This window comes from Apteryx rowi, unplaced genomic scaffold, assembly GCF_003343035.1.
Source record: "Apteryx rowi isolate R43461 unplaced genomic scaffold, aptRow1 scaffold_350, whole genome shotgun sequence".
Classification (NCBI taxonomy): domain Eukaryota; kingdom Metazoa; phylum Chordata; class Aves; order Apterygiformes; family Apterygidae; genus Apteryx; species Apteryx rowi.
In genome coordinates this window covers 1-54,530 of record NW_020449975.1, presented here as the reverse complement: position 1 = coordinate 54,530, position 54,530 = coordinate 1, and the positions used below count along the sequence as shown (strand labels likewise).

The 54,530-nt window shown below is 41.1% G+C and overlaps 2 protein-coding genes across 2 annotated transcripts; one reads left to right on the top strand and one right to left on the bottom strand.

The window, feature by feature from the left end:
* Window positions 1-36: 36 nt before the first annotated feature.
* DYNLT3 (dynein light chain Tctex-type 3) lies at window positions 37-7,966 on the top strand. Its single transcript, XM_026072795.1, has 5 exons — window positions 37-149; window positions 1,365-1,406; window positions 3,322-3,445; window positions 4,418-4,495; window positions 5,746-7,966. The coding sequence occupies exons 2-5, from the start codon at window positions 1,365-1,367 to the stop codon at window positions 5,820-5,822; spliced, it is 321 nt and encodes a 106-aa protein (XP_025928580.1). The 5' UTR covers window positions 37-149; the 3' UTR covers window positions 5,823-7,966.
* A 14,026-nt stretch (window positions 7,967-21,992) lies between these two features.
* Window positions 21,993-44,692, bottom strand: LOC112969450 (cytochrome b-245 heavy chain). The gene is made up of 13 exons (XM_026072791.1): window positions 44,606-44,692; window positions 41,783-41,878; window positions 40,096-40,206; window positions 35,904-35,988; window positions 34,497-34,642; window positions 33,486-33,676; window positions 30,074-30,203; window positions 29,167-29,259; window positions 27,411-27,664; window positions 26,600-26,762; window positions 25,577-25,723; window positions 23,231-23,355; window positions 21,993-22,505 (listed from the first exon to the last, which is right to left on the bottom strand). Exons 1-13 carry the CDS (start codon window positions 44,648-44,650, stop codon window positions 22,379-22,381), a joined length of 1,713 nt encoding a protein of 570 aa, XP_025928576.1. The 5' UTR covers window positions 44,651-44,692; the 3' UTR covers window positions 21,993-22,378.
* Between the last annotated feature and the right edge of the window lie 9,838 nt (window positions 44,693-54,530).

Below are 54,530 nucleotides of genomic sequence, written 5' to 3'. Positions count from 1 at the left end.
GACTGGGCTGGACGGCGGCGGCGGGGCCGCAGCCGCCTCTTCCCGGCGGCGGGGAAAGCTGCGAGGAAGCGCTCACAGCCGCCTTTTCCACCTCCCGGCAAAGGGCAGCCTTCGCCGGTGACAAGTTGCCAAAGCTTTGCCAGCCGCAGGTGGGAAACCCGCGCTGCAGGCGCGCAGCCCGCCTCAGGCGCTCAGCCTTACGTTGGGCTTTGGCTGCAGAATGGGGTTGTGCCCGAGCTGCCCCGTTCCTCGGCAGTTTTGATCCGCCCCTCGGCCCTGCGGCTGGCGCACCGAGCAGGCGGGCGGCCGGCGCAGCACCTTTGCTGCGGTGCGCAGACGGGGTTTCTTTGTGCGGGTCAGGTTTTAGGCGCTGGCCTCTGTAGGCTTGCGGTTTTGCCTGTTAAGCTGCCTGTTGCAATTCCGGCAGGCAGAAGACGCATTTGTTAAAGTTACACAGAGGAAAGTCAAAGATACTTTAATTGCACTGTGTGGAGGGGGATGCTGTTGCTTACTGCAATACTGTCAGCTTTCGGCCATTTTTCTTATATCACCCCTGGGGAAAAAAAAAAGCAAGTCCTGGGCTCAGTCTGGCGCTGACCGTTGCCAGCCAGAACGAATAAGCCAGCCTTTCCCTCCCCGCGGGGCCCGAGTTCGGGTCTCCAGCCACCGATTTTCATGACAAAGCTCACAGGAAAATAATTGCCCTTGAGATTTCCGCCCTTGCCCGTGTGTTTGAAATTGGTGGGTAAGAAGGAGCAGACGGCACAATTGCACCTGCCATGCTTCCTTTGGAAGCCAAGCTGAAAACTGCTTAGTAGGAATGCGTGGAAAACGGGATGCATTAAAACTGCTAGCTTTGTCTGTACTCGGGAGCTACCTGGGTAGGCTAATGAATATTAAACACAGTCTTTTTGATATTAGGACTGCAAAACCTTAACTTATTATTTGGCAGTAAGATTTAACCCAAAGGTTAATAAGCCTGTGGCTCCAATCAAAAGCAGGATTAAAAACCAGAGGAAAGATTTGCCATTCAGCGTTTTGTCTCTGGGAGAATATTCTGATGAAAGGCATACACAGAGGCAGAATTTAATCTTTATGGAAAATGCAAATTGAGCCTGTTTCCAAGCATGCTGAGGCCTAAGCTTTTTGGACCCACTCAAAGGTAACTAGCAAAGGGGCACTAAACAACATATCTCTGGTGCTGAAAAAAAGTAAGATTTTAAAAGTAGGCTTGCAGTCTATACAAGACAAGTAGTCAGACACAGGGCCTGATCATTGCATGTTATTTGGAGTAAAACTGCATTGTGTGTTTACTTTTCTATCAGAAATAAAAATAGTTAAATTTAATTTAAATTTTATTACAGATGATCTTCAATGCTGATGAAGCCCACAACATAGTTAAGGAGGTAGGTTTTACCTAGCGGTAGTATTTCAAAGAAGATCTTTACCTTGCCTTGAACTATAGTGAAAACAGTTATTTCCATTAACCATCCCAGAGCAAATTCAGTCGAATTTATATGAAATATAAGTTACTATTTATATGAAGCAGAAACAAAGTTTCGTCTGGAACTGCTTTGAAGCGTCATCTAATTGCTGTCTTCCTTGACCTAAAGAGGAGGAGGGGTTCCAGAGGGGAGAGAGCCAAAATCTGCATTACAGTGGAATGACCAGGGGCAACAGTCACAGGCTGCAAGGGAAATTCATTGTGAATTTTTTTCCTTATCTAGCTGGAGAGTAGTTAACCGCTGGAACAGATAGCTGAGAGAGCTTGTAGAGTCTCCATCCTTAGAAATTTAAAAAAATTCAGTGGACAAGGTCTTCAGCAACCTGATCAAACTTTGAAGTTACCTGTGCCTTGAGCGAGAGATTGGACTACCTGAGCTCCAGTGAATCTTTCAATGTTTTTAAAGATTAATTTTTACACAGAAAGAGCAGGCTTAAAACGAATAGCCTGATAGTCTAAGTTAAATGCCTAGTAACCAGAAAGTGATTAAAGAGCCTGTGACACAGAGCTTGTGAGATTTTGCAGGGAAATATCAGTTTTGTAAAGGAATTTCTGTAGGGACTCTGCATGTCCTTTCCTGCATGCCCTGTCAAGAAAGGAAAGAACTGTGCTTTTAGAGCTGTTCCAGTACACAGCAGTGAGGTCTTAGATGTCAGTTCATTCAGCTTTTTATAACTATCCCTGCCTTGAAAGGCCGAATACTGTATGACAGTTCTCTTTATTTTTACATCTGACCCTGGGAGTAAAGCCAAGTATTTCTCCCTCTGCTTTAAAGCTTAACTGAAGGTGAAGAGTTCTAGTGTTAGATACATTTCTGGAAGGCACAAAGAATCTCCTAAGAACTGTTGTCCTTCAGTTATCTTCTAGTCTGTTTTAAGAATGTTTGTTCCTATTGTCTCCTCTGTCCAGCATTATACATTGTGATCAGAATTAATTGGGCTTTTTAAGATCTAGGGCACAAATCTCTTATGCAGCCTGTCGGTGGGTCATTAGTGCAGAGGTTTTATATTATTGAATTAGAGAAGAATATAGTTTCATTTTATTTACCTTTTCCAGGTATGCATTTCTTTGTTGTTTAACATTGAGAAATACAGTTCCCACCAGCACATGATTCTGAGTTTCTTTAGGGGTAGAGGATGCAGCTTAGGAGTTATAGCTATAAGGCTTTCAGTTGTTTGACTATTCTAAGCTTATGCAAGGGTTGGCCTATATATATACAGCTGTGGGAGAATATGCAATTTTCAAGCAGTTCAGGTGTTTCTCATGCTGCCAGATATGACCCTTGCATATCTCTTGCTCTCATATCTTTCTCATCCCTTGGCTGAGGTACATGTTTCACTATTGTGGCTCTGTCTATTTGAAGATTTTGGTATATTGCTCACAGACCCAGGAAGGTCAGCCAGCCCAAGTCTGCATTATTGAATAAAGTACAATTTCCATCACAGTGGCTTCTGAAAGCCCAGCTGACACAGGCAGTCATTAAGAATAAGAGGACAATGGGACATCTGCATTGGTAAATGGACCCGTTTATTTAACTTGGTACTTAAAACATGTGGCTAAGGTCTTTCCTACAAGAAATTTTAAGTCATAGCCTTACTTACCTCTGTCTAGTAATGTGGTAAATATGTAGTGAAAATAAGCTTCCAAGAAGGCTTGTTTTACTTCCCGTTCAGCAACTGATACGTGATGAACCGAAGTGATTTAAAGTGATCCAATTGCCAGATAAATTTTCCCAGATAATGTGACACATTTTAAATCTCTGCATTTTTAAGTATTTCATATTTATTATGTTTTTTTTTTTTTTTACTCTGTTTTAGTGCATAGAAGGTGTTTTGGGCAAAGCAGATTATAACCACAACAAAGTCAACCAATGGACTGCAGCTATCGTAGAACAGTCGCTGACACATTTGGTGAAACTAGGAAAAACATACAAGTACATTGGTAAGTACAAGTATCCATACTTCTGCTCTATACAATCACAGTAAATAATTGCTGAAAGGTTCGTTTTAATGCAGTGATCTATTGAATAGAGAATTTTAAATCTCTAAATTATAAACAAAGTGGAGCGGATAATGAATTAAGACCTGAACTCTTCTGTAATATAGATTTTAAGTAATACCTACAGTAAAACCATGGGAGTTTTACTTTGTGTCAATAGCACACTTAGCCCGAAGATGACGTCATTCAGTCTCTCTTGACTGTAAGCAACCCCCAAACATCTATGCCATTTTTTTGGTATAAGTTCAGGAAATAGATTGTTTATCTAAAAATAATTTTAGTAGGATTGCGTTTCATATAAATACAGGCATTTAAAACATTGTCAGTCCTGTAATATAGGTCATGCCCCATTATTCATACATACATACAGGCATGTCTGTGGAAGGAAAATAGAAATAAGTACAAATTTAACCCACTTTGGTCCCTGCATTTGCACACCGTTCTGTTTTGAAAGTCTTGAATTCAGATTGTCACTGGTTTTACAGCAGTTGTAGGACAGTCTATAAATGCTGTACCTCACTAGAGTGTGGTTTCAGAGAGCGTTACGCCAATACTCTTGTGAAATGGCTCTCGAGCATGATTTCTGTTGCAACCGTGAGAACAGTACCTGTAATCCAGTTCCAAGATGCACAAGTCACAAGCCATATCTAAGTAGCTTAGAAGATAAAAAACATAATCCTATTAGCAAGCATTATGTTAAAGCTGTTGTCTTTATGTGAATAAAGATATTTGAGATGAACGCCAAGTTCCTGAGGAAAATGGGATAGGGGGTTAGTCAAAAATGGTTTTGACTTAGCTGAATGCCTCTTCTCAGCCATTTGAAATCATAATGCAAGCTTTAGTTCTGAAATTCTGAATGATTCACCTCTTTTGTTTTAATAATGAAAGCTCTGATTTTATGACTGTATCCTTCAGTAACCTGTGCAGTGATGCAGAGGAGTGGAGCTGGTCTCCACACAGCAAGCTCTTGCTTCTGGGATACCACAACTGATGGTAAGTTTCCTCACTCAAATTAATGAGTTGTAGTAAAAGAAATGCTACCTGTTGCTCAGTTGTAATAGTTCTGTTGAATATTTTGGAAGAGTAATTATAGAAGCAGTAGCTTCCAGAATTAGATGCTTTATAATCCCAGCAAAACTGTCCAGAACTGAACGATTTTGTTGATAACAAGTCTTAAGCAGGCATAAGAGAGACTGCTTTTTAAATTATAAGAAGCAATAGCAGAAATGCTTTAATCGTGAAACAATAATCAAAAAATGTAATCTTCTTCAGTAACCACAGATCAACTGCGGAGGCAGTAAAATATTGTCTGCAGTATATGCAAATGCGTAGTCCTGAACACATCCACTTGTCTGTTAAAAGGAGACAGTGCTACTTTGAAGATGAACAGAGCTTAGTAGAAAATAGTAATAGTTTGACTAACAGCATGTGTTTAACTGAATTAACATTCAATTTGTAGGCTTCGGATACACTTCACTTGCATCTAAGTAATTTCTAAATGCATTTTTCCCAGTGTCACAGTATTGTGAGGAAATAAGATTAAAATATTCTTAAACTTGTCCAGGTGTGGGGTGTTGGGGGAGGGGGGGGGGGTTCCTACATTTTTTTTTTCTCCAGAAGAGGGCACCAAGTTATAAGTTAAAAATAGGGATTGTATTAGAAAGTCAACCAAGTTTGAAAAAATAATAATAAAATGAATTTCATGTGAACAAGTAGTTTACTTATCTTTGTGTGTTCTTGGCTTATGAAGCATCAAGATAATTTGTTTCCAGATATATTCATAAAAATAAACAATGACCTTATTGATTTCCAAAAATTATATGAGTCTGTTTAGACATTGATACAATTGAGGAGGGAAATTAAAGAAAGTAAATGCACTGGAATATACTTGATCTAGACTTTTCTGTGGATTTTTTTTTTTTTTTTTTTGGTCTGATTATCTTGCCAATTTCAGTAGGAAATCCTCAGGTGTTTCTGCAAATCCAGCTTTTCAAGAGATACTGAACTAGTCTTCTCTTCCTGGATTAGGCATACAAGAACCATATTTGTTAGTAAATAATGTACAAGTTTATGAAAACATGATGAGAAATTGACCTGTTTCTAGCCCAGATGACACAATAGTAATTACCTCAAATCACAGCTGAAATTTTCATACTAATTTCACATAATTTACATTGAAATAAAATGAATTTAGTAAAGATACTGGGATTCTATTTTTATTTTGTAATAAAAATCTCTTTTAGGAACCTGCACAGTGAGATGGGAAAACCGAACAATGAACTGCATTGTCAATGTTTTTGCAGTTGCTATTATCCTGTAACTGACTGGAAGATGAATATAAGTAACACCGAAGCCTTTAAAAACAAAACAGCGAAACCCATCATTTACCAAACACATGACTAAATATTTAAACCACTTTTTTTTTTTTAATGAGGAGGTATATCATATAGAAGTTCTCTACAGAGAGCATACAGTCTCAGCCAGTTCTTATAGGTTAATTATCTGAATGCTAGCAAAAACTCCCCATATATTTATACATATAGTTTTTGTAATTTAAATAATTTAAATATTCAGATGTGATGTTAATGAGAAGATGCCACAAAGATCAATACAATTTATATCAAAGCAACAAACTTCTAATCAAAGGAAAGGTGAAAGGGCAAGCAAGATCTCAGGATTATGGTGAGCTGGGAACAAATGATGAATACAATTCAGAGTGGATACATTGTAAACAATATCAGTACTTTGTGTTTGACTAAACAAAGTTAAATTGCATATTGAATGTTGATGCTTGTGATACTACATAAGCATCACATTTCAGTTGAGCATGAACTTTTACATTGAAATGAAATACTTTTAAGCTTTTCCACCTGAGGCACAAAATAACTTCACTACGGCAAATATGAAATATACTTAGCCCTAACAAGAATTCTGATTTTTCTTCAGAATGAAAAACATTGTATTTGTTAGTAATTCAGGGAAACATGTTGGGGGTCGGATAATAGCATTTAATCCATAATTTATACTTTTAAAGACATTATAAAGGTACTTAAATTTGATTTTATTCCATGACTATGGAATTTGTGATGAGCACTTTATTGATTCCTCATGAAACAAAAGAGAGTACCCAGGAGTTAGAGGAATAAGACTGGACCCATACTTCTCCAAGAAGAAATAAGTTCAGAGAGAAGGCACGCACATTTCTAGATGCTCTTGTTACCTTGAAAGCATTTATCTTAAAACAACATGTCTACTCTTTATAGGAGTATTTCCTATATTCTCAAAGTCTAGAGTTGAATTTTAGTCCTATGAAAAGTTGTAAGCACTAAGAGTTCCCATCCTACAAACATTTATGCAAGTTCTTACCTTCACTCATCTGATTAGTCTCAACTTAAAATATTCCACATGGAAAAAATGTATTTGCACATGCATAAGTATTTGCTGGATTGGGGCCTACCTTTTTGTCAATTAATGCACAAATTATATGATAAAGTTATATCAATACCAAAAATGCCTAAATGATTGCTGCCACTAAGTGGCAGCTACATTAAGTTGTTTTATCAAATGCTGCTTGATGGTAGAATTTTTTCTTGATTAGTGCATGTCTTTGGAAGAGACTGGTAACTACCTAACAGCTACTGTAAGGCTGTTTTGCATTTTAACAAATAGTATTAAAGCACTATTACACAGTTTTGATTCTTTTTTGGATAACTGACTATTAGGACATGTAGCAAGTGTCCTGTGCAAAGAACAAGCTAAAAACCATTTCATTGCTCAAATTGTGTATATAGCTAGTACTAAGACTACAGAAAGAACATGTGTACATGTAATTCACAATACTGTTCAAAATCTGTTGCTTTGCAGACAAATAGAATTCAGCTTTTACCTAAGTGCAAGTAAAGTTAAGCCACTGTAACACTGCATTTGCCTAACAAGCAGGTGTAGTGTGAAGATGTATTTGCATGTTGTACTGACTTTCAGATATATAGTAAAGCAATTTAGTATTATTTGGGTTAGGATAGCAGTTTCCAAACTAGCTGCCAACATTTAAGATCCAAGTTGTGAACCTAACAAAAATGCAGTAGTTGCACTTGTGTTTGGAATTGCACAAGGTAACAAACTTCGGTGGAATGACAACCAGAAAAAGGTTTGGGAACTGCTGATACTGTGTAAGATGTGCGTGAGTAAAAATATAGTGATGACTGTTATCCTCATTTAATAGGCCTTCAGGTGGCATGGACAGAAGGATTATTATTCCAAATAGCTGTTTACAATCTCATTTAGTATTTTTGCTTTACTTGAAAATAAAATGCACTGAGTAAGATTATTGCTCTCATTAGGCTTGGCGAAGGTTCCAGTGCAAAAGACCTTTCACTAGAAACCAAGAATATACTGCTTAATTATAATGTTGCTTCATTTTTCTTTCTACCAAAAAAAAATAAATAAAGATTTGCCTTAGTTGTGTTTTTGCCTCTTGCCTGCTCGATCAATATAAACAGCAACTGAAAACAACATTTCTCTTACTTTACTTGTATGCAATAGTGAGAGTGTGGGAAATTTATTAAAATTGTGTGTATGTTTTAGAGGTGAGACTTGTCAAAGGTCAATTCCCAGGCTTGGATTAGCTTCTCGCACCTGTTTTCTACTCAGACCTACTGCTCTTATTGCTTGTCTTGATCATGCATGTTAAAGTTTTTGTTGCTCTAGAAAGGTTATTAGGAAACTCTGGGAAAAGTATTTGTATACCACATCATAGCCAAGTTAACTTCTTTCTTTCCCATCTTTTCATTCCCCATCCTCTCTGGGTACAAAGAGCCACTTATAATTAACTCTCAAAATGAGTTTTGAACACTATTACTTCTGTCACTTTCTTTCCAAAGAAGTAGTTTGTTTTCAAGGAGAAAACTATGGATCGCAAAATAGAATGAACAATCCCATTTTAATCACATTTCTTGTACTATGTTTTTTTAGTTGTTCCAGTTATTGGGATGAATTTTTGTGTCTTATTAATGGGACAGAAGCATTTGCATTAGGGAATAACCCATATGTATGGAGGTGTATGTTCCTGCATATGATTTCATGACAAGACACCTGTTATTCCTCCCGAGAGGAATAACCTCCAGAGAGGTGCATACGAATTTTGTCATCTAAACAGAAGAGTGTGAAAGGGAAAAAAGGGAAGCAGATTTATTACTTTCCTTTTCATTGCCTGCCAGATATCCATCTGTGTGCTCTGGGCTGTAATACATTGCAGCTGTCACCTTTCTGATGACTGTCTTCCCATTATACCAACCTTGATCAAGGAAGCAAGCATGAACATTCACACAATCTAAAGGGCTCCACAGAAGCCATTCAAATCCCAGGTTGTAGTTAGTCTTTCGAGTTAAGACATGAATGTCAAAACACTCTTACTTCTGATATACCATAGAAGAGAGACAATTAGCTATTGCTAGCCTATAATAACATGCATTAGTACAGCAATGTAGAAGAACAGGGCTTAGCTCTAGTATCAGGCATCAGATCCTTCAGAGAGGAGTGCAGCGAATCCTGTAATGAACAATTCTTACCTGATGAATGGGATGCACCTTGCTGGTTCCTATGCAATGCAGGCAGGTGTTTTTGTTCATGTTTAATTCTGAGGGTTTTTTAGCTCAGTCATGGTGTCACAGAAGTACAGAGCCAGGCTAAATCCCAAATCACAATATCCTGATAAGTATATTCTGCCTGTTTCACTGCAGGGAATTTCCCAAATCAAAACCAGCACCAGTTCATCTCTAGGTGGCTATCTGAGCTCGGATGCGGTGTTCCATGAAAACAGCAATAAACGTAGTTGCAGACTGGCTCCCAAGCTAGGCAGTCAGGTTACATGCTCTTGCACTTGAATTGCTCTACCCCGTTGGGTCTATGCCAGGCTAAGAGCCTGTGTACATTGGCCTGTAGATAGAACAGTTTCTCTCCTTCCCCCATGATGGAAGGAAGGCTGCAGTTCAGCACCACATCCTCTTTGAGGGAGATTTTTGTGCCTTAGTGAGTCTAAGTCACTATCAAGCAATTGGAGGTTTTAGCTCATATATTCCACCAAGCATTTGTTTTTAAATCCAGGAATACATTTAGCTGGAACATACTGTGACTACAGGTTTATTTGTTACATAAATGCTTTTTAAAAGGAACAAAATAGGGTTAGAGAAACATCTGCAAACATCACTGTAACTCCTATTCCACAGTCCGACCTAGAATTACTAGCAAAGGAGAATCAGGGTTACGGTAACAGGCCTCCTTGGTTGTTATGATTAGAAATATGGGTACTTCACAGTCTTCATTTTTGTTGCCCTCTAATTACATGAAATGCTTTCTTGTATTCCTTGATGGTAAAGAGAGACACATATTACTAAAACAGTGTACGCTATAACCCTTGTCCTCTTGTTCTCTTGACCAAAACTCATGCAATCATCATTGTCAATACATAGGTTGCACATAAGCTGTGCAAGATTTGACAGGAAACCATTCACCCCAAATTTTACCCCTTTGTTCAGTACTTGCATTTAACACTACTGAGTCTGAACTGAAATAGCTGGAGACAGAGATACAATGTCCATGGTCTAAACAATGAGTAATGCAAAGTTTGTATCGCAGCTATGCCCCTAGCCCAAGCTGAAGGGGTGGCTGTCGAGGTGGTAGAGGAGTAATCTCTCACAAAATGAGATCTCCTCAAAACAGACTGCAGAACCAGGGAGCTGGTAGGAAGACCATAGGGACTGCCAGGGGAACAGCTTTACAGGTCTGCTTGACCAGACCTACTGGCCACAGAGCACAGGAGATAGAGGCGGCTTTTCCAGGCATGGCACTTTCCTGGGGGCTTTGAGGTCCTCCCCTGCAGCTCCAGCACCTTGATGAGCCCAGAGCGCCTGCACTGCGTTGCATTTATGCACAGTCCAGCCAACAGCTGCTTCTCAGTTGCTCTAAAACGGAGAGCCAAAGTTCCGTTTGCTTGAAATGCTTTGTGAATATCATAAATGGCAAACTCCACATTGATTTCTGTATGTGATAAAATTTGTGATAAATGCCAAAAGAACCTTAGAGTAAACTCTGCATCATGCAAAGAGACAGTACCAGGACCACGCAGCGCACGGGCAAAAAGAGAAAGACAAGTTTGGTGCTGACACTGCAACTTTAAACAGATCTGCTTTTACTTTATCTGTAAACTAGTTACAGAGCTCGTGCCCTAGACTTAGCAAGCTTCTCAGTGCAGGCCCCGCACAGAGAAGAGCTGAGAGTGAAACCCATGAAAATCCCCGGGCCGGTGAGGGGCGCCGGCTACCTCGGCCGCAAGAAACCAAACGTCCCGTCAGCAGGTGGCAGCGCGGGCGGCGGTTAAACGGCCGAGACCCCCCGCGCTGCCTCGCCCCGCTGCGCCTCGCGGCAGGCGGGGGGAGGGGGGCGGTCGCGCGCTCCTCGGCGGCGGTAATGGTAACGGTGGCGGTTGGGTTCGCCGATAACGACAAACCTCAGCCCGGCGGGGTGCGGGTACGTGAGCTGCGACTCAAACAAGCGAGCAGGGCCCGGGGCCGACGGCGCGGAGCTCCCCCCGCCCCCGCCCGGCTGCTCGCCGACCAGGGGCCCCACTTCTGGGAGCCTGGGGAGAGGGGGCTGGTGCGCCGCTGTGGCGCCGAGGCCGCTCTGGTCTGGCCGCCTCCGGGCAGCTGGGGCACCTCGGCGGCCGCGGAAAGCAGCCTGGTTAGGTTGGGCTACGTGTGCAAAAGGGGTTGTTGTGATGGGAAAACGTTGTTCCCGGTATAAATACTACCCCTGCATGTATGTTTTTGATAGCATCAAGCCCTTTATAAAAGCTTCGGGTTTTTTTTTTCTTTTTTCGGTGTCAGTCTCATTGCATTTACAGTTTTTTGAAGTTTGACAAGCAGGAGGAGGGAGCTCCCCCCCAGGTAATCACAGGGACTTGGCTGAGGGTTCTTGTTTGCTGCTTCTGTGAATGTGATTGACATGCCTAATAAACCCTGGCTGAGGACCACTTAATACCACCTGCAGGAAGCATCGCTGATCGCAGGAATGCTTTCCTGGACCAATGAGCAGTCTTGGAAAAATATATTGCTAGAAAAAAATCAAACACAAACACTAACTGGCTTCTTGGCTGTCCGCGTGCGTGGAAGAGAGCCAAGATGAAAGTATCCAAGACAGAGTTTTAAAAGTAATAGTAATAATACATAACACTAGCCTTATTACAAAATAATATCAGGAAGTTATGGTTATGTCATTCCTCTCGACACGTATGTTTTCAGAGAAGTTGTCATACTGTACAGGAAACATGAGACAAACTGTAGAAAGACTGCAAACTGTCTCTCATTGCTAGCCTACAGATACCCTACAGATACTCTTTTTACTTCCCTACTGGAAAGTCAGGAGTTGCTGCACAAGTTACTATGAGCTGTTTCTGTTACAACCACCCATGCTGTGTAGCGTCTTCTGACTACAGCTATTTTTGTATTATCTGTGTAATGTTCCTGTAAAAGAGAAAGATTAAAAAATGCTATCTTGGGCTTCATAAAAATGTGGTTTTTTTATAAGCACACATAGCTATGTATGACATACTTTTAATTTCAGTGTTGCTACTACTAAAAATATTTTCTCTTGAGAATAGAAACAGGACTGCCATTCATGTATTGTAGCCCAACAGTAGTGATACATATTGATACTGAACGCGTGTTGGGGAAGTAGAACAGAGCAGGCCTGAGATAAATAAATTGCCAAACTCCTTCATTCACCCACTGGAATTGGTCAAGGGGCTTTACAAAGTTGTAAAAATTTACATTGTGTTTTCTCACTTATAAGCCGAACTTGAAACAGAGAAAGACAAAGAAGAGGGCAGTGTGAGGGAGCAGGGACAACACCAGCAGCTGAAACAGAAACTTAAGAAAGAATACAGATTCTTTTTTCACATAGGCGGGTGATTTAAATGAGAGGCAAGCTCCAAAACATATAGCCAACCCTGAAAAGAGCAACAGAATTTACAGAACCTGGTTTCTATCTCTCCCTTTTTCAATATCTATTCCTTCCTCCGGCTCCTATCTCATTTCTTTAGGAAAACAGGGGAAAAATAAATCATTTTGAAAACCTAGCTTGAGAACTGCCCAAGCAATAGCAGTTGGAAAGTGCAATCCTGGTTCTCCAAGATAATAACTATTATTATTGTTATTGTCACTGCATCACCTAGAAGCACTGATTTTGGAACAATGATGTCCCACTACGCTGGATGTTACTCAAACATAAAACAAAAGCACAGTCACTGTCTGAAAACCCTGCAATTTGACTACAAAGACAAGAGGCGATGGAGGCAGACCAGCCTAGGAATGCAAAGGAGCAATATAAGCAAAAAAATCAGTAGTCCTAGATAGGAATTTGGGCAAAAAGTTGTCTCAAGATCAGGACAAAAAGTATGTGGATGGAGCCAGAAATGGAAATGGAAAGAGAGAACTTGGAGTAGGGAAGAGAGGAGATGACAGAGCCTCCTGGCAGACTTAGCAGGGACAAGCAGGCTCTTGGGAGAGTGTTGTAGCATCCACATTGATTGAAGCACAGCTCAGCTGGCTCAGAAATTGGTTGGTGATTTTGGCTGGTTTTCCTAAATGCAACTTGACTGACTCTGGAAAACTGGTGAAAACAGCTGGCAGCCTAGCCACGGGCAGAGCAGTAGAGTTTTAAGGAAGTATCTGAAGCAGGTAATGAGGTAGCATGGTATGGGTTTTTGGGAAACTTCTCTTAAGAGCGATCAGATCACCAAAGGCTGCTTATTGATAATTTTAAAAATGGGAATGGGAGGATGGCACCATGAACTGGTGGAGCAGAGGGTTTCCAGCTCCTGCTTTTGAAGGCAGATGGGAGGTGGGCTATAAACAGTTACAAAGCTAATGTGAGTTGAATGTATTTGCTACAATAGAGAAAGAGGAGCTAAGGGAAGATGCACAGGTATCAGGAATAGACTAGAGGTAAGATCTCTGTAGCAGCACTTGGGAGGGATATAAATGAGGACAGATTCTCGAGCCTGGAGGAGAAGAACAGTAGCAATCAAGCAGCAAGCTGATGAGAGCCTATATATGAATCTTGGCTTGAGAGGCTGGATAGGAAGGCCAGCATCCCCAAACTGTTATGCTGAAAAATATCTGCATATCCATCTTAGGGGATGAAATGTTAGAAAGTCTGACTCAAAGGTATCACCAAGTTACTGACTTTGTTCACAGTCAGCAAAAGGAAGGGTGAGAGGACAAGGTTCTGGATCAAGAGCTCTTCTTTTAGCAGCTTTGAGGTTGAAGTGGTGGTGAGAAATGCAGAGAAATTGTGTCTCTGCATGAATTCACCCATACCACAGTTCAAGCCATCTGCAGTCACAGTGCCCCTGATGAGATGGATTGAATTCAGGCCATGTCATCATCCCCGTGTCCAAGCTTTCTGGCCCAATAAATGAGCTGACTTGCACTTCAGCCAGTGTCTGAGACGGTGTGCAGGTGGCATGGATGATCAGGAAGTTTGGACTGGAGAGCAAGCACAGCCCATGAGCTACCCTGGTAATGTGGATGTCATTAGTACCAAAGTCAAAGGAGACTGAGATCCCTGAAGAAGATCATAGCTAAGTGTGTTGATGACAGCTGGTATGTCATGGGAAATGAGGACAGAGCACTAGGGTTCTGCCCAGTTAGAAACTTTAGCCACAGCATTTTGAGAGTGGCACTGTGTTAAAAGTCAGACCAGAGGAGATTTAAGATGAAAACTTGAGACCCACCCAGCAGCGACTGTATAAAATACTTTTTTCAGTAAGAGATGGAAAAGAGAAGGAGAAGGGCTGGTAGTTATATTAGCAAGAAATTATTTTGGTTACTTTTTTCAAAGGTGAGAGTTCTCTGGGACTGGGTGGAGAAGGAGGCAAACAAGGTGAGAGGTTTCCTCTGCAGCTTGTGTGGCATTTACAAGGTATGCAAGGACCAGTCTTGGGTGACATTTTCTGTTGACACTTGCCTTGACAGGACTAAATACCTGGTCAGCACATAAGACAGCAGCCTGCTAGCTCACTCCAGTAGTATTTTCTCTACTGATACAGCTTCCTTGTATGGTCACAGAATCCAAAAGTTATCCCTGTTAACTGGCAATGAATGAACAGTGTTTTCTTCCATTGGTAGAGGGAAAAGGGAATGCCCAGAGTATTGAAACAAATAAAATAACTGTGGACATTAGCTAAATAAGGAGGCAAGGAAACATCTGTTGCTTCTAAAGGGGAAGTGGTCATCGTAGTGGGTTACAGCTTAGTCTTTGCAAATGTTGAAAGTAACAGGAGAATTTTCATCATTTTCTTAGTTTTGGGACTAGTTTCTGTTGCTTTATTGATTGATAAATGTAAACGTACCTGTCAGATTTTCATAACAGTAACCTGACTGTGTCTCTAACCCCCTGACTAAGTCTGAGAAGTGCAGGTTTTTTTTTTTTTTTTTTTTTTCAGCGTAACAGTTTGGGGATGCTAGTCTTCCTATCCAGTCTCACAAGCCAAAATTCATACACAGGCTCTCATTTACTCCCTTTCTGATTACTGCTGTTCCCTTTCCTCCAGCCTGAAGAATCTTTCACACTTATATCCTTCCCAAATGCTGCTAGAGACCTCTTATCTCTAGTCCATCACTGATAACCATATACCTGTTAACCTAAAGTTAATGTCCCCCAGGGAAGAATTTAAAGCATACAAGCTCCTACAGAGGGAACCACGCATGAAGGGTTTAAATGGGACATTGTCTTCTCGCAGGCCATCAACAAAGAACATTGGCAAACCCTATAAATATACTGATATATTGGCCTTGTAAGGAAAAGCTCAGACCAACATTTGTATCACTACGGTTATCCTGGAGGAGAGCTGTTATTCAAAGTGGTTGCTTAGGGTAATGTTCTTCTTACATTGTAAAGCTGCTAGTAGGCCCCAGGCAGTGATATGACAGCACATAGCATACAAACTTACAGTCCCCGAATGGTCACTTAATTCATTAATATGGCTTTTATTGTAGTACCAGCTCAACATCTGACAGATTAGTTCAAATAAAGGCATTGGGGTATTAATTTAATCAACAACAACAACAATGATTTTGACTTTAGGCAAAATTGCTTGGCTATGGTTACAGCACTGACTTTGTTGCCTGCCTCAGAGGGTGTGAAATAGCAGTGAAGGGACTCAGCAGTAACTGTGGCAGAGACTATCATCTTCAGAGGTTTCTTGCAAAATGAATGCAAAGTTGTATGCATTCTGTAATATGCAAACTCTGTAAGCAGTATTTCATTGCAGCCCATCTTGCTGTCCTTTACAGGCTGCTTCTATGGATATGTTTTGTCTTGTAGCACCAATTCTTTGCTGTTGAGTGTGTTAATTTATGCATGTCAGACACACACAACACTGGTGGAAAATGATCCACATGTTTATGTAACCATTTGCAGTACTAGTACAGAGAGGATATTTTATGAATTGCTAACAGACAACAGGACCATTCATAATTTTGGAGCAGAAGATAGCTGCTGATGGTCTACAGGGCTCTGTCTGTATCCTCAAAGGAACTGGTTCTAGAAAGTGTTTCTCACAGCTGGTTCTCACAACTGTATTTCTCACAGTCGTTTCTGATTACTTCCTTGCTGCTCCCTGAGCAGGTGTCAAGTCTCAGAGGGCTTGTGTGAATTTACTGCCTGAAGACTGGCTTGACCTAGCATTGGTTATCACATATGGAAGGGAAGTGGGAGTAAAAGGCAGAGAGACAGGGTGACAATACTACATCAGCAGCTGTCCTCATTAGCTGTTCATGGGAACTTGGCCAGTCGTGGGCTGTCCTGCAGGGTGTTTGCTGTGGCTCCTGGGTATTGAGCATGTGAGGTGGAAATCTCTGAGGTCAGTTTAGAGGGTGGTGAGTCTATAACATGAAACTGGGCTCTTGCTGTGTCCAAATGTCCTGGAATAACACTACATTTTGGCCTGTTAACTGCAAAGAGATGATGGCAATTGCTCTGTCCTAGTTCTTCCCTGTCCCATTTCTGCACCAACTGATGCTGAGGAAAATTTAGCCTGAATTTTCTCAGTAATCTCCAGCATTCTAAAAGAAAACTTATATTGCCACAGTGTAGACCCTGGACTTTTTTAATGTCAAGTGTAACTCACATGGATGTAGAAAGACAAAATCAGCATAAGAAGCATCTACGCTTTACTTCAAAGGTTACTTGACTGAAGATGTCTCTGCAAATTTCCGGTTGTCCTGAAGGTAATAAAACTCATGGTCAATGGTGTTTTCATAGTTTCTCATCTTAACACCAATTGATCTACATTTGTTTTTTTAAAAAGTCAAAAAAAAAAAAAAAAAAAACCCAAAGAGCTATTTGCAGGGCAGTTTGCTCTGTAAGTTGTTTTTGGAGTTACAAAGCATCTGTTCCAAGGGAGAGAGATGGGCTGACTCTGCCTTGCCCAGCCTTTCCCTCCCTCTCTATACTGTAACGCTCAGCAGGGTGGGTAGGTGTTTTTGTCTGTGTGTTTGGGATAGGAATGAGTTCCTTGGCCATTCCCCTCATTTCTGCACAACGCAAATGAAATGTAGGGCCAAACTCAGTCATGTTTTACAATAGGACAGAATTTGACCCACACAGGCTGAAATATTAGAACAGAGCAGCTGATAAATTTTCTACATTGCAGACTTTAAAATAAAAATCAGTTGTTAAGGGAGGGAGGGAATATTACAGCAGGGGGACAAATATAGTCTGCTGGGGCAATGCAGAGGTGGGTACAGCTCTGATCTATTTGTAGTGACGGGAAGGCTGCAGCCGAATCACATTATGAGAGATGCACACGGCGCTGGTCGGAGCTCTGAGCAAAGCCCCCTTTGCTTTTCCCTGTGCTTGCCCTGCAGTGGGCACAAGCACTCGGGAAATCAGCAAAGAGACTGAGGAAGCTGGAGAGTCCCAGGAAACCTGCGGAGCTGGGAAGCAGGAAGGAGTGGGTGAGCCGCGGGAGAACAGCAGCGTTCAGTAGAGTTTTGGTAGGAATGGAGAGAAATAGGTGGTAGCTGAGTGAGCGGAGACACGTGAATTAGCCAGGTAGAAGAGCAGCAGCAGAAAGGGAGGAATGGGGTTAAGGGAGGTGCGGAATAGGACTGGGAATTCTTTGTAAGCTTTCAACAGTTCTTTCAACTTTTCCACCCTGCTCTAATTTATTGCTGCTAGTCTGGACTGGGTTTGTGCGTGGCATGTTAGTGAGACCACTGGGTTGCTAAGGTTGCTTTGAAATGCAAAAATGGATGTGTGGTTCATGACAACTAACTACTCTGGCTTATATCTGTGGAACTGATACTGGTATACACAGTCAGACATGAGGGTCCTGATCTGGAAAATGCTTATAAACATGAACATCTTACTGTATGCTAGTAGCTTCATTTGAACATGTATGCATACATGTTTGAGGTGTCAGGCTTACACCTGTCTATGAGTCCTACAAAAAACTCACTGAAAGGTGAATAAAAAAGTGTGAACTAATTTGTTAAGAACATCCCAGATTAGAGTATGATCCTAAGAGAAAGTGCCATAATGAGACCATAACATTATTTCTTGTTTGTTCAAAAATACCTTGTGTTTGACAGGCAGCTTTTTGGTTGTTTTTCTAATTTTGTTTAACCCACTGCTTGAAGATTGAAATGCAAAAAGTCCCCACCCAGCAGAGAAAATCTTACAAGACTGAAAAGAGGAAGACCTATTTTGCAACCAGGGTGGTTTCCCCTCTGATATGCATAATGGTGAACAGGCAGTGTAGCATTTTTACGGTAGGCAAACACTTTTCTGGCTGTTGAGTCGAATATGAAAACTTGAGTATTCTTTATACAGACAAGGGTGTACCAGGGAAGAAATGGAGGATTAGATGAGCCCCAGTGTATATCCTCGTCTCACTCAATTATATTATCTCTATTTGACCAGGGGCCATACAGAGTGGGGGGCTCCAGAACACTCCCAGTTTCCAACATCCAGATGGGGCCGATGGAAGCCGGAGTTGCCCAGCACCCCTCAGGATCAAGGTCTTTAATTGTAAGAGTAACTACAGTGGACTGGAAATCAAGGATATCCATGAATAAGAACTGCTTAATTCAGATGACTAGATATGGGAAGACAGAGAATAATACATAAGAAGGGAAGGAGAAACATGCTGAGCTGAAGCCACTCAAAAGGCCAACTTCTTTTTTCAGTCACTTTGCATTGCGCTCCAAATTGCATCCATTAGTTGAAACATTTATTTTACTAATCCAGCACCAACTGGCTTTTCTTACAGTCAGCAGAGTATTTTCATGTGAACAGAGAATTTGTGGAACTGGATGGAAGGATGGACCTGAAGACTTCAGTCCACTTCATAAACTCAGGTACAGCATGAGTTCAGTAGTGCGTGTCACACACAGACTGTCCTCATATTTGTACTGGTATTGTCAACAGTACTAAGAGGCTCCTACATCTTTTAGAGTCATCTCTATATTGATGAGGCAGAGCTAGGACAGAAAGTTATTGTAAAAGGATTACCTTAATGAGAGAGCCACCTGCAGTCTTCAGGTCCCACTGAAAGTGGGGATGATTGTGGAGAGTACACAAAGACCCCAGCGCACATGTGCAGTGTCAGAGGTTTGTGAGAGGAAGAGTTTGGGGGCAGCATTGATCCCTGTCAGTGAAACATGGGGCTCCCTCAAGTCCTGCCTTGAGCCATTCTCTTCCATCCCCCTTTCCCTTGTACTGCTTCCCCCAGCCATCTGCAGGAGCAACCTTGAGACGTCCCTGCCTTTCCAAAAATCTTGCCAGTGCTACTGCATCAAACTCATGGTGCTGGACAGCTTTGCCTGAATTGTTAAATTTGTCTAAACTGCTAAATACTATGCGCAGTTTCTCAAATGAAGACGAGAAGCCACTCTCTGTTTCCAGGGCAGGCCCTGCAGAAGAATTTTGGAGTCAGCAATTTGAAAGCAAAAGAATCTTTGTTTATTGAGAAAGCTATTGCCTACCCCTGCCCCCCCCCCAGCCCCATGACAAAACAAAACACAACAAAACAAAACAAAACAAAACAAAACAAAACAAAACAAAACAAACATACAGAAGGAGGAAATTTTCTGTCAGAGGCCCAGCCTACAGCAAGGGTCTGACTCCAAGCAGTGCCATTGGCCACAAAACAGGACTGTCCTTTAAGCTCACCTGTAGCCTGCTGCCCTAGCCTCCTCAGGGTGAATGAAGGGAATATAGAAGCCATACTATCCACTCTATGTCCTCTGTGGGATGCAGCAGTGTTGTCATAGTCACGGTAGTCTAAGAATTTAACACAGGCACAGGCTTTATATCTAATAAATATGTAGTAAATGATGTTTTATTAACAGAAGGTCTGTGCTGAGGTTTGGTCACCAGTAAAACCACCGATTTGGAGAACTTCTGTAGTCAAGGCAAGCGTTTAGAGGAAGGGCTTTACTCCTTTACCGTCCTAAAAGACAGCAGCATTGACTTAAAGCAGTACCACTGACAGCCCTCCATGGTTTGCTAGAGAGTAGGGAGGATGGAACCTAGTTCTTACTTTTTCTGCTGTTTGTGTTTCAGTGCTATGCTTTTCACTCATGTATCTTAGATTAAAAAAAAAAAAAAAAAAAAAAAAAATCATATTCAGACCACGACTGATAAGGTGTGCCTTGCTATTTTAGCAGGATTTAATACAACAAACCTATGAAAGAAACTGAGAAACTCCCAGCTACTTATTCTTTTAGAAGTTTTAAGAAGACAGTGGTTTAGTAATCAGCATGGAATTCATTTCTCTGAGTTCAAGGTGACAAACAACCCTTAGCACAAGTATACAGTACAATAGGAAGTGTCATTAAAACTGACTCAGTCAGGGAAGAGCCCTGGAGTTTTAAGAAAAACATGGCAATGTTTAGAAAATTAATGGGTGAGTTAAAATAAAAAAAACCCAAGATTCTTGGAATGGTAGATATGCTAGCTCCATTAGACCCTTGCACTTCCTCTTTGCCTGCTTTCTAACAGTATAAAAGTCTGATCATATTTCCATTAAAATCAAAGCCAAATATTTCAATGCTCTCTGCATAGGATCAGACTCTTATTATGTTTCAGTAACTATTTTTTTATTCCAACAAAGTGTATTCAATTCTGCTTAAGCTCTATTCTGATCTAATAGGTGTGTTTCAAACAGAATTATATAGATTCAATTATGGCCCTTTTGAAGGAAAGAATTTGAAAAATTCCCCACCAAGAGTTGATCTTCACTAGCGTTTACCAACTGTGACTTCCTCCCCATCAGAGGTTGACACAATTGAAAGGGTCATCTAACAGTTCACAGGAACTGATATCAATAAATACAGAATGGTAAACTGTCTTTCTGAAGTAGCATGGGGTACTTGCATAACATTTAAAAATGGTATAAATGAAAAACACGTCCTGTCTGGCGAGTTGGGGTGTAAAATACATACAACCAGATGGTTACACAAACGTGTCTGGAACTGCGTAAGCAGGCCAACACTTCCTTCTGCAAGAATCTGACAGCAAGGTTTAGTGTTGTGTAGGAGCTGTGCGTAGGGTTTGGCTGCAGAGTTTAGAAGGCAGTAAGCAGGCAATTGGGGCAACTGGGCTGAATAGGAGACAACAAGGCACTGAGGAAACCCACAGTATATTAAAGTGTGGCTGTTTCAAGGCCTTTTGCATCTCTCTATATTTTTCTCTTTACTGTTGGTTTTAATGGTTTCTTTTTCCCTGTTGCTGGTATTAAATATGTATTGGTTCCTTTTTTTCATGAACCTATTACCTATAATGTACATCCAGAAGTACTATGCTGTGTACGGCTGTCTTGTAAAAATCAGCAACTTTATTCATAGCTGTTCCAGCTACTGCCCACATGATCTTTGCTTTCTCAAACCTGTCTCACTGCTGTCAATGAGGAATAGCTGAATAGGGCCAAAAGCACTGTATACATTTAAAAATGCTTCAGAGAGGACCCATTTAGCAACAAGCTTTTTCAAACTTGAAACTCAGAAGCGGAGGTCCTAAAAAACCAAAATCTTTTCTTGTTTCTCTTCTTGTTTAGATCCCTACACTGTGAATTTAAAGATGTGAAACTGGGAGAGGAGAGTTTGAAGCAGCCGTGCAATGGCTCACATACTGAGTGCAAGATTTGGGCTGACTCCAGCCTTTGGTCCCCCCCAGGCCAGAGGGGCTCAGACATCCAGGTGGATCCTTTTCAGTTCTGTGCTTTCCTAGAGAGGAACGGCTGCTTCTCAACTGTCCACTCGATCTCTTGCGCAAGACATTTAGGCTTATGTTCAGAAGCCTGAAAAATGCTGGTGTGCAAATAGCTTTCCTGTCATAAGTAATGATCTTTCCCATTCACTCTTCGCTAAATCCCCCCTCTTTCCAGGGACTCCCTGTAGCAAGGAAAAGCTACCTCTTAAATAGGAAGCATTTTGCTAGAATGCTTTATTGTTTAATATCAGTAAGCGTTATCAGTGTGAACTGACTCTCAGATGCATATGTTGACCTAGACCCTGCAGCAGGCACTATGAATAACAGGAGAATAAAGACAGTCAATTGAGGGGAAATACCCTCATACACACAAAGAACAGATTTCTGCTAAATTGCCAGTATGTGGAAGGCAGTGAAAGCAATCCTAAAGCCAAACTTGACTCTCTGTTACTCCGCCATAGAGCCAAGAAAATTCCAAAGAAGGAAAGGGATATGCGTTAGTGTAGCTGAGATCAGAAGCTGGGCTGTCTTTCCCAGACTTCAAATGGAAAAAAAAATCTAGTCTTTAGATTTTGTATTGAATGACTCCCATGTGTCTGAGAGTTAGAAATTTTCCTTGTTAAAAATGAAGTGTACTCCTCGTGGGTCAGCTTCCGAGTTGCTGATGCTCTGCTTGTTGAGTGTGTCAGCTAGGCCCTCAGGTCCACAGAGGAAAACACCTATTCTGGAACTGTTAAGAAAATGAAAATATGGTCAGGAACTAAGCATGGAGCAGCTCAGTGTTGTTCATGTAAGTTAGTCTTATGTTCTGCAGCTGCAAGGTTTTTTCTCAGTTACAGAAACTAAAGCAGAACAGTATGTCTCCTCTAAAACCTATAACCCCTTAAAATGTGCAAGATGTTTGCTGCTGCTTCTAAAATAGGTGGCAGGCTAAGTCTCAGTTTAGCAGAAATCAGTGAAGACAGTTTTACTGACCTCAACGGAATCAATAAAATAGAGACTCAAAGAGCTTATGGTACAAATTCTTGAAAGGAACAGCTCCATTTTCTTCCTGCTAATTTTGGGTGCTCAGCCAAGGTCATCCATGTTCATATTTTGTCTTTAGAGGTAGCAGATATTATTTTTAGAGGTCACTGACATTCCTATCTACTGCAGCAGGAATGACAGGGCATGTTTTTTCTAAAAATACTACTAGTAATCAAACCCTGCATAAAGTTTCTCACCAAAAATGGATTACATTTTTTGAAATTGTAGGTTAAAACAACTTGTTCAAGACTACAGTTCGTGTCCATGGCTGAACCAATATTAGAAAATACCTAGAAATTGTTAGATTGTTAGAAAAAATTGCTTCTCAAATGTTATCAGTCTAAGGAACAAGACGGTGCTATTGTGGCATTTAGACATATAAAGGCGATGATAGACACTATCAAGAGGTACAGATTGGTACAGGTTTACCCTGGATGATTCCTCGCAATGGTTTTGAACTCGTTTTCCCAGTTAGGTCTTCCATACAATGTTTTCTGTTTAAGGCCTGTAATCACATCTTTTTCCTCTTCATGATGCACTGCAAAATGAGTGGCCTGTGGGAAAGGAAACAAAAAAGTATAGTGTAAGGAGAGATTTAGATATGACAGCATTATCTCTGGTTATCATGTCAATATGCACTGCATTATCAGCAAACCAAGAACGTTCCTGGGGAATTTATTGTGGTCAAAAAGAAAAGCTAACATTGGTAAACTGACAAGCAGTCTCTGTCTTCCCCATTCTCCCAAACTGGCCAATCTCAAGAATTAAAACTATGCAGTATTAAACACAGCAATTACATTTCTTTTACAGTGAACTGTTTTAGTCCAAGAGCTGTAAAATAAAGCTGTAAACTAGGACAAAACTTCCCTGTCAGTTACAATAATACAACCCTTGACCTTAATGACATCCTGTCAGTTTTATTTCTAGAAGGACTGATCCATATGAATAGGTTTTGTCCATCATCCCTGTGTAAATTCCACCTAGACCAGCAAAGCTAAGTAGAGACAGGGAGAGGAGAAGATGTGGGTAAGAGCATAAAGTCAGGTCTTGCAGAGCTCACTGGAAAGAGCTATATTTAGTTCTGTGGCATTTTTATATGCCAAAAAAAATTGGAGGAGTAACTTTCTCCCAAAGAAAGAACTGTGTGACTTTTCTTCTCTCCTTCCTGTTTTTCCAGTGTGTGTGTGATAACTTCCTACCTTACTACTACCCCTCCCTGCCCTGTAGCTAAGCTACAGCACTTTTTAGGTACATTGTGAATTTTGCAAAGGTGAGATATAAGTAAAAGGAAACATAACTAACAGTAATAGAGTGAGCATCTTTTCAGACTGAATCACACATTCTGAAGTGGGTCATGAAAGATCTGTTCTTTTGTATCCCTACAATGACCTTCATGCATGGGAACATCTAGATGATACACGAAAAGTTCTGAAAAAAATATGCTGCCATCACTCAAGCCTTGTGCATTAGCTTCTTCAGTCCCCAATGCCATCAATTCTGCTTTAAGCAGTATTAGCTGTCTTAGAGATACTTGCAGGTTCAGCTGAGGCTGATGCTGTGAGGAAAGACTGCTTCCTGAGTGCACAGCCAGAAAGGAAATCACAGTGCACATTACCAGCTGAACTCATGTAAGTTCAGATGAATAAGGGGAGGGAATAATGACCCCCTGGCTCCCTATCCTTGGTAAGCTTGAGAAATACCCCTTGGACACTGTTGCTGTTTTTGTAAAGGAGAAAGGGGGATGCTCTCACTCAGCACCTGTACAGGAAGCTTTTGCCACAAGTGTAAAACTAAAATCAGAAAGTTCTCTCTTCACAGAAGAAACAGCTCTTTGCTACTGAAATGTTGCTCTTTCTTAAAGGAGGCAGCAACAGTGATACTACTGCAGTTGCTGAGTAGCATTTTATTTTCCAAGTCATCTCATGGCTGCAAATCTGTTCTCAGGCCTATGGCTGGACACTTGAGTATGGGACTGTTCATAATTTTGGTCTTGGTCCAGGAAGGCTACATCTGTATTGGGATTTAACACCCCCCATTTATTCTCAAAAGACAATTCTTAACATTTTCCCTTCTTGGTCAAGTTTTCCATTTGCACTACTTAGCACAGTGGTTCATTATAGATAAGGAAGGAAGGAGAGAATCAGAGTATTTCCCAGGCATGATGAGTAGTTCTACTTTTCTTGTGCAATTTTTCTCATCAGTTTTACCTGCAAAGTGCTGTATTGATTGTGCTGGTCTCCCTTGGGAAGGTAGAAGAGCTGAGCCCAGCTCTCCCAGAATTGACCAGAGGTGCTCTGCATCCACAGGAGGGGACCACTACACAGCGCTCCCAGAATTTCACCACTCCTAGTGACTGACATTTCAGCCACCATAGCATTTCCACAATAATTTAAGCTGAACGTTGGTGGCAAACCCAAAGCTTTGTATGGCAGCATGAGCTTATCTTTTAAATGAGGTACTCTGAGATGTGAGGGGGCAGAACACAGTGCAAACATTACACAGTATAACGTAGGCATTCCTACATTGCCACTGTGGTTCTAACCCCACTCCCTTCAGGGAACTGTTGTTTTGATTGCCTTTTCTTAACAACTATCACAGCTTTAACAATATGGAAATTACCAACATTTACAGAAGACTTTTCCTCTGTCCATGCCCATCTACGTTTAAAATCTCTAAGAGCCAGATGAATCCCAGGAAAATGACCATTTGAATATTTATTAAAATATAACAAGCTTGCTGACATGAACATTGTGACATTTTCCACAGTGTCGTTACCTGAGATTCATCCCAGCCTGTAAGGTAGATGTTGTAGCTGAGAAATTCTGCATTATTCCTCTCCTGCATTTGAGTCTCCAGAGACTGCAAGAGGTCAGCAAACCATTCAAAAGCATGAGTGTCCCTGCAAAGCCAGTAGAAATAGATCTGGAAAATACAAGAGTGAGGCTCAGGGTACATAGGCACTTATGGATTCTGGTTTTGTGTTTGCTAACAAAGTGAGGATTGTAGAGTTTCTGTAGAAAAATTGCCCTGACCACTTCAGTTGATAGGGAGACAAGCTCGTATTGAAGCTATTCAAGAGTTTAGATGCTGGGAGGGCTGTGAAGCAAAACATGTGACTGCAAGAACATGGAAACAACTTTTTGTTCCTCTTCCATCAGTGGGTTTAGTTTGTGATGTTTGTGCACTTATATCCTTGTAAACCAGTTTGTTAGGACATCAAATAATGACTTAGAGGTAGATTCTACCTCCCTGTCTGCTGGCAGGAATGGTAAATTAAAAGAGGTGACAAAACCAGTTCTGTTCTTGTAACAGAAATGTGAATATGACCATAACTGCAGAGTGTAACCCCACACCTGTGCACAGGGAGTTTCCAGGGGAAGGAGACGAGAGGAGGGTGGGTAGCAGTGGGGTTCCGTTGACTCAAAGTTGCTCTGTATGCGTGTAGGGAAGGAGTGCAATATTTGTCTGGATGCAGTTAGTCTCTTGAAAGTATGACAGGTTTTTGTGTTTCCTGCACAGCTTGAATGGTGTCTCCACTGCACGTGGAAATCCCCAGGGCCAAAGTCAGTATTTGCATGCATGATTTGGCCCCCAGGCTATTTCTCCTTTAATTTTTTTTTTCCTTTTGACCCTCCTGCTTCTTTGCTTGCCAGTCTTTGAGATAACTGGACTTTTTTCTCAGGACTCACGCATGTCTGGAGCCAGACTACCTTTGCTGGGCCTGTTTTGATCTGGGCTATAGGCTCTCAAATGATTGCTTGGGTTCTCAGAAAGTTCTGTAACGCAGTGCATATGTACCTTTTTGAGTTTTAGGTTGGTTGCATCGTGGCAGTACTTGTACCACACAGACTTGAGTACAGATGCAAACGGAGTGACCCCTATTCCAGCTCCAACAAGCATAACAGTTTCATAACTGAATACGTCCTCACTAGCTGTTCCAAAGGGGCCATCCACAGCTATCCTGAAATTGAATGTATAGTTAATAAATCAATAGTGAAGTGAATATTTATTAGTGCTATTTAAAATAACAATAAAAATGTAAGGTATTTGTCTGTTACAATGCACATTTGGGCTAAATACTGGTTGGTAAAAGAAGAAGTGATGTTGATAAGAGAAGCAGTCTAGGACCCATTCTGACTTATGCGTGTGAAGTTGGTCATACAGGAACTTTTCTCCCTCCAACAACCCCGTCTGTTAGTTTCCCTGGCTTTGTGCAGCATTGAGTTCTCCTCAAACAGTAGGAGATGCAAGAGATTATATCTCCTTTGCTGGAGATATAAGGCCAGGTCTGGAGCTAATAATAGAACTGAAGATCTGTAATTGAACAAAAAATTGCCCAATTTTCTTTACAGAGACTCATTCAAAAAAAAATAGAAAAAAAAAAATCACTCATGTTCATTTGCTCAAAAATACCCTGCCTGAAATCACTAAAACATGCATTTAAAATTTTTAGGTTTGAGGGGGGAGTGACTTGAAGGAATAGATGGTCACCAACATCCTCAATGGAAGGAATTAAGGACTGTGTGACAGGTTCCACCAAACTGGTTGAGCAAAATTTTTAGTGTCATACGTGTTGGTTGATTTTACCATGGAGATTCTTTGTACATACTTGGGCAACTTCCATGCTTCCTGGAATTCTTGCTTATCACATCCGCAGGCATTAAACAAGCCCTCTGTCCAGTCCCCTACAATACGGACATGAATGCTGAAGTAATCCTCCTCTGGAGCAGAGGTCAGTGTGAACGGATGCCATTCCAGTTTAGACACTGCAGGACATTTGACAAAAATGTATTGACCGACCTCCATCTTGAAGCCCTTCTTCATCATTTGGAGCTCAATTGTCTTGAAGGGATGAATGACCACCTACAATGAGAGGGACAAGGGGAAAAAAGAAAACGGCTGTTTTCACTGTTCACTTGATGTATTTACATCCTTCATCACTAACATTATCATCCTCTCCTATGGGAGCAAGGAAAGCAGGTGAAACTTTGCTTCCAGCAGAACTGAGGCAGAGAGAGGAATAGCATCTGAGAGCCAGATAAGAGACTGCGGAAGATGCTGAGTTTTTGGTGAAAGTATTTTCACACTGTACTTGCAGTCACTCCAAAAGAGCAGGTAAGACTGGCACATCTAACACATCCTCAGATCTGTCTATGCACATTATTAATTCCAGATGCACCTGACACAGTGGCACGGTACACATTGCTAATGAAGTGGATGTATATATGGCGGCAAAAGTGTAGGGCTAGCATACAGATAGGGAACTGGATGGATAGTACCACTGGAAACTGAAGTTTTCTTGTTATATTGGGATGAGCAGTATACTGTGAGCATTTGCACTGTGCCTATTTTAGTCAAGAATAAATGGGAGCAGTATTCTAGAAGCAAGGCTAGTATTTCAGTCGCTACAATCTTTTAGTTCTAAAGTTGTCTGCCAAGGTTTATTTTCAGTTTTCAGAAGAGATTTACAAGAGGGAGAATTGAGTCTGCCTATCTATTTATTTAGATACCAATATTAATGCTCAGCATTGTGGAAGAAGTTTCCTGCCAAGAAGAAACTAAGCAGACACATCAGACAAATGGTGTAGAAATGGCACAGAGATATTTTGGTAAAATTACCAAAAAGCACACTAGTATATAGGAGCCTTCCAACATGTCAGCATCACGCCAGAGAACAGTAGAGATACTTACTGTTTTGCCCCAAACTAGCTCTGACTTGAACAGGGTATGCCCATGAGATGAAGCATAGTGCCATGTGAGGAAATTAATTAGGAAAGGCCAGGGTAGGTTTTATGTGTTTCAGCTTAGTGCCATGCTAATTTGGCTATAATACATTCAGAACCAGTATTAATATCTCCACAACACACCATGGGGACCTACTGTCTAAGCTTGATATTAGCTCTGGCTACACAAAATAGGCATCCACCTAAGTCTCCTTTTCAGGAGTCATTTGTTCTGCTGAAAAATCAAGGTTCCTAAATATCCAGGCAGCTTTTGAAAATAAATATTTGTTATCTTAAGTTACTCTTAAGGCTGTGGAATTTCTACATTGTGTATCTTTTCCCTAGATCATGAAGAAAATCCATCTCTCCCTCCTGAGATTCAGTCCTGTGTCTTAGCTAACTTCATCCTCTTGCACTGTTTTAATTTGGGAACCACATAGCATCTGAATTTGGGGTTTAGAGACAACCATATTTATATGTTAGGAAGCAGGGTTTTTTTGCATGATAGCAGAAAACTTCTTGAGGGTTCTTTCCCTGATAACTTTGTACGGTGTGTAGGAGTCACTGGCTTTGCTGCACCGTATTGTATCTAGAAAAATCGGTAATGTTTTGCCCAGTGTTAAGCATAGCATCAACACATACCTTTGTGATAACAACCTTCTGCTGTGATCTCCAAAACCGCACCAACCTCTCACACAGGTACAAAAACATAGGACCTACTACCCATTTCCATGTCTGTAACACAATAACATGAGAAGTGAAATGAGGAAGATAGCAATTTACATTAAATTAGACTGGAAATGAATGGACATTAAATTTACGATATCTAGGTTCTTTATCAACCAGAGTAGGGAACCCAAAGAAGATAGAAATTTTTGAAATGACTTCTGCTCAGAGAGGAAATTTTCTGTTGAGAGTTGCAGGATTTATAATTGTTCCCATAGAGTAGGTTAGTTAGAGAAATGTGTTCTCCTATGACTAATTTTGTCTCTGTATAAAAATTGAGGTACCTAAGTGAAATGCGGAGTAAAGCTCTGAATGTGTGATTGACTCAGGTCTGTATTACTGCAGGAAAAGATGTGGTTTCTGTCAATGTGTCCGGCTGTAATGTGAACAACCAGCCTGGTTAGTCCCTGAGAACTGAAGTGTCAGTGTCACATTTCCAGAGGCATTCATTTTCTCTTAATGAACATTAGTCCATTAATAATGTGAAACTATTTATTATGTGAATTATGGCAGTTTCTAGGAACACCCACCAGCCACAAAATACGTTTTGGTAACCAGTTCTCAGATAGGATTTACTCTTTTGCTTTGCCTACTAACTGTGCTCCTTTTATGACAAATTTTTGACACTGGAAGTGATTTGTTTGTCTCTAGTCCATTTCTGCTTGTAATTCATTGTGCTGAAATCTATTGCTTTATATAAAGTTGCCACTGAAGAGCATTGAGGGTTACATAGCTGCTTTTCTACAGTGTGCGTGTTATTTAACAAAAAGAGCAAACTGTAAATATTTTTGATTGGATTTATGCTCAATGCAATTGTTCTTACCATAGGAGGATTCCCTGAAAACTGGGGGATTGGACAAGCCCCTTTTTTCCCCCAGTTAGTGAAGTTCTTAGAGCAAATATCTGGATTATGTTCAGCCAGGCTCTCAGCTGTCTGTCCCCGTACAATGCGCCTGAAAATAATACAAAACATTAAGGGAATGACATGGAAATGAAATATCTGAAATAATATTACTTATTGTTATGTACTACAGTTACTTATTGCTAAGCTAAGCTATGTATGTTACTCATACAGTTATGTACTTCTGCAATGGTAATGTCCTTTTTGATGCAGCCTTACTGCTCTGATCAACCTACAGAACTGCTATTCAAATGATAAAAATGAGGAGGAAAGTTTGTAGGAAAAAACACTGACTACAAAGATCAGATGAGGAACTGAGAGGGGTATGTTCATTACCATTTCCAGAATGTGGTCTCAACAGGAATCCTTCCTTCTTTCCTTCAGTAAAAATAAAACATGGAATGGGCAAGAATATCAATTTCTTAGTGATCAGTACAGAAATTATTTCTGTTTTTTATCACAGAAATTCTGGACAGCCCTTTCCAATGACTTTTAGCCCTTCCTCTCCCTTTAAAGGTGTAGAGTAGATGTTCAGGTAGTCTGAATGAACACAGATCCATCTGACTCAGTGGAGCCAGTTTATGTCAGCTCATAATCTGGCCTCTGCTTTTTTTTTTTTTTTAAGAGAAACCTGATTGCTCCAATTCTGCTATGTTGCTATGTTACTAGTGGCAGAACTAGTGCTGAAAAAATTTTTCATTTTTTGAGGAAAAATATATCCTGAACTTGTTCACTATTTCCTGCCCCTGTGTGGAGTTCTTCCAACCTCAGGCAAGTGTAAGAATCCCCCAAAGGAGGGTAATTAGTAGGATCAGGGTCATTGTAGAGAAATTCAGAATAAGATCTGCAGACCTTCCCTAGAAACAGGGTTTGATTTTGATCAGTTTTATGCCAATATGATTCTGTTGATATCTTCTTGCCATGACTTCTCTTGCTGTTTTTCAAGCTGGGTTTCCTTAAATTTGACTTTCTTTCACTTCATGTTTCAAAGAAACATGGTATCTGAGTCATATATATACCTAGCTTTGTGACAAATATATCAGAGGATTATTAGAATGTCTATGCACAATCTTAGAAGTTAAAATAGATTACTAAATATTACTAATTAACTTCTTCCTCATTAAGGGTTTGATTAACATCCTGTCTGAAAAAGAAAGGGAAGGGATGACACTGTCCCAGGAGCATCATGAGTTGCAATTTGCAGGAACATCATCAGTTGCAATTTACTTCCCCACTAGTGACAACTGGCTTAGCTGAGATGCCCTGTGGGGTGAGTTGTGGGAAGAGTAGGCGCCCATCTTCTGCCTGTTTTCTGCCACTCCTACCCCATCTCTGAGGGGAAAAAGGGAGCCTGGCGGTTTTTGCCTTGCACTACACCCCAGTTCAAGGTCTGGCAATGCAGGTACCCTGTGCAAGAGGAGACTCTTATTCCCTTATTACTAAGTGTAGAGGCTCTTCCAGTACTATAATTAAGCTGTCAGTACTTTAGGCTTCTAGCTACTTCTCTTTCTGCTGAAAGCTTTACTTTCACTTCCAAAGTGTCTCTCTACTCTTTCCTCTTTGCATTTACTGTGATGGGAGGTTTTGAGCTTTTGTCTGACACATCACTCATGCACAAAAAAAAGTCAATGCTACAAAAGTGCTATAACAGCTTGTACCAGATAAGGATCTGCCCCCTTCATTCTAGTAACTATCTTTGATTCTCTTTTCTGTATATATAAATATGTGTGTATACATATATGTATGTATATACATATAAATAACACACAGCTGTTTGTCACCTGAGATACAATGACATCTATGCCTTCTCTCAGTCACACTACTTCGAGAAACTCAGATCACACTTCTTCCATACCATCCATGTTCACACATCCAAGATACCTTCCTTGAGGGTAAAAAGTCTGTCCAATATTTTTGGTATATTATCATTTCCTCTAAACTCAAAATGTCAGTCTTGCTTTTAAGGCCAAATATGATGGAATTATCTTTGCTCAAACTGATCTAGCATCACATATGTGTGTGTGATTCCTGTCACCTTGAGTGAATTGTCAGAAATCATCCTTCCCTCTACAGATGACAATATTCCTGGTTTTATCTCCACTCACGGGGTTGCTGAACTTCACTGACAGCTGCGTTGATCCCCCCTGCTGCTCAAACTTTTGTCTTTTCAGTACGGTGCAATTAAAATGGTGAGAGTATAGTGCACATGCAAGTATATAAAAAGTCAATTTTTATGAAATATATGCTACTCACTGACAGCTAATTGTTAAGGAAAGAGCAATGCTTGCTTTCTGATCCTATTGTGTAGTAACTACTGACAAGTTAGGACATTTTATAGGCAACCATACAATATTTGCTGCAGGACACAAGAACCGCTTGTCCTTTTGCTTTGGCAGGTTGTACTCCAGCATTCTCCTTCTGGTTTTGGAAGCTGAAATGAACAGATATACTGGCAGTGATTCTCATCTGCCTTCTGGTTTTGCGCTTCCTGTTGTAATATTGTTTCTGTCTTTTCTCCGGCATGACTGGACTAAGGGGAAGTGTTTTTGAATAGTCATTTTTACAAAGCATTTTTAAAACACTCTTTCTCATGCTCTGGATCCTCAGTTATTTTTTAAGGATATAACACCGAGAATTTCCTTTTAAATGTTGCATACAATTATGAGCTACGAAATCTGGCTCGGATATGTTAGCCTTTTTTCTTTTTCTCTGTGCATTGGTTCTGTGGTTTTATAAAAAGTAACTAAGGTTCATTTTTCTAAGTGCTAAAATTGCATTTGCATAGTGCTAAAATTGTTTCAATAGGCTTTTCAGGTAATTGAAGGCATTGAAGCTATGGAATGAACCAACAGTGGAAAAAGATGCTTGGCATTTGGAAGTTACAAAAACTTATATTTGCCTACACTTGAGCTGCAACAGCTAAAAATCTATTCTGAAGATGCTGCTGATATTAAAAGCCCTCCAAGTCTGATGGATAAACCCTTGCTATAGTTATCATTAATCCAACAAAATCATAGGCGCTGTGTTATTTTTATGGCGTGATCTCCTTATGTACATGTGTGTGATGCAATTCCTTTTAGGACACAAAGGTAAGTAGAAGCAGGAACCTTGAAAAAAAGCTTTTCAATTAAATATGAGAAAAGGTGAGCTTAAGTATGCCTGATTCTCATAAAGCCTCATGCATGTATCATTGAGAATCTATGCTACTGGCCCATCATCACCATCAAACACAACTGCTGCTTAATGACTGAAATCACTATACTTCTCTGTATGGGGGGCTTTAGATTAAGATACAGTAGTTATCATGTATCATGTAGTAAGTGCAAATACTCACCCAGCACCATGGATGACAAGACCAATAAAGAAGATGACAAAGAGGTGGTGGGTGTACCAAAATACTTCGAAATATGACCTTCGGATGGTTTTGGTGGATGACGTGATGATTAGTATGAGGGCCAGCGTGATGATAACACCAGTGAGACCAGCCAAGTACGTGAAAGCCACATATAGGCCCCCCACAGGATTCTGTGAAATAATTGCACACATTGGTCTGAGAAAAGCAATGCATCAAAGCTGAGCCAGCAAAACCATTAGTCTATCTTGCAAATTTGTTGCCTTGTTTCAAGTCTCTAAGTCACCCTCTATGAATTTACATGCCAACAGTGCTTTTGGAAACCCCACTCTGCGTCAGTTGCACTGCAGATTTACTCTTAGTAAAATAAAAGACTAAACTCCACTTTAAAGTAAGTGGAAATAGAGAGGGTTTTCCATCTATTCACACACCAAAGACTGTTTCTGATTCTGCCACTGTTCAACAGTATGGGCTTGGGGAAAGTGAACACATTTGCTGTTTGAGCTGGAGTCCTACAGCCATATTTAGGCAGCTAAATAAAAGCTCTCCTCTTCAATGGCATTATGCACCTGTGGCTCTCATAACTCCTAAGGACATTGGACGCTCAGTGCTTCTGAGGAATGTGGAGTTTTCTTTTGTGTTTTTTAACCAGATCTTAATAGTAAGGAGCCCAGGTTCAAAACCTTTGCCCTGATTTCTGTGTGCCTCACATTTACCTTAGTCAGAAGGCTTCTTTACAGGGTATATTATGTTTTTAAGAAATGTTTTAAAACTACTTTGAAATCCTAAGGTGAAAAAGTTTAAAGCATTACTGAAATTCAGCAAAAATATTATTGACAAATATAGAAGAATGTATTGCACAAGGTTTCCCTGCAATATGGTTCAAACACAGATTGTGCGCACCAGAAGTAGGCATTCAGCTCAGATAATCTTATATAATAGCGTAGATGAATGTGATTCTTCAGTGATTCTTCATAGCCTGATGTCACTTACCGGAATAGTTTTTCTAACAAAGTTCAAATAGCTTTCATTTGGGTTATCACCAAGGCTAGAAAGTACAGCTGCCATAGTGCCTTTCTCTTCAACACGTGCATGCACACTCCACTCTACATTGAACAAGTGTGCGATGGTGTGAATTGCTAGGAGTGACAGGAAATAAATAATCAGGTTTAAGCACAAGAGAAGTACTCAATGTTTTTAGGTAACATTTTAACCTTTGTAACATTTGTCAAAGGCAACTTAAAACCTTTGCACACTCTCCCTCTCTTACACTACCCTCTTAGCCACAGTTTCAGATCACTGACATGTTTTACTGTCACAGGGTTACCATCTGCAGTTTACATCTTTTTGGGTGGCAGGATGTGAAGGGAAGAAGTTTCCAGCACATCATTGTTCAAGAAAATAATTCAAATGGCGGAGCGATGCTCTAATTTGTATGTGGAAAATTGAAGGAAGGGGTGGCTCAAGTGGTTTGTCTGGATCAAAGAGGAGTTCTGTAGATGAGTCAGTAAATGAATCTGGATCTCTTTGGTGTCACGTTTGCTAGTGCTGCATTGATAATAACCACTAATAATGTTTTTGCTGAACTGGATTTGTCCATAAATCTAGTATAACTGAGGTGTTTCACACTATTTCCACTGCATATTATTACAAGGGTCAGCCATGCAACACTTCTCAAAAATTTTCCCCTTTTGTATCACTGTATACTTATTGACCTTCAAAACAAGGCCTGAAGGGGACAGATGTCCCACTGCTAAACAGCTCAGCTCTGCTGCAGACCTCCTCTGTGGCCTAATATCTATAACTGAATCATGCTATTCTTTCCTGTGCAGTGATGGCGAGATTACAGTTACAGCTCAGGAAGGGAACCTGCTCATTTCAAGTAATTCACTGATGATATCAAGACTGTTCTAGGATATATGATTTGTAAGGTACTTGGACAGAGAGGTGATAAATATGTTGAAAAAATAATAAAAAAACCTTAAATTTACATAATGAGAGATAAAATAAAAAAAAAATTAGATACCTTGTCCATGCTTTTTATACACTTTTCTTTCATCATTTCTATTATTTGTTTCAGACATGCCAGCTAGGAAATAAGTCTAAACAAGAGTTAAAGGCTGAGTATCTGGTTCTCAGGGCATTGCTAAATACCCTTTATTAAGCAGTAACCTGAATGGTGCTAACAGAGCAACAGAAAGGTATCCTTCCTTATTTATCTTCTGCCCTCTGCCAGTTGCAGAATATTATTTGGAAACTGATTTTATCCTTGGCACACGCTGACTCCTTCAGGATAATGAAATCAGGTCTCCGCCCATATCTTTATAACTTGAATCCCACTTGGATACTGTGTAAGGTGACATGAAAAAGCAATGAACAAAGAAACATTTGAGTACCAACCAGTATGAAGGGCGATCATCCATGCCACCATTTTGTGAAAGGTGAGGTTCCTGTCCAGCTGTCGTCTGACACGGGTTGAGCAGCACTTTGGATTTGAAAAAAAAAAAAAGTATTTGCAGATTATTTGTGATGCCTATGCATAGTTACTTAAATGCAGGAAAAAACAGCAGCCCTGAGCACAGCAACGGATAGCACATCTGGTAAAGATTTAGAATTCCAAAATATACACAGAAATATTTCACTCCACGCTTCAGAAGACAGTAATACCAGCTTATGTTTTAACATGTCCCATTGAAACAAATTACTTGATCATGAGACAAAACTTCAAATACAATATGGCAAAAGTAGGTATCTTATCTGTGTTAAATTTAAATTACATATAATGAACTAAGGGAGGGATCACCCTCTGCCATGGTGAGGTGACTGTTAATGATTTTTCCTTATATTTTGGTAGTGTTGAATTGCTTTGGTAGTGCTGAATAGCCTAAGCTAGCATTAGGATACTGCTGTGGTTCACACTGTAGAAAGGAACAGTACTGCTTGGGTATAAGTGTCTCAGAGAGCTTCCACCCCAAACATGGGAGTCACTTATGGTCCTATGAAGTGAATCCTCCCCCCAAAAGCTGGGTATACTTGCCTGAAATTCACTTACGACTTGTTACTGAAGTTACCCAAAGAGAAACAGAATGAAAAAGTCTCTGCTAATACAAACTGAAGAACTTGGCTCTTAAGAAAAAAGGAATGATACTTTCATTAACAATTATGACAAGTGCCTAAGAGGCTCCATCAAAATTCTACTATAGTCAATGGGAGTTTTCCTGTTACTTTAAATTCCTGTAAGGCTAACATTTGTGGTCTCTACAGAATAAAAATTGTAATTATCCTGTATTGTATCCTTACATTGCTTTTCGTGACTGGCAAAGGGAAGAAAACATTTTGCAAACTAATAAAACATTTACACATAGAAACCACTTAGATGTTTCTCACAACAAATTAAGAGATACCAAAGTGTTTTCCAAGTGTCTGCTGGACATGGACTTTGTAGATGGTAGGGAAAGGTAAATAATCATCACAACTAATAGGGTGGGGTGGATCATCCCAACCATCCAGCAACAAAACAGAAGAAGGGATGATAAAAATCTCCAGAACAATTTCATTTCTGATTCTCCTTTATGTAGTGGAGGTACACGAGCAGCGACCTTGCTCCTCCATACCAGTCCTTTTCTAAATATCTCATGAATATTAACTGTATCAATAAATATATAAGGAAACAGTTCCTTTTGGTTATTTTCTAGCTGTGACACTGATTAAAGAGCAAACTATCACACTCTGGTGCTATCCCAGTGACTTCAGTAGACTGTAAGAACAGCCAGGAGAGATTTGGCCTTCTCTGTATCTTGTACCTTGAGATGTAATTGAAAAGCCTGTAGAATAAAGTGCAGCACAGCAAAGAAGTGTCCCTTCTGCCCGACTGCCTTGGAAACAGTATGTAGGGACACTTGAGCTTGCTGTTTAAGCAGCATGTGGCAAAGCAATGGCAAAATGCTGTAGCTAGGTTCAGTAGTGAGGCTCACTTTATAACAGCACTGAATACAGCAATAAAGGGCATGCAAAAACAATACAGCTGTTATTTCAATTAATAATAAATAAATTTGCAGTGTATGATTTCTGGATGGCAGGATGTAAAGGGCAGGAGTTTCCAGCACATTGTTGTTGAACAACAGGTTTGAACAATTCTCCCGTCTCCCTAACCCCAATGACGTTGCTACTGGAAAGGTCACCACCCCTTAAATAAGTTAGGTGATGTATAAAAATCCTGATCTTTTAGAGATCCTCATAGGTTTTTACTTCTGAAGCATAGCTAATTAGAGACAACTGTAGAACAAGCAAAAGCGGCTGTACCCCTGCCCACAGTCCTGACACTACCACTGGAACCTGGGGCTGTGCATGTTTTGCTTCAGATGCAAAATTTCCTTCTTCCTGAGGTATAGCTTTATTACAAAAAGCAACTGAACTTAAACGAACTTCAACTGTCTAACAATCCTATTTTATGCCCCTCCCTCACTTCCTGCTCATCCTCAGAGCCCTTTGCTTCCTCATACAGCCTCACTATCAGCACGACAGTGAGCCACAGGGAGTCAGCAGAAATGAAGCTGTTGCTCTCCACATGGCTCTCACTTGCAAAATGGGTGTAGCCTGAGTGATTGTATCACAGTGCCAGAGGGAGGAGGATTTACTCTGTAGCTTGAATGCTTAGAGAAGAGGGGCAGCTTCATAGGGATCCTGATCAGAAACATTAAACTATGGATTTTAGACGAGCAATTCAGGACAAGTAGCATAAAGTCCCTGTTAGGACACAATTCTCTACTCTTGGAATCAGCTTTCAGCCTTCCAGTAACTTACTTGAAATTGCCTCCAGCTCCTTTGAAAGAGTATCGTTGCTTTGACCTTAGCTCTCTTCCCAATCTGCCTTCAGCTCAGTGCCTGCGGAATCTCTTTCAGACCTCATGAAGGCCTCATATGCCCAAAAGCTCATTGTTTTCCAGTCACACTGGTCCAATAACAACATTAAATCTTAAAAACTTTACCTTCATTATTGACATCTGCACCCTGTGGAGTCAGCTTTGAATTTGGCAAATACTAGTTAATCTTCCCCAGGGCAGGGCAAGTGCAAGTTTGACCCTACAGTTTAACTTACTATTCTTTTCCTTTTTACATATTGGGGGGTAAAGTTGGCTCCTTTTGTAGCATCCCAGAATCTGAAGGGGTATAGAACAAGGCACAGAGCTTGGTCTGTGTAGTTTCAGCTTTATGTTTTTAAGCACTATGCCTTAAAAAGGCCGGGGCACTTCTGACAGCTTTGGAAATACAATTTAGGAACTTAATGTAGCAGACACGTCTCATTTATTCAGCCACACTGATTGTGAGGCTATATGTACTATATGGACGTAGGACCTGGATTGTTTCTGTTAATTTTTTTTACCTTCTAACCCACACTCCTTCCATATGGAGGACTCCTGAGTAACAGGTAACTCTTGTGTTCGGATCTTTCAGCCCCCACAGGGCTGTGTCATTTGTGTGAAAGAAATTTATACTAGATTTACAGATGAAAACCAGCTCCCTTAAGCAGTGTTGTTGACCATGTGCATGTTAAAGAAGCTGGAAAGGAAGGGGGAATCATTATACATTTGGAGGAAAGTTTCATCAGCTTGAGGAGAATATTTCATTTTCATTAAACCATGGTATAGCAAAAGAGTGGCTTTCTAGTGCTTGATGGGAATGGAGCGACTGTGACTTGGATAGAAATGAGGCAACAGGATGAAGTGGAAAAAAAGAAGCTGTTAGTGCCCCCTGAGCTGTCATGGTTCATCCATTTTGTATTAATGAAGTTTCAACTTGTAGATCCTTTTTGGACCCCTGATCATCATAGCTATGGAATAGGAGCCTTTTTCTACTCAAAAAAGGTTATTTAATCTTTTTCTCTCCATTATTTCTGCTGAAACAGCCAGAGATCTAGATTTCAGCAATGTGTTACAGTCAGTGCAATCACGGCAGGCCACTCTAGATGCACCTAGTGTGGAATGAGTTGTCTTTTCCTTCCTGGTGCAGGTGGTGCAGGTGCCGTATATAACATCTACATTTGGGAACTAGAGATGGTCAAAAGGCCTGTGAACTATTTCATCTTGAGATGGAAAAGTAGCTCAGATGAGAAAGAACGTAAAACATGAGCCAGCTGAAAAAAGTCCCATTCTAAAAGTTTGTGAAAGCACATATTTTCTTTAAGACCTGAACATGCAAAGACAGGAGTCATGGGCTGATTTCTCCCACTATAAATGGGTGTTACATCAGGGACAAATGGAGGCAAATGTGTGTAGGCACCCCCAACAGCTGCTGCCAGCCAGAAGAAGGGGCTTTCTGTTCAAGACATCATGTTGCGCAGGAGGCAAGTGAAAAAGGGAAGACTGGAAAAAGGCTAATTCAAGGGTCAATATCTCACCACAGCGCTAGATGTACCATTAGCATATAGACCTTACTCTTGATTATAGCAAAACTCTGGTCTTGTCTACTTTCTAAAAAAAGACACCCCCAAGTATGGTATATTTGGAGAACTTGGACTATGTTGCTTGGTACATTTGCAAGGCTGCTTGGGTCTTCTTCTTTTTTAAGTTTTGAAATTCTTTCTTCATCTTACCGCACTTGATCCTCTGAGGAAGGAGAGCAAGTTTCGACATACTGGCAGCAGAATCAGCATGCAGTTGAAATTCAGACAAGCTGCAGGAGCCCTTGCTAGAGCTAAAGCACGCTGTAATGGGAGAGAAGCCATTATTAAATTAATTACCTAAGCATTATCCAGGAGACTGATAGGCACAAATTTCATTTATTCATTAAGCCACAACTTTTTATGAGTGTGAGAACGAAAGTTAATTACAGATGCTCACATTTCAGGGTAGTCATGCTCTGGCCAAATCAGGGGCACACATGCAAACAGAACACATTTCTCCAGATAAAAACCTGCTTCTATCTCCAGTTTTGAAATTATATGGAATAACATGATGGTATGAAAAGGTCCCTGCCATGTCTGACAATTGATGGTCAAACACAGAAGCAAGTCTAGGACATTAGTAGAGTTTCCTGTCCCAAGAAAGTCTTAATGCTGTGGTTTCAGTTGGCTGAAGGTTTGGGGTAGAAGGAAGGAGAGCTTATGAAGGAAGTGGTTGTATGTTCGGAAAGGCAATAGGACTTGACCTAGAATTTTTCAGAAATGTAGGTTTGTCTTATAACTAGCACCAATATAACAGAAGCTTTGGCATGTTCATAAAAGTTCATTTAGCTCCATAAGATTAGTGCTTGGGGCTCTTACTCTGTTGTGCCTCTCTGTTGTCAGTAAAGGGAGTCTAAATTAGTTGCCTCATCTTTTAGGAATATGTTCTCTTAATGTTGACCTTTACATCCTGAATGATTTCAGATTTTGACAGATAGTGTTTAAAAGGAAGGGAGAGTGACTCTATTAATCCAAATGCACTGGAGTGAACAAAAAGATAATGTTTGCTCTTCATGCATTGACTGGGACCCTTCCAAGTTTCAGATCATAGTAACTGTCCTGAGATTACACTGGGCTGTAGTTACCCAAACATAGATCTTTGTGACTTCAAAGGCAAATGCACCCTGATAACAAAAAGCAGAATTTGATCCATCGATCTGAAGCCAGATACAAGAACAGGATTTCAAGCTTTGTTGAATTAAACCATGGATTTGCAAACTTCTTAAAAAAATGCTGTGTTCTGTAATTCAAAGCTGATTGATAGTGATTTTTGGGTCTGTGATCAGGTTTTTAAAATATGTGAACAAAGGAATTTTCTCTGTCAATTGGTCCTGACCCTTGGTGCCTCCGGAAGCAAGTTTATAGCAGGACACATGATGTTCAATATAACCAGTTGCGTTATATTGAATAGGCTGGGACCCAGGATCTCTCTTGACTACTGTCTGCGCACTTGATGAATATATGAATGATGATTGCTTTTCAGCTATGACAGAAGAATAATTGCAAGGGGAAGTGATTGCACAGTAATTCTAATGGAAATATTTTATTCATCTTCTGAAAAATAGAGCAGCCACAATATATGTTCACTTCTTTTTAATTACCAGGAGCATAATAGTTATCTGAAGACATCTTCAGAACGGGATCTGTCTATGTTGCATATAAGTTTTCTGTTCAAAAGCACTGTGCATCTTTCTATTCAGTTATCTGTTTACATGTGACTTTTAACTCCTACATGAACCTGCTGCTCCAACAACCTGATTCTGTTTCATTCAAGTAAAACTAGGGAAAAATGCTATGTGTTCAGTCTATGCCAAGATAATATATGTTTTGTACTTACGCCAAGGAGGACCCTGGTGTAGAAGAATTTTGGTGGAAGATCATATGCAAGATAGAACCACCAAAAGAGGAAGACATTTAACCCCAGCCACACAAGCTGAAAGAGAAGTGAACAGGAAACTTTACAGTTTGTTGTTAAAGACTATACATCCGAATTTACACAGTTCAGAAGATGGCCAATTAGTTCATTACATTTCTATTTGCACAGAAAGGTGTGTTTCAGGGTGTGAAGAGATCAGTGGGGACAATATATATTTTGCTGGTGGAAATGGCCTTTGAAGTGTATATGTAGGAGTACAGGACAGGTGTACCTATATAAAAATTGGTAGCTGAAACCTTTGTATAGCTCAAAGGGTTTAGGCTTATGATTATATAAATCAAGAGTCTGGCTAAGGCTGTGAGTCTAGTTGAGTCTCTAAACATCATTTGAAGGCTAGGGCCTCTTCTTAATGGGAGTTCCTCAGACATATGTAAGAGGAAGACTTTGGAGCTGCCAAAGCCAAGCTTTGGAGCTGTGTCAAAGGACAAAGAAGCTTGAGGTCTAAATATAGATGGCCAAAATTACACCAAAGGCCCGAGTCTAATGTTTTCAGTTGAGTAGGAGCCTCTGAAGGTCTGAAGTCAGCCAGCAGGAAATATTCAACACAGGCACTTAGAGAGAGTTTAGGCTACCCAAAACTGGGCTTCTTAGTGGCTTTACTGCAGTATTCTTTCATACTTGCACATCATACAGGGCAGATTTCTTTAGGGAAAGGAGTTATGAGGACTTCTCAAAGCTATCTAATGCAGCTACAAGCACCTCTAGCCCAAGAGACCATAATGAATCTGGCCGTACACCCTTCTGGAGGTAGTTGGCTGATTTCACATCCCGCAGTGAAACCAATCTGTATCTAAGTAGATTTACTAGGTAGTGCATGAAGATGGAGGAGACAAAGACTGAGACCTGTAGACCTGTAGTCTCTGGTCATAAGTTCAGGATGACAGAAACTGTGACAGTACGGTCTCTTGCCCCTCCTAGCACATAGTTTAAAGTGCTGGTCTTGCTAAGTTCCTTGGCCCAGCTGACACTGCAAAAAACTTGGGATTATTTTAGATCTTGAAAATGTCTCACCTATAAGGTGTAAAGGCAGGGAAGTGAAGGAATTTCCAACAGCATAAGCCAGTATATGAGAAATTCCAAAACCCTCATTACAAAATTAAGCTCAGCTCAGGATAAAATGCTTAGGATGCATATTTAAAGCAAGAGTGTGCCACTCCCATGTACAGCAGCCTGGCAGCATGTCCAGAAGACTGAGATGCTTGGCATGATCCTTAATGGAGTCTCACACTTCTTTGTGCTGACTCATAAGGAATGTGGACCCCTTGAGAAACTCTGTGACACCCTGTGACAACTTGGGTTGAGTTGCAGAGTTAGCAGCCATCCATACTCTTTGGTTAGGACCAGTGGAGGCAGCGTATATTGGGGATAAGGCTGCCATGTCAGGCTAAAAAAAAATAAAAGAAAAGAAAAACAAGACTATGTTTGTTTTGTTGAGAAAAATAATAAAAATTGTGGCTGTCCTGTTTCTATTAAGCACTGGGCCACCCTGTAGCTAGTCAGTGCACAATAAACCTGTAATGGACAATGCAGAACACTTTGTTAAGGCCTCCAATGAACTGTTTTAGCTGGTTGCGTTATCAGTGACTTCTTTGTTTTCCTTCCCTCTATATTATCTAACCTTGTAGAGCTCTGAGACTCTGTACACAAATTCCTTATTTGAACAAAATAATGGTCTCTTACTTAATTCAATTAATATTGCAGTCCTGGTGGGAAAAACGTGGCAGAATTCACCTCTTGGCAGTTTCAACTTCCTCAAGTCACTGGGTGACAGCAAATACAGCCCTTTCAAAACACTGAAGTGTCAGCGTTGTGTTTCTAAACTACACCTATGCTTCCACTGTGTAATATATAAGTATTGATCACTCGTAGCTGGGGAAATACATTTTTTGATAAAGTTGTTCACATTTCAATCTCCACAAGTATAGTTCTATGTCTTCTTTTTGTTCCTCTCAGTATCTACCTAATTAGCCACACTTGACCACAATCTCTTAATTGGTATTACATTTTGCTGTTACAGAATATTGAATAGTTCTTGTATCATTAATTTCTTCTCAAGGCACTGTAATGTGAGAAAAAAAGAACACTGAAATACAAACTTCTTTCCTCCAAGGAGGAGATCTGCCTTACAGTTTAGCTCTTTTAAGTGTAAGTGGGATTTTCAGTACTTTTAGATCTTGCCTGGAATCAATTGAACCCACTTTCATAGCAGCTGCATGCAAGCTATATATAAGCACAGTTCAAATACAAGTTGTCTTAATGAAGGATTCATGAATCTCTGTTCTAAATTCTGGAATTTGACTATAAAAACAAATTTTATGCTACCAAGAAATATCCACTGTGCTTTCAGTAACATCCACTTTTGTTTATAAAAGTGCAAGAAAGGCTTGTTTTTGTTGGTTTTTTCTCTTTCGAAATGCACATAGTTAACAGTGTTATGTAATGTTATTTGTTTTCCTTAAATCATTGTTGCATCAAAAAACCCGGACACTTAAATATTTATAACAAAGCAAATGAAAGTTAACGTACGATCATTTCTCAGCTGACAATGCAGCCTACAGCAATCAGGATTCCAGCTAGAGCTCCTTAAAAATTATATGCTTCAAGTATAATGCAACTACACTTGCTGCCCTAGTTTCAGAATAATCAACTGCATCACTATCTACTTATTGCAACTTTCTATAGAAATTTTTACTAGACACAAATCACAATAAAAATTGTACTTACAACGACAAAGATGGACAGTCCTTCATTCTCCACCCAGTTACCCATGATTGCCTGAGAAGAGCGTGCACAATGGCCCCGTTCTTTCTGGGACAGTGTCTATGTCTTCTCTCATAAGGAAGTGAGAGTAGAAGCTTGCAGCAACCTGTTTCCTTTCTCATTCATTTAGGAAATAAGTTAACCATTGAATCATATCATAGTTCATTTTCAAACATTTTTCTATGATCTTTGCGTGGAACTTTTTGTAACTCAAACATACATAAACCATTGAAACAGACTATTTCTTCCTCACGTGGTACAGAGTTTGGGTTTTGCTGGGGTCTTCAGCTCGAAAATGTATTGCCACTTTATACAACTCCCAATGCACAGAAGAGTCCTCTCCTCCCCAACCTTGCCTTTTTTTGTCACTTCAGGTCATATTTACCATTCCTGATGATCCTCTTTGATGAATAATCACTAGAATTATTTATCTTCCAGTAATTCTCTGTCCACAGAAGCTCCCAGATGTAATCTAACACTTCTCTTGTCTGTGCATATACACAAGTTCTTCCACTTTCTCTCTGCTTGGGTCTAGGTAGTCTATTTTTCATATTTTGTAATTTTCATAGGGTTCCAGCCCCAGAAATCATGTCACTATGTGAGAATAATTTTTTAAAGCAAGCATTTTGCTTTTGTGATTATAGAGAAATACATGGAAAATTATCCCAATATATTTTAGAGCTTAGAAGCCAGAGGACATTTATCCTAAGTGTATTCATTTTTCAAAAATACTATCATGATTTTCTGAGGGAGTTTAATGATTTCTGAATGTTCAGTCTTTGTGGTATGACAATTCCCAAACTTGCAGTAAAGAGCACAAAATGGCAGATTGGAGGAAGATTTGGGGATTAAGTGGGAACATCCTTTGGCAAAGTCAGGGCCCTAGAGAGGATAAATGCTTCTAGACATACTTCCTCTTCACTTTTTCTTCTATATATCACTCATTGCATCACAGAAATATAGATCTCTTCTGAAAGTAACACAAGTCTGCCTTCTTTCCAAAGATTAATGCAGAGATTGCAAAGATTAATGTATAGTATTAATGCAGTTTTTGAAGATCTTTTTATGCTTTAAAGAGAAAAGTAATCTTTTATTTTTCCTTGAACTGAGGAGCTATGCAGAAGAACTGTTTCACCAGTAATTTCTCTTTGCCAGAGCTATAACACATTACTCAGTGTGCTCCTGTCCTGCAGAATTTCACTGCTTTAGAAAGTCTCAGAGAGCACAGCATAACCACACAGAGTATTAACAGCTTTAGAGCATACGGATGTTTTCCAGGGCCTGATCCTGCACCTACTGGAGTAAATAGGAAGCTTCTTGTCAAACTTGAATAGCATAGACTTGGTCTCCAGAGTAACTGCTGAGCTGATCTGCAACTGAGACCAAGATGTTGAACAGCTAACAAGAACTGTAGAGGCAGACATAAAAACTGCATGACCTGCACCAGACAGAAAAAAAATGCTCAGCACGATTTACCTTACTGTGGATTCACTTAGAAACTAGCTTTCTTAGAGTCTGATTCTGGTAGAGATGAGACATTTGGCCATGATGAAGAAATGAGAATTAGGAGATGCAACATAAATACCTGTGCTCTTGCTAACTGATCTCTTCTTGCCTCTACTCCTAACTTACTGCCTCTGTTAAATTTCTCCCAGAATATGACTTACATAAAGTGACATAACTGGAACTTGAACAAAGATCCACTGCAGAAACAAAAAGTCATAGATTCCTCCACGTTTATAAAATGAATGAACAAACAAAGGTATCTGAATGAGACAGATGACTTCTAAATTATTATTCCTTATTGAGAAGTATAGAAGTAACAGATCAAAGCTAGCCCAGGTGATAAGAGCAGTCCTCCATCTCGTCACATAGTCAGGACTGTCCATGTGTTAATCATCTTGCTTATTCTTCAGAAGACTCCCAAGTTTCAGTAACTGAAAACCAAGATGAAGTCATCAAAGTCTGTTAAACAGAATTCACAGCAACCTCTTTTGACAAGCCCTGTGATGGTCCAGGCTCTCATGTGGTGCCAGTTGCTTTGATGACCTTCCCAAATTGATGTCAGCAAAGGGTCTGGTCCCCTGTATTTGGCTCCCATGTTTATGTAGGGAACCTCTGGGAGCTAAACAACTCGAGCAGTCAGAGAATGAAAGGGGTCGGTCCTGATCTGTGGATGTCCATTCTCACTGTGAAGATTAGCAAATTCTCCCTACTCAGAAATGGCAGTGCTCTCACTCCCTTTTCTTCAACACTTTAAGCTAAGTTGCTTATGGTTTCTCTGGGGTGAGCAGCCACATGCAGCCAGGACACTCTGAGTATCAGCAGCCCTGGCTTGCCTGGCAGCTCCTCAGACACCAGAACCACTAAAACATGGTTTCACTGGCTCAGGAGGTTTCTGGCAAGCCATAAACCCCAGAGATGCTGATCTTAGCTCAGTCACAGCTCTGAAATGACCTCATCCATGATATTTCCAATAAGAATGAAAAAAGTATCTTGTTGCAATTATTTTTTAATGCTCTGTAAATACCCTTTGCCCTTACACAGTGTAAATTAGCTTTGGAAAACTCTCAGCTGGTGATAAAGCATGTTAAAAAAAATCTAGGACAACACATAGCAAACCTTGCCTGGCTGCTGTAAGTAACAGGTGTGAGCAGAATTGGTATCAAAACCACCCACACGTCACCCTTGATTTAATTCTGGTGCTTGCACCTTCTGAACAAGTGAAAGCTCACTGCTGTAGAGACAGAGACTTGCATGTTTTGTACTTTGGTCTATTTTTAAAAATACATCATGTACAAGAAAAGGCAACATTGCCAGCTGTGTATTAACAATTACGTAGGAGTGTGTAAAACTGGAGTATGAAAAAATTAAACACTTTCTATCTTTATCGCTAAAATTTCTTTCAAGCTAGCTGAAAAGTTCTGTACTGAACTGTTCTGAAAAGTTCAATGAATGATTCTTTTTCAGAGTGGCAGTTTTGCAAAAGTATTCAGATCTCAGTGTTTTTTATTTCCTTGCAGTAATTTTGCCCCCTTGGTTATGAATTAATTTAGTTCCTGTCGTGATTCATGCAACAGTATCCCATGCTAAATCCTATACAAATTAAAATGTGAGGCAGTTGCAATAGGCCCAGGTGTTTCGCACCTGCCTGTTAAAAGGGACAAAGTAAGATTTTGCTTGTATTAAACCCCAAAGGAGGGTGATGAGCAGAACAGAGTGAAGGAGACCCAGCTCCCACACTGCTGACAGTATTGCTGAGCTGACGTTCTGCTGCCCCTACCTATGTTGCAGGAGGAGAACCAAGGAGCCTTGACTAGCCTCCCATATTTTGTAGGCTGAAATCCGTATTTTGAATGCTGTGAAATCCTTGTTTCTCACCCTTCCTGTGATTCTACCCGAAAGAGGAAGAAGCAGACAAGAGTCTTGTCAAGCCTTCTTTCCTGAGGGGTAAAGCATCATCCTTAACCTTATGTCTATTCCCAAATAGACCCATTTCTGCAGCTTTCCCTCCTGCACCACACAGAAGACCTGCCGTCACACACAGTCTGAAGCTGTCACCATACTGATTTGCTCAATTCAACTCAAGGGAATGACATATTCTGAAACTCCTACTTTTTGCATTTTGCTTACAAAACAAATGATTCCATGCTGAGGACAGGGCAGAAAAATGTATAGATGTCAACCAGGAAAAAAAAAAGACAGACTCCAGTGAGGACTGATAGATCCTTCTGTGTCTTCACTTTACGCTACAAGCCCCAGGGTAGCTCCCTCCTCCCACACTTCCTCACACTGCGTTTCACAATGATCATAAGAGACCCATGTGCTAGACTTCAAGGCTCCATGAATGATCCACATGCTGTTGGTCACATTAGCCCTGGCTTGAAGTCAAACAGCACTGGCACAAAACAGGTCTAAATTGCTGCACACCAATATATTAGAAGGAAGAGCAACCACTGGTGACATACCCTGTATGAGAACAGATAGAAATGTCATGATACTAAGCTGACAATAGTTTCCAGGTAAAGCCAGGAGTAAACAGAAAGTTAGGATAGCATAACCTCTCATGCATAAAGCCAGAGGTCAAAATAACCTGGCTTTGTGTGGGGCTGAGGCAGATGGAGCCCAGCTTGTAGCCTTCAGGCAGGTGTAATTGTTCTCTGCCTACAGAGAGGGAACTCACCAGAATCTCCCAACTAGCGATTTTCCACTCAGGAAAGCATTTTGAAAAATGTAAAAGGCAGGACAATTTTCTCCTGCACTCCCACCGTATATGGCCTCGAAGAGTTTAAACCCAAAACTACTGAACTGAAATTTCACTGAATGAAATGCAACTAATTAGAAGTCGATGGTTCATCAGCATTTGAATGGATTCTGACTTGTGTTTATGGTGCATGCAGAAGCAGTGATTGGGTGATGCCACCTGGTGGACAGCCAGAACTGGTCCAGGCAGAGCAGCTTGTACTGGGAGACCCCACGCTGCCGCGGCAGGACCATTCACCTAAAGATGCCAGAGGGGATATGTCCATCTGTTCCATGCCATCCCACCATATGTCCCTTCTCTTGTGTCCCCTCTTCTATCACATCCAGTTCAGGTTACTTGTTCTCCTGCTCAAATACTCTTCACTACTTTTCCCCTGCCCGTGGTCTCTTGTTCAGTACTGGGGTGTCAGCTCCCACTTGTCCTTAGCAGCCTGTGATGACAGTTTGGGAAGGGACATCCAGAGATCAGTTAGGCCATTTCCATGCTTCCAGATAGGATGCACTGGAACTGTATCACTCCTGACACACATTCGTCTCACCACTTGTACAGTCAGGAATAAGTGAGATGTCTCACAGCCTGCTATATCTGTGCTTTTACAGCAAGTTGCTGAGAGTGTGCTGTGTGAAGAGGGGGCTGATTTAAAAACATGTCAGAGGAGAGGTCTGCTCAAATTGTGCTATGGATTAGGCCAGGCATTGGGGCATGAGGTTTGTATGGGCTTGTCCACATTGCCCTTTTGGAGCAGCCCCTGGATCAATTTTGGCAGTGAATCACTCTTGTGTTTTGTCTGGGGAGAGATCTAATTGTTCTGCTCCTGAAGGGATCCTGGCATACCAGGCAGGGTAGTGTTCAGTGGTAAGGGACAAGGCAGATTTTTCTAACACCACCTGTTATCACTCTTAGGTCTCTGCTAGGGCACATTCTCATTCATCAGACTATATGCAGTACTTTTCAAGACACCGGGGAGTCAGAGGACTTCTAAGAGACCTGTAAAAGCTGACTAAGAAAACAAGCTGATTGTCAGCAAATGTAAGTCTACATTTTGTATTAAATGTAAATTTACCCTTCAAAGATCAGCACTTCCACCAGGAAATATTTTAGGGGATAACAAATCAAAACAAAGAATGAAACTCACTGGTGTGAGACATAAGTAAAATATTAGTGCGGGGTAGATTCATTGGCCATCATGCTCTACAATCTCCTTTTTTTTCCTCTTAGAACTAAAACATTCCACTTTCTCTTCATTTCCCTCAGGATCCCAGGTCCCACTCAAGCTGGCCACTGCTGGCTTTTGTAGCCATTTGCTCCCTATTGGATCTGATAATCTAGCACACTTGACTCATCACAAGCCTTCTGGTGTTAGAGAGGCAAGCTGCCTGTGATAGGATTTCCCTATTGCTCTATATCTATCACCTGTCTCTCAACTTAGACTTTGAAAAGCAAATTTTGAAAAAGAGTCCACCTTTTTACTGCATTTACACAATGCCTAGGGTTGGATCCATGACTTGGCTTTCTGCATGTTACAATATTATAAAGATGTTACGCTCATGTTTTTTCCAACACTGTTCACTACTGTTTGTCCTTCCAGTGACATCAGCATTTATGGTGACCCACTGAAAGGTTGGGGTGCGGGGGCTCTCAGAGTTGGACAGAGGTGGAAGAATCATTTTGAGAGTGATTATAATGCTGTCATTAATGAGACAGGGCAGCCAACAGTTTCTAGTTACAACAAGCAATGACTGAATATTAAATATGTTCATATCCACTGTCATTTCTAATGCAGGGATCTCTGCTATGCGACCTCTTTGCAGTAGTGTCAGGATAGAATTTGCATTACTGTAGGCACTTTCCATCTCCCTCAGTGGAAAGGAGAGACAACAAAACATCCGCTCTGAGGAGTTCTGTTACTGTCACGCTACGAAGGTTCAATAGCAACGACTGACACAGTAATACAATAATAATAAAAAAATGTTTATTTCCTCACATAAATTCTTGGATTAGTAACATCCATTAAAATAATGAGATTACTAATTTAGAAAGGATAACCTGAAACCATCGATTACTGCGCTATTAATTGGAAGCACTGCTCATCCCTACTTGAAAGCTTTCTTGTTCACTCTCCTAGTGAGAGGGCTCTCAGCCTCGAGGAGTTACCTTACCCCAGCGTCCCAGGAAAAGGGGAGGGGGGGGGAATACTCACAGTCCAGCCGGAGAGGATGATCAGGTCACGTTCCCGTCCCTGCTCAAACTCTCCTAGCTTCCAAGTCTCTTTTTATACGGCTGGGGCTCTGGGCAAACACTGCTTTTGCTGACTTTTGAGAGTTTCACAATCGCAGGACTGTTTGTTTGTCTGCTTGGGGGGACCCTGCTGGCGAGGCAAGACCACAACACCTCCGTATTGCTTCTTCGTATTGCTTCTTCCCTCCCCGGGGGTCCGTGCAGATTCCAGGTGGCAGACCTCTTCAGTCTTGTTAATGCTGCCATTCCGCAGCCTTGCGCATATCAGTCCTTGCGCATATCGCTTGGTAGACGACTTTAGTCCTGTTAACTCCTCTGTTCAACAGCTTTGCGCACATCAGTTCTTGTGCATATCAGTTCTTTTGCATAGCAGTTGACAAACTTCAGTCCTGTTAACTCTTCACTCTCACGTCAAGTTCAGAAGTCTCCACTGCTGTGTTGAGGGAGAGATGTGGGCAGAGGGGTGAAACAGGGTCAGGAGACAGTACAGATACTCAGAAGCTTCCCGGGAATGGTCTGTGCATCCTGTATCATCCTCAGGTTGGCAGTTAGTTGAAATCAGGAGCTCTAGCGTTGTCACGGCCCAGCGGCCATGCAACACACACCCACACCTCCCCCTGAGCACAGAGGCAGCCTGGGAGCATGCATTTGCATGCATGCATTTGCACATGAAACCATCTCTAAGCATGTGGAGGAAAAGAAGGTGATCAGGAGTAGTCAGCATGGCTTCACCAAGGGGAAACCATGCCTAACCAACCTGATAGCCTTCTATGATGGAATGACTGGCTGGGTAGATGAGGGGAGAGCAGTGGATGTTGTCTACCTTGACTTCAGCAAGGCTTTCGACACCGTCTCCCATAACATTCTCCTAGGCAAGCTCAGGAAGTGTGGGTTAGATGAGTGGACAGTGAGGTGGATTGAGAACTGGCTGAATGGCAGAGCTCAGAGAGTTGTGATCAGCGGCACAGAGTCTAGTTGGAGGCCTGTAGCTAGCGGTGTCCCCCAGGGGTCAGTACTGGGTCCAGTCTTGTTCAACTTCTTCATTAGTGACCTGGACGAAGGGACAGAGTGCACCCTCAGCAATTTTGCTGACGATACAAAACTGGGAGGAGTGGCCGATACGCCAGAGGGCTGTGCTGCCATTCAGAGAGACCTGGACAGGCTGGAGAGGTGGGCAGAGAGGAACCTCATGAAGTTCAACAAAGGCAAGTGCAGGGTCCTGCACCTGGGGAAGAATAACCCCCTGCACCAGTACAGGTTGGGGGTTGACCTGCTGGAAAGCAGCTCTGCAGAGAAGGACCTGGGAGTGCTGGTGGACACCAAGTTAAGCATGAGGCAGCAATGTGCCCTTGTGGCCAAGAAGGCCAATGGTATCCTGGGGTGCATGAGGAAGAGTGTTGCCAGCAGGTGGAGGGAGGTGATTCTCCCCCTCTACTCAGCCCTGGTGAGGCCCCAGCTGGAGTACTGAGTCCAGTTCTGGGCTCCCCAGTACAAGAGGGATGTGGCACTACTGGAGCAAGTCCAGCAAAGGGCTACAAAGATGATTAGGGGACTGGGGCATCTCTCCTATGAGGAAAGACTGAGAGAGCTGGGCCTGTTTAGCCTGGAGAAGAGAAGGCTGAGAGGAGATCTTATCAACGTGTACAAGTATCTGAAGGGAGGGTGTCGAGAGGATGGGACCAGGCTCTTTTCAGTGGTGCCGAGCGACAGGACGCGAGGCAACGGGCACAAACTGAAACACAGGAAGTTCCATCTGAACATGAGGAAAAACTTTTTCACTGTGAGGGTGACAGAGCACTGGAACAGGTTGCCCCGAGAGGTTGTGGAGTCTCCTTCTCTGGAGATATTCAAAACGCGCCTGGATGCAATCCTGTGCAATGTGCTCTAGGTGACCCTGCTTGAGCAGGGGGGTTGGACTAGATGATCTCCAGAGGTCCCTTCCAACCTCAGCGATTCTGTGATTCTGTGATTCTGTGATTCCCAGAAAGGTCTGTAATCTCAGGCCTAAGTTACCCCTACACTTTTCTGGTAGAGCTTTATCAATTGGCTGGTGGATTGTCTTAGTGACTGTGTTATACCAGTGGAAGAAATAGCATCAATATAACCACAGACATAGAAGTATTGCAGTATCCCCCTTCTCGTACATGAACAGCTACCAAGGGGGGAACACTTTAGTGCCTACATCCTAACTAGAAAGACTTATACTGCTTGAACTACATTGCTGCAGTTTGTCTTACAAAATACAAATGGCTTTTTGTTGATTTTTCTCTCTGACGGTCCTCAGCACAGTGGTGACCCCATTCAGTTAGCAGACGCCTGTAGAACAGCAGTGCCTGTTCCACAACCAGACAACTGACAGATACAGCCTCTGACTCAGCCCTATTTGTACTGGCGACATTTACTTCTCAGTAACATCAGCAGGGGAAACACTGTAGAATAATGTCATGTTTAATGGAGATGTCTAAGCAAGATAACATGACACAATGAACTGTGGCACCCAGGAACAGGCTAATCAGCTTTTGCTTTAAAATCATCCTTCAGCTGGATTACTAAAATGTGGTATATCCCTGTACCAAGACCCAGCATGAAGCCTATGTGCTGTTTAAGTCACACTTAAGCTGCTCTCAGTACAGAATGACACTGCTCCAGCCACACAGTTTCCTATATTTATATTTTTCCCTTCGCTAATTTGCCATGATAAAGCTTTTTTACTTCTGGATTTGCCCTGATAGCTTTAGGAGGCTTGCCTGAGCATAGCTTGCAAAGCCCTACCTGGCATAAATGAGACTTCAGTTGTTCTGAGGTCTGTAGGTTGGCCCTGTGCTAGGAGCATGTCAGCCTGCTCTGTCACACTCAGGAGAAGCTCTGAGGTACCTCTCTTTGAATAACTTCAGGGGGTCATAAAGGACACATAACCTGGACTGTGAACAGGGATGACCTTCTTCCAGGCTGAATTACTATTGGATTAATAATTGCTGAAGATTCCTGTTGCAAGATTTTTTACAGTACTTTACACATACAGACATATATAGAGATGCAATATACACCCTATAATACATATTTAGCACTTCCAGTGAAACTCCTATTAAAAATGACTTTAAAATGAGTGGATTGAATAGCTTGCATCAGTATTTTAAAGGGCTTAAGCCATTCCAAAAGGGCTGGCTCATGGTTAACTTGTTGTCCACCAGCACTCCCAGGTCCTTCTCCTCAGAGCTGCTTTCCAGCAGGTCAACCCCCAACCTGTACTGGTGCAGGGGGTTATTCCTCCCCTCCCACGACTCTGCACTTGCCTTTGTTGAGCTTCATGAGGTTCCTCTCCACCCAGCTCTCCAGCCTGTCCAGGTCCCTCTGAATGGCAGCACAGCCCTCTGGTGTATTGGCCAC

Coding starts and splice junctions, on each gene's coding strand:
- DYNLT3 (XM_026072795.1), top strand. CDS start 1,365: ATGATCTTCAATGCTGATGAAGCCCACAACATAGTTAAGGAG. Junction 1,407..3,321: donor CCCACAACATAGTTAAGGAG/GTAGGTTTTACC, acceptor ACTCTGTTTTAG/TGCATAGAAGGTGTTTTGGG. Junction 3,446..4,417: donor AAAAACATACAAGTACATTG/GTAAGTACAAGT, acceptor TGTATCCTTCAG/TAACCTGTGCAGTGATGCAG.
- LOC112969450 (XM_026072791.1), bottom strand. CDS start 44,650: ATGGGTAACTGGGTGGAGAATGAAGGACTGTCCATCTTTGTCGTT. Junction 40,207..41,782: donor ACACCAGGGTCCTCCTTGGC/GTAAGTACAAAA, acceptor CTCCCATTACAG/CGTGCTTTAGCTCTAGCAAG. Junction 33,677..34,496: donor TTGTTAGAAAAACTATTCCG/GTAAGTGACATC, acceptor ATTATTTCACAG/AATCCTGTGGGGGGCCTATA.